The 71,882-nt window shown below is 45.5% G+C and overlaps 1 protein-coding gene across 1 annotated transcript; it reads left to right on the forward strand.

Annotated features, from left to right (window-relative positions):
- Positions 1–15,124: 15,124 nt before the first annotated feature.
- Positions 15,125–37,525, forward strand: RNASET2 (ribonuclease T2). Its single transcript, XM_058534007.1, has 10 exons — positions 15,125–15,185; positions 15,476–15,575; positions 17,945–18,005; positions 21,072–21,127; positions 22,520–22,577; positions 26,239–26,306; positions 29,826–29,939; positions 33,862–33,907; positions 35,316–35,390; positions 37,056–37,525. The coding sequence occupies exons 2-10, from the start codon at positions 15,487–15,489 to the stop codon at positions 37,254–37,256; spliced, it is 768 nt and encodes a 255-aa protein (XP_058389990.1). The 5' UTR covers positions 15,125–15,185; positions 15,476–15,486; the 3' UTR covers positions 37,257–37,525.
- The last annotated feature ends 34,357 nt before the right edge of the window (positions 37,526–71,882 follow it).

Consider the following 71,882-nt stretch of genomic DNA (forward strand, 5'->3'; position numbering starts at 1 on the left):
TTTTGTATCTGATAGAACAATCTTCCACTTTATTCTTCTTTTTCAGGAATGCCTTGGCTATTCTTGGGCCTTTACTCATCCAGATAAAACACTGAATTTGCTTATCAACTTCCTTGAAAACACCCTTTGGATTTTGGTTGGATTCGAGGTGAATCAACAACAGAAGAGGGAGCAGAGCAATGAAATTAGAAAACCTTCCTAAATAAGTCTTCCCTTCTAAATTCAAGAAAAGTAGTGTTCCATAAGGAAGACTAACAGAAAAGGATTAGGGTCAAATCCCATACAAAGTCATTACAAGAAGAAAAGAGGATAAAATACAATCCTACAGATAGTATCATGCCTCCAAAACTGATGAAAACTATAATCAAATATTTTAAAATAAGTTAATAAGATATGAAAAAGCAACATATGTCAGATTTAGAAAAACTCAGGATGGAGGTGACCAACTCAGGGAAGAATTAGAAGTTTTAAAAATTTATTTCAGAAATGAAGAGAAAATAACACAAGAGCAAATAAACAGAACTGATAATGCATTAAGAGAAAAAGATGAAAAAGAGAAGATGCTGCAAGAAATGTAGAGTGGCCAGAATAATGGGCGCCCAAGGATGTCCACATACTAATCCCTAGAATCTGTGCGTATGTTTCCCTACAGGGCAAAGGGGCCTTTGCAGATGTGATTAAATGAGGGCTCTCAAGATGGAGAGATTATCCTGGATCGTCTAGGTGAGCCCAGTCTAATCACATGGGTCCTTAAAAGTGGAGACTGTTTCCTGGCTGTGGTGAGAAGGAGATACAACTACAGCAGAGTGAGAAGTAAATGGAAGTCCTGGGAGGACAGGTGTCCAGAAGGGTTACAGAGAAATCTGTTTCCACTGTAGCAGAGTGTTAGGACAATCCCAGAGAGAGCCTAAAATAATAATAACGACTAGGTGGTGTGCTGATCTACTTGGCCACTTGGAAGATAGTAATTAGATTTTTGGTTTGTTTTCTTTTTTTTCACCTGAGGAAGATTCACCCTGAGCTAACATCTGTACCAGTCTCCCTCTGTTTTGTATGTGGGACACTGCCACAGCATGGCTGATGAGTGGTGTAGGTCCACGCCTAGGAACCGAACCTGTGAACCTGGGCTACTAAGGCGGAGCATGGCGAACTTAACCACTACGCAACCAGGCTGGCCCCAGTTTTTTTTTTTAACACAGTTCTTTTGGAGCGCCTAAGAAGAAATGATAGAAGACTGATCAATATTTAAAAATTATTAACTCTAGGAAAAGCAAAAATTGCACAACAAAGAAATAAATATAATCATAGTACACAACTTGTCTCAACAGGAAAAACTACTTACATTTTCATATAAAGTAAATAATTAATACTGTTTAACTCCCACTGCATGGAAGAGAAGAGGAGAATTTGGGGAGATAACTAAATAACTAATTAAATCCTTACCTTCCCTTATTGGAAGACCATGGAGGATGTCTTAAAGTGAGATATGGAGAGATATAACTATAAACACATTTAGAATGAGGGAGATAAATATCTGTAGAAACAGCTAAAGGAGTTGAAAGAGGCTGCCTCTGGGAATAGTAATATATGACTGGGAACTATTCATGAATCACTAGGGTAAAAATAAAAAATAACTCTAAAAGGATAATAAAATTATTTTTTATATCAGACACAAAATATGCTCCACTTTTGTCTCTCTATATAAGATTTTGTTTTTCTTTAAAAATATTTCTTCATAAAGTGAAAATATTGTAACAAGTGATATAAATGTTATACGTACACTTTTTAATTTGCTAACTTCTTGTGTTTAATATGTATTTTATAGTAATTTTCACATAGCAATGTCACTGACTTCTAAATGTCATGACACAGAGACTAACATTATAGTTAATTAAAGTATTATTCTGACAATCACTCATTTCATGCTGCTCAAAATGTATTCACTTTGGGTTTTAACATTTTTTTATATACTTTTGTCTACTTTGGGTCAGAATTCTGTGCCTGATTTTCCATTAGTAACCAAGTCCTATACTTTAATGTGCCCAGCATTGTAGAACAGCTAAGATGTGTGAATTTAATTGGATTGATGTGGGGCTGACCCCGTGGCTTAGCGGTTGGGTGCACGCGCTCCACTGCTGGTGGCCCTGGTTCGGATCCCAGGCACGAGCCGATGCACCGCTTCTCCAGCCATGCTGAGGCCAAGTCCCACATACAGCAACTAGAAGGATGTGCAGCTATGACATACAACTGTCTACTGGAGCTTTGGGGGAAAAAAATAAATAAATAAAATTAAAAAAAAAATTGGATTGATGTGAAGAAATGTGAAGCACTTGTAGATTTTAATTTTTAAAAATGCTATTTCTGTTTACAAAAGTAGCATTCCTTATAAAACATTTGAAAATAAAATAAGTAAAAGGAAAAATTTTCAGGGTATTTCTCTAGCCTTTTTCTCTATACACATACATTATGTGTACACAGATACACTTACATCAGCTGTTTAAGACGAAACAAACATTCTTAATGGCAGACCTCTAATATATCACATTCAGTCAACCCCACTAATCACATACAAATCATATACTTCTATATTCCAGCTGTTTGCTAGAATCACTTCTTTTCTCTTGGCAAAAGGATGATGGCTTGAATTTTATACTAGAAGAAACTAAAACTAATAGAAATACAGCAATGCTGAAAATATACTATGTTTCCAATTATGTATATCCAGTAACTTCCCCTTATTTAAAACAAGAATATCATGTAAAGCCGTGTATATTGAATCAGCCTCATATATTGAACACTTTATTGTATAGAATAATAAGTTATGTAATAGTCAAGTGGCCAAGAGTCCTAAAAATGGTAATTGACCAAATTTTTGAACACTAAATTGAGGGTGAAGATATTCAATCGTTTTCCTCAGAATGTTCTTTCATAACTGACTAATGAAGAAGTACAATCTTGCCTTACAATATTTTTAATTTTATCTAATGAAATTAACTATAGAGATTAATCAGTAAACAGGACACAGCCTTCTGTGTTTTTATCACACTTTTTTTTTTTTGGTTAAATTTCAAGAAGCTACAGTGATATAATTTAGTATGGAAGTTATGTGAGTCTTCATGAGAGATGTACATACACACGCAGACACACACACATAAACACACTAATGTCTTTTGACAGCATCCAAATGCTTTTGTCCATATCTGCTCCTAAATCGAAGAAGTAATTCTCTTTGAAAGAGCAGCCTTATATAAGCCTTAAAACCCTAATTATAAGCTGAGAAATTCAGCTTTGAATTACTTAAATTACATAAAATTGATATAAATCATAAGGTACAGAGAACTCAATTTTCCTGGTCTGTTTGTTGGTCTAAGCAACTATCCTAAGTGCGGCTCAAATGTCTAAGCAAACCACAATAGAAATAGAAAGGAAAGCGGTAAAAATGACCAAGAATGAAAATTCAGAGATTTTCTATTAGTTATCCAGTTTGTCTTGCAAAACATTGCCTGTGAGATACACACACACACACACACACACACGTATATATACACACCACGTGTTTGTGTGTGTGTGTGCTGATTGAAAAAAATCTTTTCTAAACATTATGACACTGAAGTCATTTCACTTATCTATTCACTCAACGAATTTATTTCCTGCTCTATGTCAGGCATCCATTTCGGGGAAATAAATAAGAAAAAAAGATGGTCTCTTTCCCAAAATGGTCTGTGATCTACGAAGAGACAAACGCTTGTGAAGCATTTATAAGTAATAAATCATTGTAGCAACGTGGTAAATGTCACAGTAGAGCTGTGGATGAACTGCTGTGTGGCTACAGAAGAAGAAATGGGTGAGCAGCCTGTGAGTCATGGAAGGCTTCCCGGAGTAACAGCATGGGAGCTGGGTCGTAAAGGATGAGGAGGGGTTTTAGGTGGACAACATGAGGAAGCATGTTCTAGGTGGAGGGGATGGAGAGTTCCCAAAGACCATCCCATGTTCAGGGCACTGGAACAATAGCTCGACATGGCCGGGAGCAGAATTCATACAGGGCGAGGGGAGGAATTAGGTTGAACAGGATGGTGGTCGTCATGAAGGAATCGCCAGGCTAAGAAGCCTAGAATTTACTTGGCAGTTGATGGGAAACTGATGGCGCTAGGAAGGGACTCGTAGGGTTACATTTAGAAATGTACTCCCAGGGGCCGGTCCCATGGCGTAGCGGTTAAGTGCCGTGCTCTGCTGCTGGCAGCCCAGGTTCAGATCCTGGGCGCGCACCGATGCACTGCTTGTCAGGCCATGCTGTGGTGGCGTCCCATATAAAGCAGAGGAAGATGGGCATGGATGTTAGCCCAGGGCCAGTCTTCCTCAGCAAAAAGAGGAGGATTAGCATGGATGTTAACTCAGGGCTGATCTTCCTCACAAAAAACAAAAGAAAAGAAAAAGAAATGTACTCCCAACTCTGGTGGGACCTGTTTTGAGGACGCCCGGGATTTGTTTTAGTCAGGTACGGTAAGACACCCACATACCGAAATGACGGTCACGAAGGGAGAAGTGGATCCTCACAGATCACTAGAATCAGGGGGCAGGGTCCGCCATGCCACGCCGTTTGTGCCACACGGGGAAGCATGAGGTGGCTCAGGAGGCAGAGGGAGCTGGAGAACCCTGGACAAGAGCCTTCACTGTGGTTTCCGTGGGAAGGAGCAGGCGAGGCAGAGTAAGCAGGCTCAGGACTGGCTAGTTTGAATAATTTTAGCACACTGTGGGGCACACTGGCTGTCCCTGATTGTCTGGTACCTGGCCCTGGGGTGATTAGGGCAAGGGGACAGTGGCCCTGAGTGTGAGAGCCCTGTAGAGGAGGTGGTTGGGGTGTGGACTCTGGATTGGTTGGTTTGCGAATGAAAGGCACACTTGAAGGTGAGCTATCTACTATCTCTAAGGATTTGGCTACCCTGGGAGGGGGCAGTCCCTCCAGGTCACCAATGCCCCAGATGTCAAAGCATCACAAAAAGAAGATAAAAAGACATGACTAACACAGGCGTGTGGATGGCTTGGAAGAGGAACGGACCAGAGCAGTAGGACCAATTAAGAGGCTCCATCAGTAATCTAAGCAAGTAGTGATGGCAGCTTTAAGTCAGTGTGGCAGTTTTAAAATATGGCCCCCAATTCTTTGATAGTCCTGCCATTGAGACACGGAATCTATGTCTCCTTCTCTCTCTCTTTTTTTTTTAATTTTATTTATTTATTTATTTTTCCCCCAAAGCCCCAGTAGATAATTGTATGTCATAGCTGCACATCCTTCTAGTTGCTGTATGTGGGACACGGCCTCAGCGTGGCCGGAGAAGGGGTGCGTGGGTGTGCACCCAGGATCCGAACCTGGGCCGCCAGCAGCGGAGCACGCGCACTTAACCGCTAAGCCACTGGGCCAGCCCCTATGTCTCCTTCTCTTGAGTCTGGAACCATGGTGACCACTTCAGCCAACAGAACAGAGTGCAGTGATGCGGTGTGACTTCTGAGGTTGGCTGGAAAGGCTTGCAGCTTCCGTCTGGTTCTCCTTGACCACTTATTCCCTTGAGGGCCCTCCTGGAAGGTTTTGAGTCTGAATCCGCTGCCACACTGGGAGGAGCCCAACAACATGGAGAGGCCACGTGTAGGGGCTCTGGTGGATGTCACAGCTGGGCCATCCCGCAGCCATCCCAGTCCAGGTGCACGGCTTGGAAGTGCATCCTCCAGCTTCAGCTATCCTAGGGGCCAGCCATGTGAACAAATCGAAACCCACTGAGTCTTCCCAGCAGAGGACCCAAACACCGCGCAGCAAGGACAGCCCTCCCAACTGGGCCTTTCCACCCAATGTGTGGGCATAATAAAATCGTTGATGGTTTATAATACAAAGTGTGGGGTGGTTTCACACACAGCAAAAGCAACAGGAACACTCAGAAGTTGGTCCTGAGCCTGGAGAGGAGAGGACAGAATCCAGGGGCATTTCTTAGATGGAACTGACAACATGCATGTGACTGATTCAGCACAGGTGTTAGGAGGGGGCTTAGGCTGCTTGGTAGTGTCCAGGTTGATCAGCAGATTTCGCCGTAGGAAACAGTGGTGCCTATTACTGAGACAATCTTTTACTTACAACTTGCATTTACGTAGTGCTTTTTCATGCATGACTTTGTTTGTTTCTACTCACAGATCCAGGAGAGCCACAGGGCAGGCTGCCACCATGGGGACTGTGCTTGTGGGCTAAGTGACCTGCTCCAGAACCCAAGGCCAGTCAGGGGCAAAGCTGGGTCCAGAAATTCGACCTCTTTTTCCACCCCACAACACAACTCAGTTTTAGGTTTGCATACAATTCAGTATAACATGTATGGATTCATATTTAATAAAGAAAAATCATTACTTAGTGTTTCCATATATGGAGCCCTCAAGCTAGAGGAAAGAGATTTGCAAAAATGTGAAAACAATGCCACTCTTCTAGCTAAATTGTTTTTGTTTTGGAAAACATAGTAATATTTATTAAAAATAGGTTATTTATGTTAATATATAATAGGCTTATCATTATTTTTAAATTAATAAGTGTTTTTAAATGTTCTCAGTTTTAATTTCAAATAAGGTAAAGATTGTTAAATATAGTACATATAAATGAAAGTTCTTTGGCGTCCTCAATTATTTTAAGGGTAAAAGGGATCCCCGGACCAAAAAGTTTGAGAACTGCTGTCATAAAGAATAAAGTCATCACTGGGGATGCCTGAGAAATGATATTCCAGGATGACACTGGAAGGACTTGTAAGTATCTTTTGGCATTATTTCCAAGTTTTAGGTAATATTTGTTAAGTATTTTCCAGAACCACCGTGGTATAGGAGGAAGTCAAGTCTACGAGGACTCAAGACACTGGGTTCACCCACTGAGGAGCTGTCTCCTTCGACACAGGCTGAACTTCTCAAGGCCTCGCTCTCCACCTCTGGGAAATGGGCATAAATACCTGCTTTGTCTACCTACAGGATTGTTAGAAGACCAAATAAGATAATTAAAATAAAATGCTTTCTAATCCAGAAATTGCTATGTAAATGTAAGTTGGGTTTTTTAATTTTTTATTTTTGTTGTATAAAGAGGGATACCTGGACAAATTGGTTTTGGTTGTGTGAATGAAGTGGGGCTAAAACGAGAAATTAGCAAGTGTCTATTAAATGCCTACCCTAGTCACAGCACAGTGGTGGCATGCCAGAATTATAAGACACAACTCTGTCCTGAGGATTTTATAATTTTGTGTTAGAGAGTCATAAAATCAATATACAAGAGTATATTTTCAATGGCTTTAGGGTACAAGAGAAATTAGAGTTCAGATAAGGAACCGGAGGGATTCGATGAAGGGGGTCAAGTTTCAAGAAAGAGACAAAACATGAGTTGTGTTTTGATGAATAAACAGGATTCATTTTTTATTGAGATATAATTGCCATATGACATTATATTATTTTCAGATGTACAACATAATGATTTGATATTTGTATATATTGTGAAATGATCACAATACGTCTAGTTAACATTCATCACCACACATAGTTACAAATTTCTTTTCTTGTGATGAGAACTAAGATCAACTCTCTTAGCAACTTTTGAATATACAATACAGTGTTATTAATTATAGTCACTATGCTGCACATTTTGAATGCATAGGATCTGAAGGGCAGGAGGAACAGTGGCTCCCGGCAGAGATGCTGAAATGAAACGCTAGCACTCCAGTAGGAACACGTAAAGACTGAGTGGGAAAAAGCATGATTTCTGGTATTCTCAGCCCACGTGGCTGCGTTTACATTTGAGGTGCTTCTAGGCTCTAGCCCTGCTGGTCTAACAGGAGGCAGCCTTCTCTCTCTTCCCCAGGACCCACTTTTAACTCTTTTCTTCTCCCTGCTGCGTTTGATGTTGTATTCACAAACGTGTACAGAAGGTTAATATTAATGCTGAGCCAATTGACTCCCCCACAACATAGACTTCTTCAGATAATGATGAAACCAAATTATGACAAAATCTTGTTTCCCTTAAGCTAGTTAAGACAAGTTATAAGTCGTCCTCTTAATCTCCCAGGTAAACTATTCTGTGGTTGAATCAGCTTCCCAGGCCAAAATCAACCCCAGGGAAAGGGTAAATTACTTTAATGACTAGCTACATTTTGAAGAAGGAGCAAGATAGCGTTTAGACTAAATGAGTCCCCTCTTTAATCTGTGGCCAATAAATGCTTGAAACATATCAAAGGGGGCGGCAAAGACACATCAAAATAGGAAAACAAAAGAACAAAATAAGAAAGTCCTTTCATCCTAAATTTAATTCATAAATGTCAGTATGAACTCATGATGTATTTTCCTCAAAACAAACAAAAACCAAACAAACGGAGGGATACAGCTCATTTCCTGTCTCTGTCCACTGAGAAGGCCTAGAAACACTGACAAACCCAGGAGCAACAAGCACCGGACCATGGTCTCGAAATACAAATCTCCACTGAAGGGAACCAGGGTTCCTCTTAACAAAATAAGGCAGGAATAGCAATATATCTACTAACTGATGCAGAATTTGAGGCAACCATATTATAATAAGGGATATTGTTTAATGATAAAATGGAAATTTTGTAAAGAAAACCTGATGCTACAGCACCAAACAACTGAAAAGCAAAATACCCAGAAGTGCACCGCCACGGCAAGGCTGCTCCACGGCTGACGTGTTTCCAGTTGTGTCAAATCATGAGAACATGAGAACATCATGTCTGGTTGTCTCTCTGTGATGTTAACGTGGATCAAGGCTCCAGGTCTCGTCAGACTGATCTTCCCATTATCAATTTCCCTCTTGGCTCTTCCTCTAACGGTTTAGCTTCTGTTGATGGTCATTGCCCAGATTCATTATTTTATTTTGGGTTGCAAAATGTAATACGGTAAGGTTATTCCTTCTTCATTTTTTAGCTGGAATTCTAGAAAGAAGAATCTTTCTTCATAAATTATTTGATTAACCTGAGGTGTGATTCTTACAGGAAAGGAAGAATAAACAAGTGATTCTTACTCTTTATTCACAAGTTTTCAGAATAATGAATTGGTTCCCTTGCAGTTCCTAAAGGTGACCAATAAGGATTTTCTTCTGGGGGGAGGGGTATTGTTACCACACCAGGTCCGTTTTTGCCTGCCGCCCAGAAAGCCAATCACTGAGATGATGAGATTGCAGAGAGAGAGGGTTTAATCACAAGGCAGCCAAGTGAGGAAAAGGGAGAACAAGTCTCAAATCCGCCTCTCTAAAAATAGGGCCTCAAGGGTATTTATGGGGAAGGGGGCAAGGTGGTCTGAGATGATTGCAGCTGAGGAGAGATGAGGGAATTGATGATCTGCGCAAGTGTAGTCAGCCTTCATGCCTCTTCACAGGACGCATGTTCACAGAATGGCGGCATTAGCATGCCCTGAGGGTGGGGTTCCAACCTCTTGCCATCCAAAGGGCCCAGTTGATGGGTTGGTGGTCTCAATCCAGCATGAAGTGGAAAAGGGGTTCAGTTCCTGAAAAAAATAGCTCAAACACTCATTACCATAGTGACCCAGGCTCCAGGGGGATATTACCTATAGGAACCTAGTGGGAGTCAGATAGCATATTACCTAAACAGCACAGTTAACTAGGGGCAAGTTTATCATGGAGATTTAAGTCTTCCTTTTCCCTTCTGATAAGTTTCTAGGTAAGGTCATTCCCAGCCCCCTGCTTCCTGGTACAGGGAAGAAGATACCTTTACAAATGGAGATTTTCTTTACAAATGTAAATGTATTTTGTAAAGGGTAACCAGCACTAAGAATGGGCTTAGCACAGACCCGCCCAGACACCAGAGAAGTCTATGGTGGTGGCCTGTTCTGGGGGCAGGCCTCCCATCCCAAACTCCTTTGGTAGTTAGTGGGGGTGGGGGCCTATTCTGATCTCCCATAGTTACCAGCTGTTTAATCACCAATGGCTGACTCTTTGCTGGTTTCAGTATCATTAAGCATTCATGGATTTTAACATATTTGATCTGTTTCAACCCACTGCAATTATTATTCTTTTGATGCTCAAAAATTATTCCATTTTGCCAATGGGAGACCCTCAAGTCCACTTCTGAGTGCTTTTGACATGGCCCCACCAGTGTCCCACAGCATCCTTGCTCTCTTATGTGACAATGTATTCCAGGCTCGTGCTGAACGTTTCCTTCTCCAGACCTGGAAGCAGCCATTTTTCCAGGGAGCCCTGGTTCCTCTTAGCGAACATTTGCACTTAGAGACCATAGTCCTGGTGCTTGTTGGTACTGGGCTGGTCATTGTACAGGACTTTTTAGTGGACAGAGCTAGGGAATAAGGTTTTTTGTTTGGCTGCTTTTGTTTTTTCTTTTTACAGAAAACATATCATGAGTTCATACAGAGATTTACAACTCAAATTTAGCAAGACAGAACTTTTACTTAATTTGTAATACATTTCTTAATTTATTTATTTTTTTCTTTTGTGAGGAAGATCAGCCCTGTGCTAACATCTGCCAATCCTGCTCTTTTTTTTTTGGCTGAGGAAGACCGGCCCTGGGCTAACATCCGTTCCTATCTTCCTCCACTTTATATGGGACGCCGCCACTGCACGGTTTGCCAAGAGGTGTGTTGGTGCGCGCCTGGGATCCGAACCGGCGAACCCCGGGCTGCCGCAGCGGATTGTGTGCGCCCAACCGCTTGCGCCACTGGGCCGGCCCCCATTTCTTAATTTCTTTAATGTTTATTTTTGCATTGTTTTTCTTTTATACCTAAAACATTCCTAGTGGCATTAATGTCATTCTTATTTGCTTCGTTTTTTATTTATTTAGTTTTACAAAAACAATACTCTGTACTTACTAATGAAATAGAAGTGAAAAACAGTTTAAGGTTCCTCTGTAGTTCTTTTTGCCTTAGGATATGTCCCACTAGGAAGTACAGTCAAATTACTGTGTTTTAAAGTTACTCGAAATAATTCTTCTCTGTGTGGTTAAGCAACATACTCAATACCTAGTAATATATATTTCTTCCACTTTGCTTTCAATTTTTAGGGATTGCCTTTTTAAGAATTAAATTGTTTCAGAATTATGTAAAACATTTATGCTGTTTCAAAATTAAGTCTACAAAACAATTGCCCTCAAAGAATTCTGGCTTCCATCCTTGTCCCTTTGTTAGTTCCCTTTGCTGATAACCATTTGTTCCAGATACTAAGGCTGGGGGACAAATTACCCACAACTTAGTGGTGTGCACAACTATTTATCATACTCAGCAATTTTGTGCGTCATCAGTTCAGACAGGCCACAGCAGGATGACTTGACTGTGCTTTGGATGTCGGGGCCTCAGCTGGAAGAGTCCAGGGTTGGGTGCTGGGTCATCTGCAGGCGGCTGCTGCGGGCTCTCAGTTCCTTTCCAGGAGGGCCTTTCCATGCGTCTCTTTGTACAGGTGGTCTGCGCTTCCTCACAGCCTGCTGGCTGGTTTCCTCAAGATGAGCATCCTAAGACTAAAAGAGAGCAAGCCCCTGGAGGCCATAGGACCTCAGAAGCCCCACCGCGTCCCTCTGCTGCATTCTACCTGGCAGGGGTCAACAATCGCATCCGTGATCCATCCGTGGAGGGGTCTCCTTATCTCGATGGAGCAGGACAAAGTTCTGGAAGAGTCTCTGGGCTGGAAAGAAAGCCATGGTCACTTTTGGAAAATACAAAGGGTCACAACATTTTAATTAGATTTTGGTTTGTCTTTCCATTTTGAATGCCTAAAGACAGAAGGAGCATTCCATGATGCAGTGGATCTGGGGGAAGACTGGGAAAGATGGACAAGTGCTGGTGGCAAGGAGAGACAGGAGCCCCAAGAAAGAGGAAGTGGGGTGTGAGCAGGGAGCACAGAGCTGAGCTGTGATGCCAGTAAGAGGCCCCCATTTCTCCATGTACTTTGAGGGAAAGAGGCAGCATGTTCCTGTTTGAATGAGCTGATATTTTTTTAAATTGACTTGTAAACCCCTCTGTGTAAGGGATAGTTATTATGGGACTTTTTCAAAGCACAAGCTGTTCTTTGCAGGGCAGCCTCCTATGGACCGCGTATGGGCTCCCACGGCCCAACTCACTCAGAGGGAGTCTTTCTGGGAGAAGGTGGAGGGTGGGCGGAACGAGTGCCGTGTGCCAGGCTCTCTCCTGGTCACTCATGGGCACATCTAGAATCCTCATGTGAACTTGTTTAAGGCCACAGAGCAGGTAATGAAGATAGCCTTAGTACCACCAGATGGCTGGCTTTAGAGCGAGCACTCTTACCAGTACGTTTGGGCATTAATTATTTGTAGTTATGTTAGCTACAAAAAAACTATTAATCAAGACTAAATATTTATATAATATCCATTACATTGACTGTGAATATAATATTCAACAATTATTCACGATGCAGAAATGCTTCTCTGAAGGAAAACAGCTCAGTTACGTAGTAAAACCTCGGAAGTCTAAATAGTTTCTGTTTTTAAGATAAATCATTTTTGAAAACAGTCCAAGTAAACAGCCTTTTCTAATATCCATGTCGGAGTGTATATGAGTGTGTGTGGGGGTGTGCACACATGTGTGCATGTGTGTGTGAGCTCATTTTATTTCTTTTCTTTTTTGGGAACTTTTATGAGAGGAGTTAGAAATATTATAAATAATAGACTATTTAGGTGAAAACTTGGTGATGATTCCTTGGCCTTGAGGTCTAAAATTTGTCATCAAAGAATAAAGGTAATACAATCCTTTATTTCACATTTCAGAATATCATGCTGTTTGATTTGATTTAGTCTTACTCTCTGTCCTAAAAATTTCTTCCTGTGGTTCTGACTATTGAAGTGAATCTTCAAGAAAAATTATACTGTGAGAAACACTTAGCTTGTCTTTTTCTGTTCCTTTCCTGTTGCTGTTTTTTCATAGCCACAGCTCAGAATAAACACTTCCACAAAATTGGTACCACGGGAACCAGGCTGACGTGGCAAGGCCACAAGTATTGGTGCTACAAGAAGAGAAAGGTCAGAGGGAAACACCCAGAAAGTGTCCTAACTTTCTCGGTGTGTAAGTAATTTAGAAAACAAAGTATTTAAGGGAAGACTCTCTGAAGCGTGACAAAGCCAGTCAGAGCTTGAGAACCCTAAATGGATGCAACAGAGACTGGGGACAAAGTTGCTCCTCTCACACTGTTAATACACAAGGTCTAAAACCAACCCCCCAGCACCAGGCTCAGGGCTAAGGCAAAACCTCCAGGTTCCCACCCGGGCCCCTTGCTGTCCTTCCGTCCCAGCTGAGGGTCCAGAGGTTCCATAGTAAGAGAGCAGCACTGAGCTCCTAATGGGCACCAGGCACACGGGGTCATGCTAAGCCACAACTGACCTGTTCTCCTTCAATCATCACGACAGCTACTAGAGAGCATCGCTTTCCTATTTTACAAGTGAGGAGGCCCAGGTTAGAGAAGCCAGTTAGCTTACCAGGTTTACACAGCGAATCTGAACTTATACCCAGACAAGCTACTGTCAGAGTCCGTGCTCCTAACCACTGCACGCCCTCTGCGCTCCAACGAGATGATTGACCCAAAAGCCCTTGTCCACCTGAGCCTCCCCTCACCCAGGACACAGCCGTATGTTCAGAAGACACCCAGGAAATGTGAGCTCTGACCCAAATTAGCACGAATCCTCCCTGGGCTCTTCCTGGCCAGGACCCCGCAAGCTCCCGGAGTCTGTTTCCTCGAGAGCACACACAGATATTCAGGAATGTAGTGTTTTACAACTTTGCACTCTGACATTTGGACAGTCAGCTGTTCCACAACTGAGTGTTCTTGTTATCAGTTTGCATCCAACAAATTCCCCACCAACAGACGCTGCTCGCCCACATGGAGCTTCTCAGTCAAGTTGGCACTTCTGCCGTGGTTCCTCTTACTCTGCCCCACGAGGCTGTCTCTCCCTGGGAAAAGCAAAGGGCACTCCTGCCCAGAACATACCGGCAGTCTACCTCCACCTCTCACGCTTCGTTTTTCCCCTTAACTTTTGTAAGGTCTTCGTTCTGCCTCCTCATTTATGGTCAACCATATTCCTCTTCCTCTTCCCTGTTATTTACTGCGTTCCCCATCTGTCCTCAGTGTCTGCCCAGTGACTGCATGCTCCCACTTGTGGCAGGAGGATATTTTCTACTCCACTGATGCCAGGCTTGGCCACGTGACTTGTTTGGGCCGAAAGAATTCGAGTGGAAGCTCAGACACCAGACCCCAAGCTTTCAGAGCCACCCTGTGGTTCTGCCACTGACCGTCCACTGGAACGGCAGCTGCCAGCTGTGGCTGTTCCTTCAGCCTGGGTCCCAGAGTGAAAAAAACCACGGACGGCAGCTGCACCCCACCCGCAGCCAGCGTGGAACCTCTGCCGGTGTTCTTAGTAAGCCACTGAGATTTGGGGCTGTATGTTATTGTGGCATAACCTGGCAAAAGCTGACTCGGGAATGGGAAGCCAAGAGGAGTTAAATCAGCCAGAAGTTGTGTGATAAAGCTCCTCAGTCTCCGAGGCACAGGCATTGATTTAACGACGGTCTGTTCACAGGGATGCTGTTGCCATCTTGTCCCCCCTCCCCCTCTGTGGACATGATTCTGCACAGGCTAAGGCTGTGCATCTCTTAAACCTCACAACTCGTCCCCTTTACACCGTGCTGTGGGATCCAATAAGTGACCCTCATTTCCTCCCGCCTCCTGCCTGCTGGAGCCATCCTCGCGCGCCCCTGTGACAGCAGGCCAGTCTCCAGAGCCTTTATTCAGCGTAAAGGAGAACTCAGCTGTCCCCTTCATCTGTAGGAGGCACCCAGTCCTTCTCTCCTGCGTCTTCCTTCCGGATGAGGGTCCTTGCCGCCCGGGGGCGTGTCCGGGGCCGGGGGCGTGGCGTCGGGGCGTCAAGGGGCGTGTCCGCAAGCCCGGCGCGGATCTGTCACCCCTTGGAGCTATCGAGCCGGGGGCGTGCCCGGGGCTAGGGGTGTGTCCTGGTCGGGGGCGTGCCCGGGGCTAGGGGTGTGTCCTGGTCGGGGGCGTGCCCGGGGCTAGGGGTGTGTCCTGGTCGGGGGCGTGCCCGGGGCCGGGGGCGTGGCGTCGGGCTCCCGAGGACGGAAACGCGTCCGGCCCGCGGAGGTCGCGCCGGGGGTCGCGGTCGGCTGGGGCAGGGACGCGTTTGCGCCTGGCGGCCGGGGTAAGGCGTCAGGCCCCCTGGCGCTCGGGTCGTCTGCGGGCTCGGGGCTGGGGTCCGGGGCCCCCTCGGCACGGCGGGCTCGGGCCTGTGCGTCCAGACCCGCCGCGATCCGCCTGTCGGGCCGGCTGAATCCTCCTGGTGGGCCCAGTGGACCGCGCTGCTCGCCGGCTGCCCGGCCAGATGCAGAGAAGGACTTGCGTTCAGGGAAACGCAGGGCCTGGCGCTGGCCATTCTGGCCCCGCGTCCTCGAAAGCTGGGCATTTGTGCACCTTTCGTGTTCTCTCTTGCAGATCTCGGCGCGATGAGGCCTCGGGCACTGCACGGCGTCCTCCCGGGCGCGCTCTGTCTGGCGCTTTGGTGCCTGTGCGGCGCCCTCGGGCTCTGGCGGAGGTGAACCCCTGGGAGTGGGAGGTGCCATCCCACCCCGCCCTGCGCGGTGCCCAGTGCGCCCCGGGGTCTCCACCTCGGCCGGGGCGTGGGGGCGCGCGGGGCAGCAGCTGCAGAGGGGAGGCAGGTGCCGGGTGGACAGAGAGTGTCGGTGCTCTGAGATTCTCCCGGGGGTTGTTGACGCGCACTGACTTTAATTTCTAGTATAGCGCTGGTGCAATGGTGGTGGTTCCTCTTTCTAAGTTTCTTCCTCTGGTCCTTCCTCTCCATCCCTCTCGTTCCTCGTTTCCATCCTTTCTGTTGCAGCTCACGAGTTAGGGGTGAGCAGGCTGTGTTGTAGAGGACTGTCATTTTATTTTTGTAAGACACCAAAATCTCAGTACCAGATTTCAATTTTTTTCTTCTATTTTATTTAATGATCGAGTTCATAGAAGGATTTCATACTTATATACTAGGTGTGAGAAAAAGTGGGTTTTACTTTTTAATTAAGCACCATTGCTGTTTTATCACGGACTTTAAAAGGTAACAATATATTTCAGTTTTCCCAGAAAGTGTGTTTCCTGAAAAAGAGCTGCATTCATTAGTTAGTTTTGGCATCAGGTTAAGAGTGTCACGGGAGGGTAGTGTGGTGTACTGGTGGAGGACCAACACATCCAGATGTGTGACCCTGGAGCTCTCTGTGCTGCAGTTTACTCATGTATGGAGTAGAAATAATGGCCCCTGCCTCCTAGAGTTGATGCGAGGAGAAATCAGTTCATATACAGAATGTGCTTAGAACCACGCCCGGTCAATGGTAATCAATAAATGTTAGCTAAAGACCTGAGGCTGTGATATGTGGTCAGCCCGCTTCTCTTATAATTCATGCAACTGATATAATTGGACAGCCGCTGTGAGCAAGACATGGTTTGGGCAACACAAAGTTGATTCAGACCCTCGAGCGCTTCGCAGATCAGCGGGCATTTTCTCAAGTACTAGCTGGGCTGAGAACTTTCCTTTCATCCTCTGCCTAGGGGGCCTTTCTCTTTACAGCACACTTAGCTTCTCCATTGCTTTAGGGGTTGCTTCTCTTACATTCACATCACCCTTTTGCCTGGATTGTAGGTGGAGAGTCTTGATAGTTTTATTGTCAACTATGTGATGGTCACACTGATGCTCAGGTCTTCCTGGCTATTGCCTCAACTTCCAGCCTCAGTTCCCACCTGTGTGAAGCAAGGGTTTTGCACCCACGAAAAAAACAGCTTCTAACACTGCTTCCACCTCTCATCCTCATGCTGCTTTCCATCTCTTTTTCCTTTTATACTGAGCACTTGCATCATTAATTCAGACTTAAAACTAAGTTTTCATAACATTGCGAATCCTATACTTATTCAGCAGTACTCAGTTATTTACAAAAGCCAATGTGTAGAACTTATTTCTGTTTTACTTTTGAATCTTCCCTTCTAACATTTATCCTGAATTAAATGTCTGCTTGAATTATATTCCCCTGTTGCTGCTGATGTTTTCCATCTATAGAGTGAGTATTTTTGCAAGCTACCCTTTCTGCCTCAGTCTCTTTGCACGCTAAGCCTTGCACACGTGATTGAAGGCTTCCTGCTGAGAGTTCCAAGTGTGAATACAGCGCCACAGTCCCTTCTGTGACAGTGTTAGGGTCGGGTGAGTTTTTCACGTGTGCAGGTAACATGGTGCAGGTACCACATTCTAGACGGTGCCCAGGGGTGTCTGAGGGAGCACCTGTAATCAGACGTCACCAGTTCTGCAGAGAACATGTGAACCTTCACACCGAGCGTAACCTTAACCCTAACCCTAACCCTAACCCTAACCCTAAACAGCAGCAGCTCATGCTAGTTCAGGTCATGTTTTGTTGCCAAATGAACTACAGAACAATTCAGTTTTCAGGGTTTCACATGTGCAGCTAAGGGATAAGAGTCTGTTGCTGACTGCATGAACATCCTCGGGGAAAAGGCGCTTTATGGCTTGTTCCCTCACTCCAGGTCCTAACTGCCCTTCAGTGAGGCCTTCACTGGCTACCTGACCTCTCTTCCTCTGCTTGAAATTATAATCTGTAATTTGAACTCCCCTCCCCACCCCTGCATGCCTATCCTCTCCTTAGGTACATTCTTTACCACTTTTTGCTATATACGCCATGTGTGTTTTCTTACTTAGCATGGTCATTGTCTCCCTCCCTGGCATGTGTGCTTCAGGAGGGTAGGGACTCGGTCCCTCGGGACCCCCATCCCACTGTAGTGCCTGGCCTGTAACAGGCACTCAGTGTTTCTTGAATGAATGAATACTGGCATGAATGGATGGATGGATGAATTTTTCTGTAATTTTAAAAAAGTTCTTGAAAAATAACTTCCTTTTTCTTTTCACAGTGGCAACCATGAGTGGAAAAAACTAATTATGGTTCATCACTGGCCTACAACAGTGTGCAAGGTGAGTTTTCTGCCTCAACTGGCCCCTTTGGTCCAGTGGAAGAGTTGGGTGACATGTGCGTTTCTGCCCCGAGTGCCTCTGGCTGACGGAGCCTTCCGGCCTCTCCTTGCCCTGAGAGGTGTTGGTGGCCGGAGCCGCTCCAGCATAGCTGTGCCTTCCAGGCAGGACACTGTTCCTCCAGGAGGGCTGTGCGCTGGGTTCCTAGGGGTGTGGCATAGGAGCACAGACTGGGTGGCTCAGAGCATCCGAAATCCATTCTTGCACAGTTCTGGAGGCTAGAAGTCTGAAGCCACTATGTGGGCAGGGTTGGTCCCTTCTGGAAGTTTGTGGGGAGAACGTGTTTCACATCTTTTCCGAGCTCCTGGTGTTGCCGGCGATCCTTGGTGTGGCTTGTCTTGTAGACACAGCACTCCAGTCTCTGCTGTCTTACCTGGTGTTCCCCATTGTGTGTCTCTCTGTTTCTTATAAGAACCCCGGTGATTGCGTTAGGGCCCACCCTGGTCCAGTCTGATCTCACCTTAGCTTGATGCCTCTGCAAAGACCCTGTTTCCAGATACGGTCCTGTCCACAGGTCCTGGGGTTAGGACTTCAGCATGTCTTTTTGGGGGACACAATTCAGCCCACAACAGGCGTCGACCTGTGTCCTCCCTTGTTACTGGAAGTCTTACTAAAACGTCTCCCTCGAGAGGAAGGGAGCTGACGGCCGTTCCCTGCCTGCCTTGCTGTGCTCAGCACAGTCGGCCCCTTTCTCCCCTCAGGCTGGCCTCTCGCCCTGGCTCTGTCTCACCGAGTTCTGTCAGCGTGTCACGGCTGAGCTTCTCATGAGAGCCTCCAGCTGGAGGGGGCCCAGCTCAGCCTGCTCCCTACAGGCCCCGTTCCCCCTCCTCCGTCCTGTGGGTGGTTTGTGAAGCTGATCCTGGCATTAGCTACACAATTATTTGAAGGTGTGTCATCATATTGCTGAGCTATCCCTAATTTTATTAGTGTTTCTGGAATTTTGACTTGAGACTTCTAAATTTTGAGGCCTTTTGTTTTAATTACTGCGAGTGGGAAGTTGCCAATAATTCTATATAGTTTGGGCATCTCGTGTGATATTAGGGGCACTCTTGCTTTTGTTTCTGCCTCCAGCATTTAATGACAATGACATTCTTTTCCACTTCCTCACTGATTTATTTATTTCTGTTGACAAACAAAAATGAAATTTCACGTGTATCCTCACCAAATTATGCTCTTGATCCAGAAACTCATTTCTAACTGCATATCTCTTACTATATTAGTCTCCTTGCTGTGCTTTTTTTTTTTTTTTTGCTGAGAAAGATCGGCCCTGAGCTAACATCCATGCCAATCCTCCTCTTTTTGCTGAGGAAGATTGGCCCTGGGCTAACATCCGTGCTCATCTTCCTCCACTTTATATGGGACGCCACCACAGCATGGCCTGACAAGCGGTGTCTAGGCCCGCACCCGGGATCCCAACCTGCGAACCCCAGGCTGCTGAAGTGGAGCACATGAGCTTAACCACTGCGTCACCAGGCCGGCCCTTGCTTGCTGTGTTTGCAGTTTTTCAAAGTTCACAACTTACTGTCTCTGCCCCAGTGCTGTTTCTTTGCTCTGGGGCGACCGTGGAGCTGGGTGCGAGTAGGACAGAGTCACCCGTGACCAGTTGTCAGTTTGTTGGAGATCTAGTTCTCTGTCCTGGGCACTTAGGGGGCCATGGGTTCCCTCAGGAAGGCCCTGTGTATCTTGGGTGACACTAGAGGCTGTGCCTTCAGGGCACGGGACGAGGTTGGTTGGTGGGTGAGGCATTTATGTGACGGAGTATGAGTGTGTTCCTGGGCCCTGACTGTAAATATTCATGGAAGTGCATTCCTGCCTTGAGGCTTCAGAAATGAGACTTTTAAAAAAATCAGCTGTACTAGTGAAATGTCATTGTTAGGGAATTAATTTCAAACCAGAATGGCTGTGAACAGGATTCTGCTAGTCCTTTCAAGGTGTCATCTGGGCACCCTGGGCTCCTTCCCCATGAGCGAAGTGGGCATTACAGGTGCAGGGGCAGGTCTGCGTGCTGCACAGGTTCTCGCTGCTCGGCACAGCCCCTCGGGCACATGCTGGGCTGATGGTGAAAGAAAGCTGCACCTTGGCCCCGGTCACCCTGCACAGGCTCGTCCTCTAAGACCCTGGACGTAGAGGGGGCAGAAGGCCCACCCTCGGGTCCTGGCCTTGCTCTTCACCAGCCGGGCCCCTGTGGGAAGCGACCCCCTGCTTTGCACTGTGGTTTCCTCGAGGATGAAACTGGGGTGTGGGTCCCACAAGAAGCAGCTGCCTCCCGCAAGAGCTGATTCAGAGAGGAAAGGCTTGAAAACATGAGCACCACACCTCACCTGTTCCTCCCGGACCCCGACATCTACTTTTTATTTGCTTATTCACTGCAGGGACACGGGCATGAGTTCTGTCTCATCCGGCCTGATCGCGGAGATAGATTCTTCATGGTTGGTTGTTTTGGAAAAACTCCATTTTAGCTAAGCAATTTGGAGTTCCCTAAAGAGTGTTATACTGGGATTTTTATCTCTCTGAGTTGATCTTTATTATTAAGGATATGCTCCTATTCACACCTTGACGTTTCTGTTGGTTCCGAATTCTCAATACTTATTATTTCACTAACGTATTTGGACCCAGTGCCTGAGCAAACTTGAGTTTAGCAGGGTATTGTCAGCCTTTTGTTCTCAAATATTGATTTTTGATTGTATGACAAGGAAATTCTGGGCAAATATGAGTGATTCCATCAGACTGACTTAATTGGAGAGCACATAAAAAAAGCAAAAATAGATTTTTAATTCAGTTATCTAAATTGTTGGAGGATTGGTCCACTCATTTCAGATAGAACATCCTGCCCCCTTGTAGTTGCCTTGTGAATGTGTTGCTGGAATGAACTAATTGTAAATTACCACGGAATTTATTTTGTGTTCATCCTGCACGGTATCTCTTTTATGTATGTCTAAAGAAAGGAAGGTTGCTAAATGTATTTAAATAAGCAATGAACCCATTATTTTCTGTGTCTTTTCTCCATAGGAAATTGAAAACGACTGTAGCAACCCTCCGGACTACTGGACGATACACGGATTATGGCAAGCACTTAATGCAGTTAAAACTTAATTAAACGCTCAAGGGAAGCTAGCTAACATGAAACTCTAGCTTGTTCTGATCCTAATATTTATACTTGTGATTTTTGTTAGGAAACCAGATCCTTATTTAAAAATATCTTTAGTCTTTCTAACTTAACCCTAATTCTGTTGTCGTTCTGTTTTGATAGAACAGTAACAGTCAAGTTTAAATATACATTTGGGGATTCTGGGTAGGTTTTAGGATCACTAAATTTTAATGATCTCATTTTATTCTTCTTTTGGGGGCAGTAAATAAATGTATAAAAATAAATAAATGTGTGTAATTATATATACATTATATGTATCTGTATTATACACACATCACAGATACCGAAATTCACTTTTCTGGTTTTGCCTGCATTTTGTTTAGTTCGTTCTTTTTTCATTTGAGCATATATTTATGATGTTAAACTGTGTACGTTACCTTGCCGCATGAGAGGAATCCGTCTTGTCCCACTGCTCCCAAGAGAGGAGGGGCCCTTCTGGCTTTTGCTGGCACACGCATGTTCCTCCGGTACAGGGGTTCCTAGGAAGCAGAGTAAACTGCAGCCTGGGGACCGGCCTCTAGTCCCACCTTCGCCCCAGGCTCGTCTCTGGGACCCCGGCTTTGCCGGGTTTTCCTGCTGTCCTCTCTGCTTCATTTCTGAGCTGGGATGACAGTGCAGAGCGCTGCCCTTGTCCCAGTGGGGGAATTGCGCTGGTTTCAGGTTCCTGGGCCAGCCTTTGACAACGGAGACATGACAGGGTTGTAGAAAGTAGATTTGGAGACCTCGTGAACTAAGCTGCATCTGAGAACTGAGAGGTGACACGTCCAGAATTAGACACATGAGGACAGACTTACAGTTCAGGAGGGAGCGTAAGCATGCTTGGTATTTAAAAAAGTCATACTAGCTGATCTGAAGTCGTTACTTTCTGAGCACGTTGTATATGTTGTCTCATTAGTCCTCATCACCAAGGAAAGAGATGGAAACTTGCCGTTGTCACACTTCGGTTGTGGAGTGGAGATTTGCAGAGGCAAATAACTGAGAACCCCAGCAGGAAACCCCACCAGACCTAACGCTGGAGCTCTCCATACTGGGTTCTTTATTTTGCTTCCCCGGCTAGAAAGGCGGCCTGTTTGCATTATGCCTGGACGTTTTTAACACAACTCTTTCCCCTTTGAAAGAAACCCGAACTGTGACTCCCATGGCATAAGGAATTCTTTATTAAACGACTCCCATGGCATAAGGAATTCTCGCTTAGAATTTCTCTTCCCTTTGTTCTCTGCAGACCTTAGTGGAAGTGTTTTCTCATGTCATTTGGAACACATCCCAACCAAGACTAATTTCTCTTTATTTTTCTAATTTTAATTTCAAGGCCTGATAAAAGTGAAGAATGTAATCGATCGTGGCACTTTAATTTAGAAGAGATTAAGGTATTAACTTTTATTAATTATGTTACCACTGCAGAGCATTGCACTAGACTAACTCTTTCCTTCACAGGTGTACCCTCAAAGTCATGTTTTAAAGTGAGGGGATCAGGAACATATTCACCAGGATTGAATCCCTGGTACTTGTTTAGTATTAAGTGATGTCTAAAATAACCTCAAATTAAATACGAACTAACTTTTCTTCCCCTCTGTGCTGGGCCCAGACCTCTGCAAATGAACTGTGTGAAGTGAAGGCTGACGTGAGCAGAGCCCACCCTGGCCCTTGCCTGCCAGCCCGTTAGTCCCCATTAGTGCCGCCGAGTCCACGTGGGCTTGTCGTGTGGTTAGGCGGGTCTAGATGGCTCTGGCTTGGAGAAGAGGCCCATGGTGCCCACAGCCATCCTTTCTGGTGTGGGTGGGGAGGTTTCTAGGAGAGACTGTGGGCAGGGAGGAAGTGAAGGGCCTTTCCAGTACGAAGGCTCGTGTTACAGAATAACTCACGGGACTGGAATTTACGAGAGTCATTAGCAGAAGTGCTCTTTTGAGACATTCCTCCCTCAAGTTCACCTGCGCGCCGCACCCCCCCCCCCACACACGACGGCTCACCTTTCCTCGGGGTGCCAACAGCCCCCTGTCATCCATCAGGGTAACTAGGACCTGGATTTACAGGGCGGGGTCTGTGAGGTCCCGGGGGCCACCCTGAAAATGTAGGGCAGAATCACAATTTGCTAGAATTATGGGTCCTTCCTGGGAATGTACGCCCCCAGAAGGACAAGGTGATAGTTCCAAACCCATCTCAATTTCTAGTCCAAATGGAGTTGTTTCCCCCTTTCTCCTTCCTGTGAGGACATTCAGTGGTGTGAGCCAGGAGTCCTAAGAGGCCGGGGACCATCTATAAGAGTTATCAGTACGCCCCGAAGCCTGGTAACATCTCTTTTTCTTCAGACATACTTTCCTCTTCCCGGACTCACTTCAGCTTCCCCTAATACCATGGAGATGTTCCTGGTGAGAATCTTGTGATCCTCAAGAGGAATTAGAGGTTAATTTATTCAGTAATGATGTACTGAGTGCCTACAGTGTGCCAGACCCCGTGCCGGGGGCTGGAGACACACGGGAGCAGAACTAGAAGTGGTCTCTGGCCCAAATTGCTTATATGGCGACATAGGTGCTAATGAAGTCATCATGCACATACAGAAGTACTAACTGGGTGTCTGGAGGGAAAAGTACTTATAGATTAGGACAGTGGACCTGAGCTAGGTTCCTCTGCAGAGGTGATATTTGAGCTGGAACCTGACTTAACTAGGTGAAAGGTGAAGAAGACTGAGGAAGCAGCATGTGCAAAGGCCCTGGGGTAGAAAGTACAGAGGTTTTGAGAAGCTGGGAGGAAGCCATTGTGGCTAGGGGATGAGCCATGAGCCTGGATAGTGTTCAGGACCAGTTCATGCAGAGCCTTGTGTGCTGGTTAAGAATTGTTTCTTTGATTTAAGACCCAAGGGGAAGTCATTGGAAGCATTCAGGCTGGAGAGTAAAGTAACCCAATGTGTTTTTTGTAATGGTTGCCCCGCTGCCGTGTGAGTGGTGAGAGTTGTGTGGGGAGATGAAGGAGGCTCCTGCAGGGTCCCTGCAGGAGGTACAGAGCTTCAATAAACGGAGGCCGTGGAAATGGAGAGGGGAAGGACATTCTGGAAGTAGAATGCAGGGGCTCAGGGGTTGATCAGCTGGGAGAGGAAGCATCAGCCAGGACTCTGGGCTTCACTAGGTGGGCGTCAGTCTCCTTCCCTGACATGGGGGATGCTGGCAGGGGCCCGGGCTTTGGCGGAGGTGTGACCGAGAGTCGGCCTGGGCCGTGTGGGGTTGGAAGTGCCCTGGAGTGTCCGGGTGGGTTCAGTATGTCAGGAGAGGTCGGGGCTGGAGGGGAGCTCCCGGCGCAGTCAGCGCATGGCCCGTAAACTGAAGCCGTCAGTGTGACTGGGTAGAGCAGAGAAGGCAGGAGCAGGCCTCGAGGAGCCCGTGGTGAGAAGAACAGGAGAGACAGGGCGCGTGAAGAAGCCGGCAAAGGAGGGGGAGAACTGGGGGAGGTGCGTGAAGGAGCGCTGACAGGGCCCGTTGAGGCAGGCCACAGATGTTCTTTGGGTTGAGCGACTTGCAGGTCAAGGGAGGAGGTGACCATCAGCCACCTGGTTCAGACGGTGCTGGTTTACTTGTTTGGTAGCACAGTGTCCAAGGTAGCATTTGTCCCAAACAAAAGTGGCCTGTTTGTCACCCTGCCTTGTCACTGTGCATCATCTGAGGGCTGGCGGGGGCTGAAGCCAGACTGTGGCCAGTGGGAGATAGACGTGGACACGGCGAGGTGGACAGGTGGAGAGAAGGTCGGCCGTGGGGAGATGGGGAGAGGGCCGTCTGGGCGGGTGGGGTTGGGGGTTAAGTTGCTTAATTACGGGTGGGTTGATGGGGGGGCATCCGCAACCATGGTAGTGGGGGCCACTCTGAGGAGGTGAGGTCATCCTGCGTTCAGTTGTACACCTTCTTAATCGAACCTTTTTCTGGCCGCGTGGGTGTGTAGAAATTGAAAAGTAAACCCGAACACTGTTCAGTTTAGGGAGACTGTCTGTAGAGGCGGGAGGGCTCAGACTGCCCAGCCAAACGGGCTCTTCTCGGGGAAGGAGAACATGTATGTTTGTTGTTTGTTTTAATTAGTAGACGTGATTTTTTTAGAGCAGTTTTAGAAACCGAAAACAGAAAGACTAAATGGAGAGTGCAGTCGTTCCCCTTCCCTGCCCCCTCCCCACATAGCTTCCCCTATTACAAATGTCTTGCATTAGTGTGGTACATTTGTTACAATTGATGAGTGAGTATTCATACTTTATCACTAACTGAAGTTTATAGTTTACATTAGATTCACTTTCTGTATTACCTAGTTTTATGCGTTTTGACAAATGTATGATATCATTGTATCCCCTGTGATGGCATCATAGAGAGTATTTCACTGCCCTAAAAGTCCTCTGTGCTCCCCCTATTCCTCCCTCCCCCCAGCCCTGGCAACCACTGACCTTTTCACTGTAGTTTTGCCTTTTCCAGGATGTTGTATAGTGAGGATCGTCCATTATGCAGCCTTTTCAGATGGGCTTCTTTCACTTAGTAATGTGCATTTAAGGTTCCTCTGTGTCTTTTCATGGCTTGATAGCTCATTTTTTTTAGCCCTGAGTAATATTCCATTGTCTGGATGTACCATAGTTTGTTGATCCACTCACCTATGAAAGCTTGTATTTTCAAATGCAGTTTTATGATGACTCAAATTTTCCTTTTAGATATGTCTTAAGAAATACTTCATGCAGAATAATACAGAATCACTTTACTCACCTGACTGTTATTAACAGAACTCAATTTTTTTTTTTTTTTTTGAGAAAGATTAGCCCTGGGCTAACATCCATGCCCATCTTCCTCCACTTTATATGGGACACCACCACAGCATGGCCTGACAAGGGGTGTGTCGGTGTGTGCGCGGGATCCGAACCCTGGGCCACCACAGCAGAGCGTGCACACTTAGCCACTACGCCACCGGGCCAGCCCCAGAATTCAACTCTTTTAATGTATTGGTTTATCACATTTACCTTTTAGGTTATGAGCTGTTTGGTCCTACATAGATGTTTTTTTTAATTGTACACAGGACCTTTTGCCAGACATGAAGATATACTGGCCTGACGTCACCCATCCACCTAATCACAGCCATTTCTGGTAAGTCTAAGTACTAACAGCCATCATGGGTCTTGACCCACAAGTGTGAGAGTGTCATGGGTGTGTTCTCAGTGGAACTCAGTGGAACAGATGGCAACACCTGGCTTCTGAGGCTGAGAAGTCTGAACAGCCTTCTATCTGCTGTGCCATTTTCGGTGCCTTTGGGTAAAAGGCATAAATGTCCTTTTCTGGATACAAAAAAGGCAAAATGGAATTTACTTTACCAACTTGTTTTTAATCTATTTCATTCATTACTTCCTTTTAAAAATTTCCTCTACTGAGGTTTAACTAAGCCAAATACTTGCCTAAGAAGCCGTCACTCCAAATCAGACAGGAGAGAATATTTCTTAAAGAAATTGTGCTACTGTCTTGAAATATATCAAAAAAAAAGAAGACATAGTTAAGAAAATAATTATCTCATTCGTATGAGAGATTAGGGCAGAGAGAAAGTGGGCTTTTCACTTGCGGCCCAGTCCGCAGTCTGTTCCAGTGAAGCATCTTTCAGTTCAGCAGGAAATGCTGTTTAAGTCAAGACAGCTTTTAAAATCACTGCCTTAAAAGAAGATAAAATTAATATTCCTTTTATTTACATTATATTAACCAAAGACAGTTCTTTATTTTCTCCATCTCATTCCAACATGCCGATTTATAATTCACCTTACAACTAATCAGATTTTGTTTAAAATGATTAACTTAACTTGGAAATATTTTTGTGTTGAATTTTCAGGAGAAGAGTTGGGTTTAGAAAAAAGCTTTTTTAAACAAAACAGAATGAAGATGATGTCATCTTCCTGGTTCACTAGTGTTCAGTTTGAGATTCCACTTGGGGGTGTGTGGCAGGGCGGTGGTCTTAGGATTCACAGATCCTGGATCTGTAGGTTGAAATCATCCGTTGGATAGAAAAGAGGACCACTTGATGAAAATTTGGGAGATGAACGGTTCAGGTCTCCAGCACTTGTTCTGCACAGCCTGTGTTCTATCTAAATAGATAATGGCCTTAATGAGTTGAAATGGGAGAAAACAATGAAAATAACCTTTATATAGCACTTCACAGTACACTTCAGAATAATGAATCTATGGTAACTAAGTATGCAAAATATCATTTTTCTAGTTCTTACAATGTTCCATGATAAATCATGAATCAATCAAATTGTTGCCAAGTGGCTTAAAAACAAATCAGCAAACGTACATAAGCCTGTGACTTGGGTCCTTGAACAGTTAGTCCGAATAATGTGAACAGAGGATGCATTTATTTTTGTGCTCTAGTAAAGGCAAAATGATTTACTTTTTCAGGTTGAATAGTTAAATTACACACTTAAAAACTTTTCTTCTCAATGAAACATCACACATTAGTTAATACGTATACTGTCTCGAGCTCTGCAGTACAGAATGGCAGACGTGGAGACTGCCTGTGTGGCGCTGTCACCACTGTCTCCCTAGTTACTGCACTTGGGATGCTGTTGCCCAGATCGCCTGTCCTGTACGAGTTTCTAGGGTGCCCAGAGAGGCGCCGCCAGCCTCTCCTCCTCGGCTTTGTTGTCAGAGAGGGAGGGTTCCGTCAGAAAACGTCTCTCTTCAATCCCAAATAAGGATCCAGTATGCAAAGTAGAGGGTTTTGGTATTACTTGGTGCTCGAGAGAATTCCCCAAGATTAAATCTGTTAATAAAATTAGCCATGTCGAAAAACAGTATGTACACAACCCTCTGCAAAGTAGGACTTTTGTTTGTTTTTTGATTCTTGTAAGAAAAAGAACCAGGTTCGGGTCCTGCCCAGAGTGCGGATGCAGCCTCGCTGTGGAGGTGTCCCTGGGCCTCAGCCGTCCATGGGGGGCAGTGACCTCTCATCCCTGAGGCGGGCCAGACAGTCACAGGAGGGTGACCCCAACATCTGCTCATGTGCCCGGTCACTTCAGATTGGTAACTGACAATTTTATGTTTAACGAAAAATGTCCAAATCCAGATGACGTGTGATTAAATGTTTTGAACTACATTAATATCAATACTTTAAATATCCTTATCCCTAACATCTATTGAGTTAAGCTTGCTCCAAAAATAATAATAGTTGACATTTATTGAATTTTTTTTGTGAGCTAGGAACTGTTTGGGCTTGTGTAAAGTGCTCTCCGTGTTTCAGCTGATTACCACACCTCCAATACTCCTGGAGAATAGGTGCTAGAATTATGATTTTTGTTTCACAGAAATGGAGGCACCTATAATGCAGGTTACATTTTCAATTTGTCGGAAAGAGTCTCCTGTTTCTACACTATAGAGTATAGAAAGTTATCGGATACTTCCCTCTGGGAACTATTCTAGATGAAGAAAGTTAGTTATTCATCCATTTTTATCCTTCCTTGGAGTTTCCTCAGGTCTGAGAGACCTGTAACTCACAGCTATCGCCGTTACCTAGAGCTGGCACCCTGGAAGGATTTACCAGTGAGTTAGGGCACGTTTAGATTGTATTTTTGAGGGTCGGCATGAGTGCTTTATGATGGCAGTGTGGATGTTATTTATTGAAACTTCATGAATTCATCGGGGGTAAAGCTGAGGGAACCTGACGCCCATTGTTTTTCCACGCTAACAATGGTTAGCATCTGAGTCGACAGGTTGTCAGTCATTCTGAAGATGGGTGTAATTTGCATTTAGCATTGGTAGGACGGCAGCGCATCACCCCGGAAGGGCGCTGTGTGGAGTGGAGAGTGGTATTCAGCTGCGGGCTCTGGGACTGCCCAGTTGAGTGGCCTTCAGCATGGCACCTCACTAGCTCCTCTGAGCCTCAGTTTCCCCATTTCTAAGCCAGCAATATAACTCTTGCCTTGCAGAGTTGTGAGAACCAAATGAAGAATGTGAAAGCGTTTTGTAAAACTTTAATCTGCAATAAAATGTGAGGAATTATTCTCAATAGCAGTATTTCTCTTGAATACAGATTGCTGTTTGGTTGCAGACATGTGGTTAGGCTGCTGTCTTACTACAGTCATCTCTGTAGATGAGTGTAGATGCTATCGTAACGCTGTGATGACGAGCAGAGGCTGTCATGGGGAACGGGCCTCAGGTGTTCTTTGTCACAGCCATTCTGCCTTTTCTTTGCTGGTTGCTTAGAAATGGCGGTGTGGCCTCTCTGAAATTCCCTGGCTGTAAAGCACGAGCTTCCTGCCGAACCGCCAGCGCTATGTGACTTTGTGGGTGCTTGAACGATGCCATTTTCCTTTTTCTCAGCTTTGATTTGCTATTAATTGTAGAAGTGAATGGACTTGGTTAACAGTGGAAACCTGAAGAGAAGATCAGAGTGCTCCTTGGAGGTTGTCCTGTGCTCACGGGGCCTGTTTCTGAGCGTGGGGGATTCGGATGATTGCCTGTGTTGCAATAAGGCATTTCATCCTTCCTGCTCTGTAAAAGAAACAGCACGCCTCCTGCACGTGCATGTCCTACACTGGGAGAGAACCCATGTGCACGTTTGTGTTGTCCGTTAGTTTCATTACTTTTTAACTAGAGATTTGATTTTTTTAAAAAATACTCTTGCAGGAAGCATGAGTGGGAGAAACACGGGACGTGTGCAGCCCAGCTGGATGCCCTCAATTCCCAGAAGAAATACTTCGGCAAAAGTCTGGATCTGTATAAGGACCTTGCCCTGAACAGGTAGGCGACTCTCGCCATCCAGCTGCTCCTCACGGGCAGTTCCTGTGTGTCAGAGCCTCGCCCTCAGACCTTGACTCTCCAGTTTGTCAGTCCCAATCCTGGGGAGTGTGTGTAGAGCCACACTGCCTGGTGCAGCGGCCTCCGCCTCTTGTGCTGTGGACCCTAGTGAGGCAGCAGTGGAACCGTTCCTAAGAAATACTTGCGTCCCCTGCAGTGCCTTTCCAAATCACTCTGGGTGATAACCATGCAGACTGGACGTGGAGACTCAGGCCGCCTCTCTGGGTATTGATATCAGACAGTGAGTGGGCCTGAGGAAAAACAGGGCTCTGACCGGGGCGTGCCTCCTTCAGCCGTGATTTCTGACCCAAGTGTACAAGTCTGCTGCGTTAACACGGCAGTGTCTCTAATGTGGGAAATCAGTAGTCTCTGGGTCTTTGCTGAGTGCTCCCGGAAGAAGCAGGAGGAGGCGGTGGACGAGGGTCCCTGAAGCCCTAGAGATTACCCAGACCCGTGTGATCCTGCCACTGCCTACCCCTCACCAGCTCTGGAGACCAGGGGAGCGGGTCACTGCGTGTGAGCTACCAAACTCATAAAAACCAGTAGAGTGGCCTGTCGAGAAGCAGAGCCCAACCCGCTCAGGGCCTGGCCTGTCACCAGGGCAGCAGGGGGCAAGGCCGGCCTTCCACTGTCTGGACGTTTCTGGTGTACCAAGTGTGTGAGGAATTCTTTTTTTTTTTTTTTTTTTTGTGAGGAAAATCAGCCCTGAGCTAACATCCGATGCCAATCCTCCTCTTTTTTGCCGAGGAAGATTGGCCCTGGGCTAACATCTGTGCCCATCTTCTAATTTATATGGGATGCCACCACAGCATGGCTTGACGAGCAGTATGTCAGTACGCGCCCAGGATCCGAGCCTGCAAACCCCGGGGCGTCGATGTGGAGTGCACGCACTTAACCACCGGGCCGGCCCTGAGGAGTTCTGACTGGTCATAATAAACCAGTGAACTAGTTTTCAAAACCGTGACAGGAGATTATACAGCTTGCGTTAGTCAGAGCAAGCCAGAATACAATCAAGAACCTTTGCTAATCAACTGTATTTAAGCTGCGTGAATCGAATGTGCTGAGAAGATGAATAGGCCTCCCTCAGCTCTCTAGACACGCGCTCTAGTCCCTCGGCGTGCAGAGGCGGCCACAGGTGGCGCGTCGCCCTCCCATTTCACTGTGATCAGAAGCGATCTAACAGCTGAGATTTGGATGAGGTGGCACACGCTGGAACAGGAGGGGCAAGCGCCTTTGGGGACCAAGATTACATGAAGAACACCCTGCAGATCAGGGTTCAAGTCCCCACCTCACAGGGGTCATGCTTTCAAGTGTGCCTTTGACGCTGCTTCTGACACTAGCCAGTTGTCCAGTTTGGTTATCGGCCTCTTAGGGTCTCATTTCCAAGCTGTAAGATGAAAGGCTGGGTCGCCCTTAGACTCTGAAGTCTCTTCTAGCTGTTAAATCTGCAGTCCTGGGTCCATACGCTAAGGAAGTGGCATGAACAGCAGCATGTTACAGACCCTGTGTGATGTGATTATCTGTAGGGTTTTTGTGCGGGAAGCACTGTTTTCTTGCAGTAAGAGCAAGGCCTTTGGAAACATCTCCTCAACCAAAAACTGTAGACAATACCCACTTCAAAATCCTTGCGAGAGTTAACTGAGACGAGGGTGCAGCAGAGCTCCTGGATCCAGGACAGGTGCAGTGAGAGAAGCAAGACTGACAGCACAGCATCCACGTAGGAGCCTTCGGAAGACAGGCAAGATGCCCTCTGTTTCCAGATAAGGGCTCGAGGTCCTGATGCTGCCACAGCTACAAGTAATGTGAGGTCGGGCTCACTCCACCACCCAGTTTTTGTTGAATCAAACAGGGAAAGGAGAATAAATGATACTGCTGAAAGTTTTTAAATAAAATATCTAAGCAATTCATCCCTTTATCCAACAACTGTTTATTAAGGACCTCCTGTTGTCACTTGTTGAATCTCGGTAGCTTTATTCATATACACACATGCACAAAATCGCCAAGTCCCAGGATCACTGGAGACTCATCCAGCCCTGGCCGTCGATGGGCGGTGCTTCTCTAGTCGTTCAGGCGGCAAGTATTTACAGAGGGCCTGCCAGTGAGAGCACTGCTGGGCATAGGATGTTTGTTAGAAACTCTGCAGAACAATTATAGAGCAATTACATCCTTTCCCAGTTTCCCCAATGAAAATCTAAAATCTTAGTACTCACCAAATTAAACTTAAGTCAAAGCTTAAAATCCCTTGTATTTTTCTCTATATTGTGAACCATTACTGCAGCTTCTCTTTTTCTTTAAGCCTGTCAAATTATCATAAACTAGCAGTTTTTTATTCACTTTATGATATGAAAGTAGTAAACCTGAAAAAATGCGGACTATCTTGAATCGAAGTTCTCGGATTACCCACAGATGTGGGGATTAATGCCAAACTCATCTTAACTCAGTAGAAAACACTGTAGACACCGTTCTGGGCCAGATGCCAGGTCTCCCACATCTCCCTCTCTCTCTGCTTTATTTCCTCGATGACCTAACTCAGGAGGCCCTAAAGCAGTGCTGCCCGCGAGAAGCAGAACACAAGCCACATGCGTCATTTTAAATTTTCTCGTAGCATCATGAAAAAGAGCAAAAAGAGGGGCCAGCCCAGTGGTGTAGCGGTTAAGCTGCCGAGTCCTCGGCAACTCATCTGCAGGTTCGGATCTTGGGCATGGACCTCCTCACCACTCATCAAGCCATGCTGAGGCGGCGTCCCGTGTAAAAGAGCTACAACTTTACAACTGTGATACACGACCGTGTAATGGGGCTTTGGGGAGAAAAAGGAAAAAAGAGGAAGATTGGCAACAGATGTTAGCACAGGGCAAATCTTCCTCAAAAAAAACACATTAATTTCATAATATATTATATTTTGTTGAATCCAGTATATCCAAAATCTTATCACTGTTACTTGTAATAAATATAAAAAAATTATTGAGAAATTTTGCATTTTGGGGGCACGAAGTCTTTGAAATCTGATATTTATCCTACACTGACAGCACAAGGGCAGGCAGTGGGCAAATCTATCTCTAGAGCTTCAGGGACCCTTGTCCACCCCTCCTGCATGGTTTAGGAGCACTTCAGCAAAGATCCAGAGACTCCTGATGTTCGGTGTTATTAACACAATACACCTTTGTCAGAAATCAAGGCTGAGGGAGGCATGCCCTGGTCAGAGCCTTGTTTCCCTCTGGCCGACTCCTGTCTGGTGATGTCAGTACCCCGAGAGGCAGCCTGAGTCCCGGAGTCCACTCTGCCTGGTCGTAACCCGGATAATCCAGAGAGGCGTGATGGGGCTACAGAGTATTTTTTTGGAGTTATTCATCTGACAATTTTTTATATTGTACTCCATAATTGAATAAGTAAGTTCATCACATGGTGCTTTGATTAGGATTTGCTGTCTTTGGTCAAAACCATGTGCTTTAGGAAAGGATTCAAGGCTGTAGGTGTCGAACGTATTTCAAGTGCGGTTTTCTAGGATAAGCCTAGAATCCAAAAGTGGTTGGTAACCTTTTTTTAGAACAGGTGTGGCAAACACGTGGCAGTGTGTGTGCCGACTCCGTGTGGTAGTGGCCATCCTGAGCACTGCTGAGAAGGGTCCAGGGGCTGGAAGGAGAACTCGGATCAGCAGTGTGCACCGGGGGCAAGGGGAGGGCGGGGCGGCTTGAGTGCCATGTATTTCCTGTCCTTGTTAATAGATTTGTTTCTCAAAGTAATAGAAAATAAGCACTTTCCTTTGAGAGCATCTTAATTTTTACTATGAAATATGGTGTTAGAATAGAACAAGAAAGGAAAATGGACCTTCATTATACAGCTAATTTTTTTTTACTTTCAATTTTAGCATGCTCCAAAAATTGGGGATAAAACCCTCTATCAATTACTACCAGGTGAGTCTTGCTCTCAGCCTCTTGTCAGATGTGTGGGTACTGAGGACACCTAGCAATACCAGTGTCACTTCGCCCAGGAGCCACCGTTGGGTTTTCAGTGACCTGAACAAGCCCCCTTCCTACTAGACTGTTACGTTTCTCAATAGATTTATTTAAATTTTGTTTTCCTGTGCATATTGAGTATAAACCGAAGGCCACTTAAACCAATGACTTTGAAGCCCAAAGTCACGCTCCTTGGGGAGAAGTGTGTTTAATGTGCAGTTTGAAAAGCATATTCAGTATTATAATATTTTGTTTGTGGAAGAAACATAAAATTTGTTTCTTTTGTTTGCATGATAAAACTGTAGAGATGTAAGCATGACCAGATCTTATTGGCTGGTAAGCATATGTAAAAGGTCATTGTTTTCAAGCCACACCCACTCCTGTCATTTGGGGTTGTCCCACAGAGACCAACTGCGTGACTCGCAGAGCCTAAAACATTTTGTCTTGGGCCTTTTACAGAGTAAGTTTGCCGACTCTCCATTTAGAGAAACATATCTAATTCTTTGAGATAGTTTTTATATTTAGCATCGGTATGGATTTAAAAAAGGTTTACAGTTGCTGATCTTCGCAAATCCATGGTTCCAGTCTCATGGCTGGATACTGAACCATTATTCTGGTCTCTGGACAGTCTGTGGGATCAGTGGCACCCTGGTCTCTGCTCTCTGTGGTGCGTGAGTTCGTCCGTGCAGCCAGTTTCCAGCTGATGAGTTTTTCTCCGGCCTGGAGAGCGGGGAGGGAGGGCACAGTGACCCTGGGGAGGGAGGGTCAGCTGCCCTTCCAGGAAGCCATGAGGAAGTGTGTTGCAGGGCCCTCCCGTCCTCAGCTGGTTTCATGGTGGATAAGGGAAACATATTTTACATTTTTGCCCAGAACTTGGCGTTCAGAGAACTGATTTCATTTATAATAAAAGCAACAATGACCACAGATGTTTTCTGAGCTCCTTCTCTGCCGGAGGCCCTTGTTAGATTAGAAATAGCATGATGCCGGTAGCTCAGACAGAGGGCCTGACCTATGAAAGTGGGTTTGATTGACTGTCAGGAGATTTTCTGCTTTTGCATCCAGCATCCAGGCGCTGAGTATAGACAGAAGAGCAGGCAGAGAGGAGAATGGAAACCATGGGGAGCAATCGTGGTGCCATTACAGTCTGGTGGGTGGAGCCCGAGGGGGTGACATCCTCTCCTTGGTCGGGGTGGGGGTTTCATTCACCAGCATCTGAGTCCTGTGTGCGAGCCCAGAGGTGCTCAGGGAGGAGATTACACTGTTGTCAGCTGTGCAAGAACGTAAACCAGAGTGTCAGGTCTGAATAGAACACAACTAAGTTTTCTCTGTTCAAGTTTCATTTCTAATGCACTTTATTTAATTTCAGATTTCAGATATTAAAGATGCCCTTGCCAGTGTATACGGAGTCATACCTAAAGTCCAGTGTCTTCCACCAAGAGAGGTCAGACGTGCTATGTTGTGTCGGCCTTTCTGTCTTTATCGGGAAGACAAGTTCAACTCTCCCGACAGCTTTGTGCTCACCAGGAGTTCCCAAGGGCAGAGTTGTGTGTGTGTGTGTGTGCATGGGTGTGCACACAGGCATGTGTTGTCTGTGCACGAGTATGTGTGTGTGTGTGTGTGTGTATTGAAATAACAGATTGTTCTTTGACGCTATGCTAGGATAGGGTTTGTTTTCTTGACAGTTTACCCTAACGAGAAGGCACCTGTTCTGGAAGGGCAGGTGGAGAAGGGAGCAGAAGGGCTTGTGGACACGTTACTAGAGTTAAACGATTCTGAGTTAGAAAATTTCTAAGTGTTTACAGTGTTAGTCTTAGTGATTTTAGTTGTAGTTATCTGTCCAATTTATACACGGATTGTAGTTTCTTTTGTCAGCTGCGATACTGTGATTTATAAGAAATATATATTTGGTCATTCAGATGACCAAAATATATTTTTCATATATATTTGGTCTTTGTCCTGTTCCTAGCTCACAGCTCCCCAAACTCTTAGACTTTCCTAAGTGATGAGAGTGACAAAGGTGTCTTTTGTTATGTGAATGAGGCGACTGTGGGGGGCTGGTTGCGGGTGGAGCCAACCCTGTGATTAGAGGCTAGAACTTCCAGTCCCACCCCCAGCCTCCAGGGGGCACAGGGGCTGGAGACTGAGTTCAATCACCAGTGGCCACTGAGCTCATCAATTGTGTCTGTGGAGTGAAGCCTCCATAAAAACCCCAAAGGAGGGGTTCGGAGAGCTTCCGAGTTGGTGACCATGTGGAGACTGGGGGAGAGTGGCACTCAGAGAGCATGGCAGCTCCACACCCTTTCCCTATAACATGCCCTGTGCATCTCTTCCAAGTGGCTGTTCCTGAGCTGTCTCCTTTATAATAAACAGATGATCTAGTGAGTAAACTGCTTCTCTGCCTTCTCTGAGCCACTCTAGCAAATTCACTGAACCTGAGGAGGGGGTGGTGGGAACCTGTGATCTATAGCCAATCGTTCAGAAGCACAGGTGACAGCCTGGGCTTGAGACTGACGTCTGAAGTGGGGGCGGGGGACAGTCTTGTGGGAGTGAGCCCTCAACCTGTTTCTCTTTATGTATTTTTCCTATTATCTGGAAGAAATAGAGTGGAATGTGGCATGTGATGCTGCCTCCGGGTAGATGGGGTCAGAATTGAGTGGAATTGTAGGACACCCAGCTGGTGAGCCTCCACACCCACAGTTTATCAGCTGATGAAGACTGGAGTTCTTTTAGCAATTCTGTTTACCTCTTTATCTACAAAAGCCATTTCTTCCCCTGGCCCCGGGATGCGTGTGCTGTGTGCAGTTGTGTTGCACATGCCTGTGTGAGTTTCTAAGATGAGAGCACAGGTCTCACGCGCGGCTGCCAGGCGGGCGTAGGGAGGCGTCTGGGTCGGCCTGGAGCCTCGAGCCGCAGGCTGAGCCCGCTGCCCACAGCCCGTCTCTTGGGGCCCCAGTTCAGCGTTACGGGGAGGTCTTGTTCCCAGAGCCTGGAACCCTAGGTCTGCAGCCACTCTTTTGTTTTCTTCAAATTCTAAAATTTGATGATCCTAGAACCTCGATGATAATTCAAATCTGAGTTCTAAAACGTTTCCCATCTTTCATTGTAGGGTGAGGAGGTGCAAACCCTCGGGCAGATAGAGCTGTGCCTCACCAAGGGCCTGCAGCTGCGGAACTGCACGGAGCCTGGGGAGCCGCGGTCCCGCCGGCGGGACGCCTGGCCAGCCAGGGCCACCGGCCAGGGCCCAGGGCTGGAGGTCTGTGAGGACGGCCCCACCTTTTACCCGCCACCCGACGAGGCCCGTCACTGACGCCCCAATTCTGGAAATATTTTCTGTTATGAAAAGCAAGAGAAATCCACAGACCACTGCTTTTTAAGAAGCAACTTTAAAGTGAAATCCGTTTGCAACTTTCTTGAATGTAAGCCTGTTGGTTTTGCTTTTTACTCCGTGTCTGTGAGTTGATTTTTGTGGCACATGTAAGGGGGGGTGAACATCGGGTACATTGAAAGAAAGGAAAGCTCCCACGCCTGAGTAGCTGCTTTGTAGTTGGAATAAAGCTCACAGTTTTTTCTTTTTTCTCCTTTATTAAGCTCTTTGGCATCTTAGACAAGGTAGGCACCCTGGGAGTTTGGACAAATGGTACAGATTCAGGAAACTCTGGCCTGTATCGCTCTCGGAGCGAGCTGCCGTCTTGGCCTGGGGGTCGTGTTGGCAGCTGCTCTCAGGCAGGAGCAGGCTGACGCGGGCTTGGGCACTGAGGGGCGTCTCTACCTGCCATCTCAGGGTTGACGGTTCTTGTTCCATGAGGCCAGAGGCGACAGGATTCATTCACTGCCAGCGTCTCCCTTGGTGGCCTGGCGTTGGCACAGGCTTGTCCCCTGTGGGCCCTGGTGCTGGCAGGGAGATGCTCTGAGGAAGGGCTACAAATGTCTTCTCTCCTCCTGCCAGAGGGAATCTGGGTGTATTGACAAGTGCCAGGCGGCTTCCCCGTCAGGGCAGTAGATGCTCTGCCCACTGACTAACACCTGCAGGTCACTTTATATCAGGTTTCGACTCCTTTCTTTCGGAAGGTAGCCGGGGCCCTGGGGAAGATTCAGCCCTTGATAAATCAGTATTTAGAAATCCTGTGACGCAGGGTAGCCCCAGGTACACTGCTCCACCCTCAGATAGCTGCGCTCTCCTGATGCCCGATGACACGGTTTTTCTCACAAGAGATGGGAGAGCCCCAGGCGCAGGTGGGCGGCTGCATGCAGGTCTTTACCTGCTGTATGGGACTTCATTTGTAAAATGGGGACACCTAATGTTTGTGCAATGACTTCCCGTGCTTTATTTTTTATTTTTTGTGAGGAAGACATGCTTTATTTTTTATTTTTTGTGAGGAAGACCGGCCCTGAGCTAACATCTATTGCCAACCCTCCTCCTTTTTTTCCCCAAAGCCCCAGTAGATAGTTGTACGTCATAGTTGCACATCCTTCTAGTTGCTGTATGTGGGACGCGGCCTCAGCATGGGCGGAGAAGCGGTGCGTTGGTGCGCGCCTGGGCTCCGAACCCGGGCCGCTGTTAGCGGAGTGCGCACACTTAACCACTAAGCCACAGGACCAGCCCCTCTCATGCTTTATTAAAACTACCTTTACCATTATTTCTCCCTGGTCTCTGCCCTTTTTTAATGTTTTTAGCTGTGTGGGTTAAAATGTGACGCATCTATTTGTCTTAATCAGGTTGATGGTGTCCTATTTCTTTTATTTAATGAACACTTAAAATAGAACTTCCTATTTGCCAGGCATGTGTTGAGCACTTTAAAGTATTAACTTATTTAATCCTAAGAACAACCATATTTTCAAAATAATCCTATCTTTAAAAAATTAAATTGAGGGGCCGGCCCGGTGGCGCAAGCGGTTAAGTGCGTGCGCTCCGCTGCGGCGGCCCGGGGTTCGCTGGTTCGGATCCCGGGCGCGCACCGATGCACTGCTTGGTAAGGCATGCTGTGGCGGCGTCCCATATAAAGTGGAGGAAGATGGGCACCGATGTTAGCCCAGGGCCGTCTTCCTCAGCAAAAAAAAGAGGAGGATTGGCGGATGTTAGCTCAGGGCTGATCTCACAAAAAAAAAAAAAAAAATTAAATTGAATGACTATGAAAAGTGGTACTGTTAGGGATGAAGTTTCCTTTTTCAGGTTTTATAAAGACTGTTAGTGACGGGGTTCAGGGCGGGCCACCCCAGAGTGGGCCCCTTCGGCATGTGGAGGATTTCAAGCTGAAGACAAGGTCCAGCAGACTGGAGAAGAGCTTTCTGCCTCCTCCCAACTGTCTAAAAGACTTCAGACAGGGGGCCTGGCCCGTGAAGAGAGCTGTTATCAGAGAGAACTTTTATGTCTGAGAAACTTATCTGCACGGCATGGCAAACATGTTTACCAACATTTGCTCCTCCCCTTCCCCTGTGAAGTGTCTTCCTTCGCTTTGACCTCCCAGACCCCTACCCACTTCTCCTTAGCTCAGGATGGTATATAGCCCTCAGTTGCCTGAAAGGGAGCCTCTGATCTTTGGGGTTCCCATACCTGTGAAATTAAATTTTTTTTTCTCCTGTTAATCTGTCTTATGTCAATTTAATTATCAGGCCAGCCAAAGAACCTAGAGGGGAAGAGGGGAAAAGTTTTCTTCCCGACATTAGCTAACAAGTAGGTATGAGTGACTCCAACAGCATAAAGAAAAAAAATGCTGAATTTGTCTTCAGAGGAAATCCTAATTTTATTTTCCGACAGGGTGAATCTCTAGGCCTTTTTCTGTGTGCCTAGGGCTGCCATAACAAATTACCGCAAACTAGGAGGCTTAAAACAACAGAAATTTATTCTCTCACTGTTGTGGAGTTCTGGAAGTTAGATCAAGGTGTGGGCAGTGCCTCGACTCCCTCTGAAGGCTCTAGGGGAGAATCCTTCTTTGTCTCTTGCAGCTTCTGGCAATCCTCGGCTTGTAGATGCATCACACTATCGGTGCAAAATAACCAATAACCATTCTGTAGAGGAGAGAGATGAGATGAGTTAGTTTTACTTGAGCCAACCTGAGGATTATAACCCGGGAAAGCAGTTTCCACAAAGGAAGAAAGCTTTCTGGAGAAGCATGGTTTTCAGTGCAGTTTTATACATTTTAGAACAAAGAACATAAATTAAACGCGCCCAGGATACATATTCATCAAAGTTTCAAAGAGGTGTTCAGTTGCAAATTAGCAGGTCAACGTGAGCCTGATGTCCAGGTGAGGGAGTTTAGCTTCAGAAATACTGATACAGGTGTTACTGATACTGGTGGGTGTAGGAGGGCGAGTATGCATCCTTACCTTAAAAGAGTGCCTTCTTGTACTTCGAGATAAAGTTTGATGCATTCTTTACTTTAATGGTTAAAGCAGATGTACAATGTATGTTTGATAAGCCATAAGTCAGGCTTTAGTTCCGGCAGAATCAGTTTTGAAGCAGAATAGCTACCCCATCTACCTCACTATGTGAAAATCTCATATCAACTCCAATCTCTGCCTCCGTCATCCCACGTCGTCTCCCTATGTGTGTGTCTGTCTCTGTTCCTAAAGCTCCCTCTCCTTTTTCTTAAAAGGATGCCAGTCATATTGGATTAGGGCCCACCCTAATGACCTCACTTTAACTTGATTACATCTGCAAAGACTCTATTTCCAAATAAGGTCATATTCACAGGGCCTGGGGTTAGGATGTGGACTTGCCTTTGGAGGCCACGATTCACTCACAACACATACCAACAGGCAAGGCCCATTTGGCTGCTAGTCTCTGCGTTCTGTCTTGCCTTGTCGTGATGTGTAATTGCTCCAAAGAGGAGCTCACTGACTAATGATCCTCAGAAGAAAATGAACCTGGGAATCATTGAAGAAGGAGGTCTTTGAAGTATCTCAACACAGATGAAACCCATGCAATAAAGTGGGCTTTACTTGCTCAGGGCTGAGGGGGTTTTTTGAACAAGATGAAGGTTATCTTTGGTAACTTTTGCCTTTCTGATAATGCACAAAGACTGAATTGAGATAACACCTGACAGATGCTAGACAGGTACATTCAAGATGTGTATATTTCAGTTACAGCCACCTGGAACTTCAGGTGAGCTCTGATAGATGCATAAACAAACTGCTAGGAGACAGAAGGGGCAAACAGCCTAGTGCTGGCAATGGAAGGTCAATGAGGACGTAATGGTGGAGAAGGGCCAGTAAGGTTAGTTCTGTGGAGAAGTTTTACTGGGAGATGTCTCAGCAGATCATTCTGGGTCAGTTTCTCCTGGTACCCAGTGGGTCCTTTCAAATACATAGATTCACATCATTCATCTCTGGAATGTTTTCCAGGATGATCGTTTTAAATATTGGTTCTGTTATGTCATTATAGTTTTATTCTTTAGGGACACCAATTATACACACTGTGAAGAGTCTTAATCTAAAAGTAACCACTAGAGGGCCAGCCCTGTGGCTTGGCGGTTAAGTGCGCGCGCTCCGCTACTGGCAGCCCGGGTTCGGATCCCGGGTGCGCACCAACGCACCGCTGCTTCGGCCATGCTGAGGCCGCGTCCCACATACAGCAACTAGAAGGCTGTGCAACTGTGACATACAACTATCTACTGGGGCTTTGGGGGAAAAAAATCAATCAATCAATAAAAAATAAAAGTAACCACTAGAGTGAAGACGCAACCTTCCTAACGACCAAAATGATTTCTCTTGTTTTTTTTTTGGTGAGGAAGATTGGCCTTGAGCTAACATCCGTTGCCAATCCTTTTTGCTTGAGGAAGATTGTCGCTGAGCTAAGATGTGTGCTCAATCTTCCTCTATTTTGTATGTGGGACACTGCCACAGCATGGCTTGATGAGCAGGGAGTAGGTCCGCACCCAGGATCTGAACCGGTGAACCCCAGGTCGCCACAGTGGAACGTGTGAACTTAACCACTACGCCACTGGGCCAGCCCCCAAAATGAATTTTTAACAAGGCAAAAAGGACACACCAGAGAGGAAACAGCAAATGTAACATAGACACACAGTAATTGTAAGATGATCTAAACTATGGAATTGAGACCAAACGTATCAGCCATATAAATACATGTGAATGGGCTTCATTGGCCCATTTAGAAAGAAAAGATTTTCAAACTGGCTGGAAAGCAAACCTTACTGCATGGTGTATAAAAGAGACACAGCTGAAATGCAGTGATTCAAAAAGGCGAAAAATAAAGAGAGGGACGGAGATTTACCAGGCAGATGGAGACAGTAGGGAAGCAGGTGTTACAATCCTGACGCCAGACTCAGTGGATTTCAAGTCTCCCCACAGAATTCAAGGAGACGCAGGAGGGTACTTGATGGTGCATACAAATAAGCACTGCTTTTCGAAGACAAAGATGCTAAATGATAAGTGGTAGCTTCCTTCAGATGGATCATAAAGTGATGGTATCAGGACTTTGATCAAAAGCGGTACCTTTATTTTTTCTTTTCTGTGATAGAGGAACTCAGCCCTGCTTGCTGTGTGCTGTGGGTGGGGGCCGACTTCAGCCGCTTAGGAAAGAAGCTGCCAGTGTGGCCTCAGGGGTCTTGTCCCTCCGTCCCTCTCTGAGCTCACTGTAGGTCTGTGGCCCCACTTCTGTCTCTCGTGTTTTCTCCTGGTTTGCCGGCCCAGAGTACATTTGTTCCTCTTCTGCTCTGATCATTTGTGTTCAGCTGTGAGGAAAGGGAAGAGGTGAAAACATAAAAAGGGATTTTATCCTGTCTAGACTGGCATGATGTCCCGACTACCTCGGTGTCCTCCGTGGTGTCCTTGCTCAGTGTGGAACCTTTATGTCTCAGAGCCATTTAAAAGATTGCTGTTGTTTCTTCTGAGTCGTTTTGCAAACACATGGCTCAAGTCTTCAATTCATTATTCCCAGACGAGCTGGTGAATGTAAACCAACTTCGCGTTTGGATCGCATTTATGCTATGGCCTTGGAGAAGAGGGAGAGCAGTGTCTGGTGATGCCCTCAGACACAGGTCTATCTACATCTGCCTTCTTGGTTTTTTAATTAGCTATTATGTTTTAAAATGAGTTATATTTATTATCGTACTGGTCTGAGCATTTCTTGAGGGTAGATTGGGACTGAGTATGGCATAACGGGGGGAGGTATGGAGTTCGAGTGAAACATGGATACTGTGAAATGTCGATGGCCATGCCGCATGGTTTCGGAGCTGGTGTGTGGAAGAAACAGCACAGGATACAGGAGAAGGCTTAGCAGTTCATAACATGATCATGGTTCAGTGAACGCTTGTGACTTCTTATTCACATTTCTGTTTTGGCCTAGAGTATGGTGGCAGGTGGTAAACACGTGTTTGATAACCTGGATCAAATCCAGTAAGTTCAAGGCACCATGGTGGGCTGCAGGAGACACAGGAAGAAGCAGAAGTCTGCATTCAGTGAGGTCAAAATCCAGTGAAGGCACCAGATCTAAGCACATGTTTGTACATCATTAAACAAGTCAGTGACGAGCATTTTCCAAATTCAACTTGCTAAAACACAACTCTGAGCACCCATTCTCGCTGGGAACACAGGCAGTGATAAACAAGAGGCCTCCCAAGTGAGCCAGAGCCGGAGCTGGGTTTGCAGGTTTGAGCGTGTGGAACAGCAGGAAGCAAGTGGAGGGTGAGTTGGGCGCAAGCTGAGGTGCTAGCGTTTCCCATGGGGGAGGGGGCCGAGGGGCACCCGAGGCATGGGGCAGCTCACTGGGGAGTGCTGAAGGCTCGGAGAGGGGACATTCCTTTGCCTGGGAGCGTCACGGAGAAGAGGACCCTTGACCTAGACCTGGACGGTCTACTCCATCAGTGCTGTGAGGGGACACAGGCACGCAGCCACCTGCAGGGGCACAATGGCTTCACCAGAGTGGGAACTGACATCCTTTCTCAGCCTCTGCTTCTGGAAGCAGGCACATTCAGGAGACCAGTGACTTCATTTTCCTTCTAGTGGGAGACTATAAGGAGCTGTCTGAATAATACAAATACAGCCCATCACTGGAAACATTAATTCTGAACAACCACATGAGGAATACATACATATATCTATTGCTATCTATCTGTCTCTCTGTCTGTCTGTCTGTCTATCCATCCATCCATCCATCCATCCATCCACACACCCTATTGGTTCTGTTTCTCTGGAGAACCCTGGCTAATATACACACTTTGAGTGAAGACAGCATCATGTGTTTGGCACATGCGAGGCTCCCACCCAACTGAGCTCCTTGGTCCCTCTCCAAGCTGGCTGTTTTCCCAGTGTCCTCCTTTTTAGGGGCAAATGAAGAGATAACGTCACGCCTGCATGCAGGGCTTCTGGGAGAGTTTCTACCTCCAGGAAAGAATGAACATGCACAGATACAGACTGTGACTGGGCTAAGGGACTCCCAGTTAGCTGGTAACACATGATTTCTAGGTGTGCCTAGGAGGGTGTTTCTGGAAGAGATGAGCATGTGATTCAGTAGACTGAGTAGAGAGGTGTGCCTTCACTAGTGTGGATGGCATCGTTCAATCTGTTGGGGGCCCAAATGGAGCAAATAGCTGAAGGAAGTTGAAATTCCTCTCTCTCTCCTTGAACTGGGATGCCCATCTTTTCCTGCCCTTGGACATTGGAGCTCCTAGTTCTCAGGCCTTCAGCCTCAGACTGAATGATACCACTAGCTGTCCTGGTAGCCTGTAGACGGCAGATTGTGGGACTTCTCGGCCTCCATAGTCCTATGAGCCAATTCCTGTTATAAACTCCCTCTTATATGTATCTATATCAATCCTATACACCTCCAGGTTTCTCTGGAGCACCCTACTACACAGATGTTACTACCAACATGAACAGAACAGGTGGAAACAGGCAAAATTTGGAGCCGAGGTACATGGTAACCCAGTGAGCCTCCCTCCCAGTCTTGTCCCTTTGTCATTCCAACACACTCGGCCACCTGACACCATGTTTCTTTCCTTTTTAAAGAGTTTTAAGGTTATAGGAAAGTTGTAGGAATGGTGCAAAGAGTGTTTTTCCCCCTGAAGCTGGTGAGAGTAAATTGCTGCCATATGCCCATCCCTCCCAAACATTTGGGGTGAGTTTTCTCTATGTGAAAGAAGGACAGTCCCTTACATACTCTTGACCCTGACACTCCACTGCCACCCAATCCATAGACCTCATTCTGTCTCCACCAATTGCTCCAACATCACTTTTAAGGCAAAAGCATCTACCCAGGATCCCTCCTTGCATTTAGTGGTCGTGCCCCTTATTTCCTTCAATCTGGAACATTCCTCAAGACTCCTGTGACCCTCATGTCCTTGGCACTTGTGAAGTTACAGGCAGGTAATTTTGTAGACTGTTCCTCCACTCTGCCTCTTCTGACATTTCCTCAGGTCGTGCCTCTTTGTCAAGTCCACGCTGAAGTGATGCTGGGTCTCTTGTGCCTCCTGTCAGACGGCGTCTGATTTCCGTATGTCCGGTCCGGTTGGTGTCTGTGAGCTTCTCCACTGTTGGGTTTCTCGGTTCTTCTTGGTAATTAATAACTATTTTGTGTGCAGATGGACTCTGAAGTTATGTAAATATCCCATTCTTCATCATAGTTTCAATTTATTCATTTAAGTCAGTATGGACCCAAGGCTTCCTATTTTATTCCATGAATTATAATCTATTACTTTCTTTTTCTTTTTTTTTTTTAGTGAGGAAGATCAGCCCTGAGCTAACATCCATGCTAATCCTCCTCTTTTTTTTGTTGAGGAAGACCGGCCCTGAGCTAACATCTATTGCCAATCCTCCTCCTTGTTTTCCCCAAAGCCCCAGTAGATAGTTGTATGTCATAGCTGCACATCCTTCTAGTTGCTGTATGTGGGACGCAGCCTCAGCAAGGCCGGAGAAGCAGTGCATCCGTGCGCGACCGGGATCGGAACCCGGGCTGCCAGTAGCGGAGCGTGCGCACTCAACCGCTAAGCCACGGGGCTGGCCCATCTACTACTTTCATTATTTATTTTGATGCTCAAATAGCCCCCGATTTGGGCAGTAGAGCGCTTCAGGCTGGCTCCTGGGTCCGTTCACATGTCCACGTCATTGTTTGAGCATTTCCTCACTTTCTGGCACAAAAGTGTGTCCCAAGCTCCTGTTGCACTTTCCAATGCTGGAACCAGCCATATCTCCAAAGAGAAAACTACCTTTCTACTATTGACATCTACCTTATTTCTATATTGATCTATATTTATTGCAAACCATGTGTTCATGCCAACACTTCCAATTCCAGCAAACACTGCAGAGACTATGGTATTTTCTCCTTTCCATATTTGTAATTTTCTCTAATGTCGATAAACCTGGCTCCCATTATCCTCAGTGTTTTTACTTGTTTGATCAATCCATCTCCTGTCCCTGCTGCTGTCCCCCAGGCAGACGGGGATGTCTCCTCACCCCGCAGGAGCTCCGACAGCCCAGAAGGAGGGAGGGAGGAAAAATGGGAGAGAGGGAGGGAGGAAATTTTACCACCTTTTAAATCATCATGGTGTTTGCGTTTTTACAATCCATCAAGTCCATGCATGTGCATGTTTGTGTACTAAAATTCTTGCAGAGCATGTAAGATGTAAGCAGTAAGATGAAAGAAAATGATGTACGTTGAGTAATAAAAGCGTTCTAACAACTAATGCTCAAATAATTACATCCCAATTATCTGCTGTGCGAATCCACCTAGAGGACTGGTAAGAGCCTCATCTGAGGGTTAAATTAACGCAGAAGCCTGCCTCAGATGTCTCCCCACCGCGCAGAGGTCCAGCTGACTGCAGGCCTCTAAGGCCGTGGAATGGCCTCCTCCTGCAGCACCAGAGGTCATTTCTAGTTCCCTCTGTGCTGGATTTTTGTGATGCTGTGATAACACCTTTTGAAAATAATCTGTTTTGCCACATCTCCTGCTTTCGTGCTGACTGCAGCAGGAAGCAGCAGGGCACTGCTGCGGGACGTGCCAGCCTCCGGCAGGAGAGAATGTCTGCTAGAAGCCCGTGGGGCAGCTGAGCAGAGTAGAGAGCTTGTCGCCCAGAGGACCTGGTAGGAGAATGGTTCCGGGAAGGTTGAGCTGCTGGGAGAGATCTCATCACAGCACTTACATTTGAGCCTGAAAGGCTCTCCAAGGCTGCCCGCAAAGCTAGCGAGGCAGGCGCAGCCCTGAGCACAGCTCTGTGCATTCGGGTGAGGACCACGCCTTTATTCGGCCTCCTGGTTTCCCAGGACGAGTTCCCAGGCGCCCTCTCTTCTCAGAGCTCACATAGCAGATTAGTGTGGCAGGCAGTGCTTATTTTGAAAACATTTCCTTCTCCCTCTCTGGCTTACCCCAGAAACTTCCGTGAGCGGGAGACCAAGGAAGCAGAATTTCTGGGTATGAAAAATTCCATATTTCAACATGATAGACCCTTAGTACATGACAGTTCTGCTGTTTACATACCATCTTCTGTTGCTTTCACCCCCAATGAGATGCTAGCAACGGGGAGACAGTCATTCCTTTGTGAGTCATGAGAGGGCTGGGCAAGGCCACGGCCAGGCGGACTCTCAGACTGACCCTGGGCCTCCACCAGCGCTCCCCCTCCGCTGTCAGGTCCCCCGTCAGCTGCTCCGTGGTCAAGAGCAGACACAGAAGGTGCCACCAGTAACTGCGGCTTCACCACCCCCCGGGGGTCCTATGACTGTGCTGCATTCCTCTTAGATGAGTATGCCACGTGCTCTGTATTGATGTTTGTTGAACAATAGATCAAAATGAAGCAGAGGAGACCCCAGACAAACACAGTTGTCTCTGAACTTTCAGGTCCCTGCTAATCAATAATGATGTTATTTATTGAAAATGGAGAAGTTCCAAAGGCTATTTTAAAATTAAGAATCCTAAGTCAATTGTTTGAGAGCAATGCTTAGATAGTACCCCCAAGTAGGGAAGGCGGTTTGGAGGGTGGAAGTAAAACATACCGGGTAGGGAGCAGAGGATGAAGATCTCCAACAGAGAGGAACATTCAGGAAATTAGTGACTAAAGTCTCATTTTAAATCTTTTGTATTACGAATAGCAGTTTTTTAGTTTAAGAAAGATGTCTACTTTGATTCGCAGATTGACTATGAGAATCTGTTGACAGCACTAGCAAAGTGCTAGATGTGTTAAATTAAGATATACCCACAGAAAGTCAATCTGTTAGGATTCACTTAACCTGTGTTAAAGAAAAGCATTCAGGCAGATTTCCATCTAAGCAAGGTGACAAGAGGCCGATAGAAGTGTTAACCAGGCTCCATAAATTTGTAGCCAGTGGGCAGCCGGCTCCGTCTCTGTTTAGTGGCTCTGACACGCTCTCTGCTCCCTCAGTGCTGTGAGGGGACACGGGCACACAGCCACCTGCCGGGGCACACTGGCTTCACCAGAGCTGGAAGTGAAGTTCTTTCTCAGCCTCTGCTTCTGGGAGCAGGCACATTCAGGAGACCAGTGACTTCCTTTTCCTTCTAGTTGGAGACTCTAAGGAGCTGTCATCATGCCCCCTCCGCTCTCACGGGACTGCCGACTCTGTCCTTCTGGAGGGCATACTTCCCAGAGCCCCCGGTCCCGGCCCAGCTCCCTGGTCCACATGCCAACAGGGGCCTTCTCACCTCCTCCTGTTTCTTCCATATCCTTCGTTATGCACACTGCTCCCTTGGTCTTCTAATCCTGTTGCTATAATTTTTTATTTGCCCTTTTTGTATGAATTCTGTGATTTTGATCATTAATGCGTTACTGGCACCCATTGAGTGCTCATTGTGTAGCAGACACCCTGCGTCTTATCCCTGATCTCACAACATACAGCGTGTCTGAGTGCTAAGTAGATATTGTGACAGGTGAGGCAATGGCAACTCAAAAAGGTGAGGGGACCTGACCCAGGCCACACGGATGGTCAGTGCCAGACCAGAAATTCAAGCACAGGTCTGTCTGAATCCAAAGCCCGGCTGCCATTTGTCCCATCTCAATGACAGCTCTCATCTCTCCAGATACATAACCACCTGTGCTCATTTTTACTGACTTCTTGTGGATGAACCAGCAACTGGACGTGTTCAGAAATTGTGGGCATCGGGGCCGGCCCCGTGGCTTAGCGGTTGGGTGAGTGTGCTCCGCTACTGGCGGCCCGGGTTCCGATCCTGGGCATGAACCGACGCACTGCTTGTCCGGCCACGCTGAGGCGGCGTCCCACATACAGCAACTAGAAGGATGTGCAGCTATGACATACAACTATCTACTGGGGCTTTGGGGAGACAAAGGTAAAAAAGGAGGAGGATTGGCAATAGATGTTAGCTCAGGGCTGGTCTTCCTCAGCAAAAAGAGGAGGATCGGCATGGATGTTAGCTCAGGGCTGATCTTCCTCACAAAAAAAAATAAGAAATTGTGGGCATCGATTCAGTTGAGGTGAGGCCACTGAGAAAGCATTGCTGTGCACTGGACACACCACCCAAAGCATGTGAGTGGGAGCCGTCTCAGTCCATTCAGGCTGCTGTAACACGGCACCACAGACTGGGGGCCTACAAACAACAGACGTTTACATCTCGCGGCTCTGGAGGCTGGAAGTTCAAGATCAGGGTGCCAGCAGATTCAGTCTCTGGTGGGGACCTTCTTCCTGGTTCGTAGACATCCATCTTCTCTCTCTGTCCTCAATGGCAGAGGGGGGGAAGGGGCTTTCTGGGGTCCCTCTTATAAAGGCACTAATCCCATGCATGAGGGCTCCTCTTTCATGACCTGATCACCTCCCACAGGCCCACCTCCTGATACCATCACATTGCGGGTTAAGATTCAACATATAAATTTTGGGGGATGCAAACGTTCATTTGATACCAGAAACCAAATCCAGCCGGGGCCTCTGAGTCCAAATCAAAGTCATTTTAGGGGAATCTAATCCCTTAATCTAAAGAAAGCTTTTGTCTATCTCGAAATCTCAGAGGCTCCTGTGAGGTGTTCAGAGCATGCCGGGGCCCTAGGGGTGTTTCACCTGGGGCTGCAGCCCCGCTCCATAAGCCCCACTTGCCAGAAGAGCTGGAAGGCCGTAGCTTTCCTGTTTTCATCAAAAGTGTCGAGTTGCCCTTTGTGTTCCCCCTTCCTGTAGAGGGATACGCATCTGCGTACAAGAAGAAAAGGACCCTGAATGTTACTGTTAATGGTTAGCAATCATAACTTCATTAATTTGGGCTTAGCTGAGTCGGGATTGAGATGTAATCATTTGTTGAGTAATTATTCAATGAGAAAGGGAAATCCAGCTCACAAGCCGTAGTTTCTGTAAACTACAGGCTCAAGAAATGTGGCTGTAATTAACTCATTCATGCTGATTATGATGGAATATATTCTCTTGAAGTGTACATAACTCAGACTTCTTGCTGCCTCCGAGAAGGAGCTATCTGCTTTCTGCCTTATTTTGTTGCCAAATTTTTCTGAATGAATGACATTTTTGTCCTGATATGCCCAGGGAATGCTTAACAGTATCTTCACGATGAATTAATGTAGTAGGGCATTGTCTTAAGGAATTGGAAAGGGTACAAAGAAAATGAGACATGGTCCCAGCCCTTTAGGGGCTTAATATACAGGTGGGCAAATAGTACATTCAGAAGAAACTATAGTCTGTACAAGGCAGGGAATGAGAAACGCCCCATAAATGGTGCAGACAATGAGGAAGGAAAGATGGCATCAGACGGGGATCTGAGCTGGCTTTGGAGGATGTTGACAGGTGGGAAAGCAAGGCAGGACCTCCTAGGAAGGCTGAACAGTGTGAGCAACAACATAGAGCAGGAAATGAATAAGGCATGCGCAGGGGATAGGACGTAGACAGTTGGGCTGGAATGGAGACTTTTGAACAAGAGTGTAAGCCTGGTGAAAGAAATAAGAGGCCTTAATTGAACAGGGGCAGTTACTGGAAGTTTAGCAGGAAGTAGCATTATCAAAACCAGGTTTCCAGAATGAGAATCTGGTGATACTTACGAATGCAAGGCTGAGACCTCTAGTGATTGCTTAGTAGTGGGTGGAAATACACCAGCCAGAGGTTGGGCACTTGTGTATTGTTTTTTTAAGCCTTTTAAAAGCCAATGTTGATTCCTTTTAAAATGCTCAGGAGACTTTAAAAAGGTCCAAAGGCCTAAAGAGATCTAGATTTCAGATAAGATTATAGGCAGGTGCTGCCTCTTGGTTTCTCTGTTGCTCAAACCTAAATTTGCACCTGTTCAACTCTATACCTCAATGATTCTTCTAGTCGGGAGTGGTGAATTCCTCTGACTTTCGGCATACTTCTTCAAAGCTTACCACTCCAATAACGATGAGAAAAACAGTCACAGCAGCAATCATTGTCATTGCAAGGGAGAAAGTTTTATGATTCAGGGAGACAGCTGCCATGGCAATTCCAAAAATCAAAATTATTAATTCAATAAAGAAGAAAAGAACCATTTGCAGAATCTATAGGAATACTTTTCTTGGATTATTCTCTGCAACCAGGTCTGCTGACCATAAGCTTGAGATGCCGAGATCATGATAAGTCTTAGCTGGTATTAAATGTCAGAATGAGACCACGGAGGAAAGATGGTGAAGAAGGAAGCAAGAGGACTCAGGCCTGATGACGTGGGAGGCACAGACAAGGCAAAGATGGATCCCAGTGCTGGAGCGGACTATTATCCACTGCAGAAATTCAGAATCTGTTCAAGGGGCTGGTTGCGTGGAAGGAGAGCATGTGACTGTGGACGTGCTGAGTTTCAGTGGCCATCAGAAGTTCTGTTGGGAATGATTGAAAGGCAATGGAAAAGGGCTCTCCAGAAGGCTCAGAGCTGAAGATAAATCTGAGAGTTGCCAGGATTCCTAGATGAAAATTGTTTTACCCGAGTGTCCCATATGTCCTAAGGAAAAAAATACACGAAGGCTAGGGGGAAAATGTGCATCAGATACATATGGAGTTATGTTTTATGTTTCTCTGATGGGAGAAAACACATATGTGTGCATTGTGGGTGTATTACTTATGGTAATAGAAAATCTCCCAGTGAGAGAGTCGGGTACTACTGCTGTCCTCTGCAACTCTTATACTTCCCCTTCAGTTTCACCTCTGCTTATTGCTTGATTTACTCAACAGCTGTTCATGGAGTGCCTACTCTGGGTAAGGATACCATGGTGAAGAGGAGAAATGTAGTCCCCCCTCTTCCTGCCCATCAAAGACAGAGGCTTAAATGACTCAGTGTGATGGGGCGGTGAAGGCCAGGGGTCATGCATGGTGCCATGGAGCCATGCATGGAGGCCATGGAGGACATTGCAGGTCACACTCATTGTCCACCTTCCCCCATGTGTCTCTCTTCTCTCCGCTCTACATTCTATTTCATTTCTTGAGTAGAGAATCTACCCTGCCCCTGTCTCTGTGGTTTCCAGAACAGAAAAAAACTACATCTCTTTACACAAAACCCTCCAGAGTCTCAGAGGGTCAAGACCCTTGGATGTCCTTGCTCTTCTGCGTGAATGTTACGCGAGGTGCTTTTGTGTGCATCCCGAGCAGAGCTCTGTGTGAGTGTGCTGGGGACAGCGCTGCATGCTGCACCTCCATGGAAACCCAGCTCGCTCAGCCGCGGTGGTACCCGTCCCGCTGGCTACAGCCAAGGCTGCGGGCAGAGGGAGGGAGAAGCCAGGCCAGCAAAATAGAACATTACGTATTGTGGCATAAAACAGAGAGCCACACACTGTACTTTTTAATCTCAGCTCTGGGAGCTGTGACCTGAGGGTTTAACACCTACGTGTAGTTTGGATCAGGCTAGAATTCCCGAGTTTAGCTCCCCAGACAGTAACTCCATTAGAATGCTCCTGTTTTCCTTCCATTGGGTCCCGTACTCAGTGTTCTCAGCCAGCAGTATGGTTTGCTCGGAGCTGCGTGATTAGGTAAACCAGAAGGCCTGGGTAACTTGGGTTTCTTCTTCTGTTGGAATTCACAGGCAGTGTTCAGTGGCTCTGGCATTCATTTAAAGTTATAACCTTCAAGGAGCAAGGAAGAGACGGCGAGCGCCATAACTTTTTCATCCTTAAATTACATCCCAGCTGAGATGCTCCCCAGGATGTACCTGGCATCCTTTTGCCCCCTGGCACTGGAGCATGCTGTGCTGCTCTCCCATTTCACCCATGTGGAGAGCCCAGGAGGGAACCGTCAGACGGGGTGGTGTCTTGTTGGGGCTCGTGTCCTGCCATGGCGCCTGCTGTCTTTGTCCTCTTCCTCTTGGGCCTGGCAGGCAGCCATCCCCTGCCGTGGGCACTTGTGAGCTCAGATGTCCCCTCTGGTTCCATAGGGACCAGCAGCAGGAACCCACAATGTCCCCATGCAATGAGTCCCTTGGTATGAGCTGTGCTTTATGATTCAGTGTCTCCTCCGGCTGTTCCTCCCTGGACCCTGGGGAGGTGGGCTGGGCAGGTATGCTCATGCTTCTGTTAAAGGTCACGAGAAACAGTTCCCACAGTCTGTGTTACTCCAGCGTGGGCTGGGCCAGCAGCATCAATGTCGTCGGGAGCTGGTCAGACGCACAGAGTCTTGGGCCCTTCCTAGACCTGTGCCTTTTACCAGGGCCTTTTACCAGGGGCCCAGGTGATTACTGTGCTCCAGGAAGTGTGACAAGCGTGGTTTCAGGTGACACACCGAGGGCCACAGAGCTGGGCGGTCCCCTGGCCCATGTAACACCCATCCCCCATCTTCTGAAGGAACACCCAGCAGTTTCTTTACTGCTGTGCTCATCTCCAGTCAGACAGATCAGGACTAGGGTCTAGATCTGGGACACAGAGCCAGATATATTCCTGACCCCTGCAACAGCAGCTGAAAGGTTGAGTCAGACCAGCAGGGATAGACGGAGCCAGGTGGGCGAGGCCAGCAACGAGCCCACAGGCAGGGAGGGGTGTCAGGGCATCAGGAGAGAATGCAGAGTCCCGGGTTTCAATCCCAGCCTTGTGGTGCACTGGCTTCCTGACTGTGGCTGGCTTCCCTCACCTGTAGCGGGGGAGTCAATGCATATGAAGGGCTTAGAAGTGTGTCTGGCATGTATTAAGGTCTCAAAGGTCTAGCAGCTGTCACTCGCTGAGAAGCCCCTGGGACAGGTGAGATGTGTTCCGGCCTGGTCAGGGAAGCAGCTCATTCGCCACTGGCTGAGGTCCAGGTCTCCCCGACTCGCTCCTCCTCACAGCCTCCTACTCTGAGTTCCCCCTGGATTCAACATTCCTGGCACGTGGCTGTGTTCTCATGGATTTGGCTGCCTGTCAGCTGTGGGGAAGAGAGCTGCTGGTTAAACAGCACTGGATCCCCTTGCATGAAAGGGCATCGCTCTACAGCCATTTCAACTGTCGTACCACCCTTGCAAAGCCAGCAGACAACGTGACCCGTGGCCTCCTTTCCAAGGCCAGGATGATAATGACCAAACATCTTTGGCAGTGAGAGTCACCGAGAGAAAGGTTGGGTGGGGCTGAGGAAGGGGTCGGCAGAGCTCTGCAGACCGGCAGGAGGAACAGCCAACTCCGCCCGACTCAGGGTCCCAGCACAGATCTCCCTCCACCCGCCCAGGGTGGTCCTGCGATGCAGAGGAGCCAGCAAAGAGAATGCGGATCGGCCTCTGCTGCGCTGCCTGAACCAGGCTAGTCTCACCTGCAGACTCATGCTCTCCTCTGTTGTCCTGTATGTTTCTGCACCAGCTGGGGTGATGCTAGACACTGTAATGAATAGACCCCAACATCTCAGTGGCTTGCCACACTACTACCACACTGCAAGTTTATTCCTCACTTGTGGATGCACCCATGTTCCTCATTGTTGGGCAGCATTCCACACTGTGACTCAGGGATCCAGGGGCCCATATGGGATGGCTCCGTTGTCCCTCTGCCCCCTTATTGCTGGGCTTCATCTTTATTGCTGCCACGGTCCTCTTTTTGTGGTCTGATGAAGGGGCTTTTTCTCAGAGTAATGTTTTTAAATACATTAATAAAGCACATAGGATAACAAAGAATGCAACAGGAAAATGTGATTTCTATGAGTAGCAAAATCACCCATCCTGATGCAGCTGCTGTGTTTTTTCACCTGCATTCATAATTGAAGGAAATACTGAATATCGGGAGAGGTTGTTAGTACAATAAAATGTAATTTTTTTTCCCATTTGAGTTCACAGATGCCCCCTGTGACCCCAGGTTTAGACCTCCAGCCAACAGTTGGGGGAGAAGAGGAGGCCAAGGCACAGCCATCTCTCCATGCCTCTGCTGGAAAGGACAGCCACCCTTTCACATGCATTGGCCAGAACCAGCTACAGGACCACATTTAGCAAGTGGGCGTGAGAAATGCTCTCTGTCTGGTGGTGAGTCTCTGGTTTCAGTATCTCGTGTCGGTCGTGTCCTGGAACACGGACATTTAGTGATGGACCTGGAATATCCTCTCTAAACCCTGGGAGGAAAAATTAAATTGGGGGGCCTGCTCATGTCTCTCCATAAACCCACCAAAAGCTGTTCTCAGTGAGTAATATCTGGCAAAGGTCAAACTTAGTTCTGGGTGGGATTCAGCCTCCAGGAGGCACCAGCCAGAGATGCTTCTGGAAGGGAAACACGTGGCACATCTTCTCAGCTCAGAACAGACTCAGAGACTGTCCTTGTGTCTTGGCTCTGCTAGCCCATGAAACATGGACCACAGGCCTAGGGGATAGAAGCGAACGATCTTTGTGCCTTTTCAGAACTGCAGCCCCTCTGTGCTCCCTCTGCCACCATCTCTGTCCCCTGTCCCTCTGCCCAGGGAGTGACGCTGGGACTAGACTTCCTAATATTCAGGACTCTCTGGAGATGAATCAGCTTAGTCCTCTGGGCATCAGGCCAGCTTCCGCCCACGTTATCTGTTAGACAACACTGTGTGAGACACTAGGCTATGCCTGCAAGGAGAGAGGCTCTTGTCAAAATGAAGAAGATGCAGCGATGGCTATAGGAACACGCCCGGGGGCTGAGGCTTTAGCTCTTACTCACTGTTTCTTTGCATGTCCAGACTGCAAATCTGTCAGTTAACACAAGAATGGGAGCTGTAGCTTGAACAAGAGGTCCTGTTTGTATTAGTTTCCTAGGGCTGTCCTAACAAATTACCACAAACTGGGTGACTTAAAATAATGGGAATTTAATCTCTCCCAGTCCTGGAGGCCAGAACTCCAAAATCAAGGTATGGGCAGAGCTGTGCTCTCTCTTAATGCTCCAGGTGAGGATCCTTCCTGCCTCTTCCAGCTTCTAGTGGCCCCAGGAGTCCCTTGGTTTGTGGCCACATCACTCCAGTCTCTGCCTCCGTCTGCACGTGGCCTCCTCTGTGTGTCTGTGTCCAAAGTTCTCTCTTCTTATAAAGACACCAGTCATTGTATAAGGTCCCCCCAATCTAGTATGACCTCATTTTATGACATCTGCAAAGACTATATTTCCAAATAAAGTCAGCTCCACAGGTTTCAGGTGCACCCGAATGTTGGGGAGGACACCGTTCAACCCAGTACTCAACGCCGAGGACGGTTTTCAGTTCTTCCCACGTGTGGGTGCATGCACATGTGCACACGTGTGCACTATGTTTATCTCCCGCTCACTGAGCTTAATGTGCCCAGTCTTTACAAAGATGAAAATAAGTGCTGTAATCCTTCTTGGGCTCCTTCAGTTGCCCATTTCCCCCTCAAAGCAGAGGTCATACTTTCAGAAGAAAGTGAGCAATAATGATGATAACAGAAGGATGTTATTTTAGCAATCCTGTTTTCTTGTTCTTTCAGAACAGAGAGACCTTCAGCCAACACTTTCTTAGGACTAACACTTTTACAGGCGCTGTTTGCTGGGAAGTAGGATATAAGGATCTCAGTCAATTTTACTCTTATTTCTTCTCTTCAGAAAAGGGCAGAAGGTCTCTTATTTCACTGTTCTTCAGCCAGGACTGCAGGCATGAAGACATATTCTGGATGAGAGACAGATGGATTTAAGTTTTTGTTTTGCCACAAATTTGGGTGATCCAGGACAAGTCACTTAACCATTCTGAATCTCAAAGTTAAACTGGCAAAGTGGGGCCACCACCCTGACTATTGGGGCTCCCTAAAGTAATGCTGAGTGGGAAAGGGTTTTGTGAGTTTCGCTTGACTATGCAGCCAGGCTATGAGGCAGGTGCCCTCAGTCTCTGCTCCTTCAACATTTCTGAGGACCTGCTGATTCGTCCTTCCCTCGGCACTGGGCATGCAGAAATGAGAAGGGACATCTCCCCCCTTGAGGGGACCATAGCCACGCGGGGAGGACAGACACGCAAACAAGCAAACCCAACGCTGCTTCCCACTCTTCTTTCTGGACTCCTTACTGTGGGGACTCCTTGTCAAGCTATGTTTCTTCTGTTACTGTATTTCTCCCCTCAGAGACCTCAGGCAACTCTTCAGATGAAAAACCTTTAAATTCCAGTGTCACATTGCCTGTGTTTTTATAAAACTGGCAAAAAACAGGTTGTGTTGGTTGGAAACTTGTTGGGACAGTGTGCCAACAAGTGGCTTTGTTCTCTTAAGCCCGGGCTCTTCTGCCTTGCTTTACACATGTCCTCACGCTGGCTACGCAAGATCCAGCATCGCCACCAATGGTGATGAGTCTGCCATTGGCATTGACCTTGGGCTTTAAAAAATGACTTTTTAATTATTATAGCATACACGGTTATTGAAGAAAATTTGGAAAATACAAATAGGTATAAGAAAGGAAATAAAATTTAGCTATAATCCCATAATGCAAAGGGAACAATTTAAAAAAATTTCTCTCCTTGCCTCTCTCCCCCTCCCCCATCAGAGTGATTTTTCAATCCTGGTTACAAAATAGAATCACCTGAGTGTTTTAAAAAAATCATTCAGGCCCAGGCCAATTATATCAAATCCTTGGGAGCCTCAGGCTTGGGCATTTTGAAAGGTTCCTCACTGATCTAACCAGTGACCCAAAGCATCGGGTTTTCTGATTCAGAGTTTTATTTATATTCTTTATGTAGATCTAACCTGTTACCTTTTTAAAAAATTAGCAATTTCAAACCGCAAAGTTGAAAGAGTCTCGTGGTGAACACTTGAATACTCATCACGTAGGTTCCACTATTAACATTTTACTTTGCATTTTTTATCATCTTGCTATCCACTTATTCATCCCTCTAACCCTATGGAGCCATCTTATTTTTGACCCATTTCAAAACAAATTGCCAACATCTCTACACTTCCCCATAAATACTTAATCATGTATATTATTAACTAGATTAACATTTGTTTATAATTTTTCACCTTAGATGTAATATTTACATTCAATGAAATGCACAGACCTTAAGTATCCATTAACTGAGTTTTGACAAATGCACACACTTTTGTAACCATGACCCTGTCAATATGTAAAACATTACCATTAACCCAGAGGTTCCCTCAGCCCATCTCAGTTAATCCTCGCCCCCATTCCCAGAAGTAACCGCTGTTCTGATTTTTTCCATCATAGATTATATTGGCCTATTCTAGAACTTTACAAAATTGGAATCATACAGTATTTTCAATTTCACATTGTAATTCTTTTACTTAGCTGTATTAGATTTCTATGGCTGCTGTAACAAATTATCACAAATTTAGTAGCTTAAACAACACAAATTTATCATCTTACAATTCCCTGACATGGGTCTCACTGGGCTAAAATCAAGGTGTCTGCAGGGCTGCACTCCTTTCTGGAGCCTGTAGGGTAGAATCTGTTTTTTTGCCTTTCCCAGTTTCTAGAGGATTCCTGCATTTCTTGGCTCATGGTCCCCTGTATAAAAAAAATGTCTTGCCTTGTTCACAGAAGACTTTGTGCTCCACTTCTGGTCATCAAACATGTGTGGGTTTTCCTCCCACACCAATCAATGCTGCAACACCAGCTGGGTGTCCTACAATTTAGTTCAGTTCTGACACTGTCTACCTGGCGAGATCACAGACCCCACAGGTTAAGGGTTCAGTCCCACAATACGGCCCCCACACCACCTTCAGATGCCAATGGAAAGTTCAGGTTGTTACCTGTGCTTCTGATGACTGGCTATAAATCAGAGGATCCCACAGCCCTCTCCTTGTGTTACCACCCAACGTGGGGCCTTCTGCTCGCCGCAAGACGTGCCAATAGTCAAGAGGCAAGGTGGTAGGAAAAAAAGGACTTTTTATTACAGCTTGCTAGCAAGAGGGCAGATGGCCGACTCATGTCTAAAAGAACCATCTTAAGGGAGCACAAAATCTTATAGCAGTTATATAGGCCACTGGGTTATTGGGGAGGGGGTTAGGAATGTTGACCTTCTGGTGTTACAGACTGGGAGCGCCACACCAGATCTTTCAGTTTTCACTGATGATGGCTATCAGCATAGATTCTCTGTTCGGGGGTCATCACATTCCTAAGGAACTAAAAAAAACAAAGTTGTCATTTTATCGCAGCTGGGAGGTACGTGCACAAGCAGGGGTCGTAAAATCTACAGAGCAGTTAGGTCTCCTGGAGGGAGCATATCCAGCCAGGTTAGTTTGTCAGAGGTCATTCAAAGTTACAATAGGGTTTCTTTCTTCTACAATGGCTTCCATCATGTCAACCTTGTCTTGAGCTGGTATCATTTGCATTAAATTAATTTGCTAGAGTGGCTCACAGAACTCAGGAAAACAGTTTACTTACTAGATTACTGGTATATTACAATAGATATTAAAGAATACATATGAACAGTCTGATGATGAGACACAGGGTAAGGTCTGGAGGGTTCCAGGCACAGGAGCTTCTGTCCCCATGGAGTTTGGGGTGTGCCACTCTCCTGGCACATGGATGTGTTCTTTTTTACCAACCCAGAAGCTCTCTGAACCATGTCCTTTTGTGTTTTTATCGAGGCTTCACTATGTAGACATGATTGATTAAATCATTGGGTGTTGGTGATTATTTTAATCTGCAGTCCCCTCCCCTCCCCGGAGGTCAGGAATGGGACTGAAAGTTCCAACCTTCTAATTGGTTGGTTCCCATGGTAACCAGCCCCCATCCTTAGGTTATCTAGGGACTTTCCAAAAATCATCTCATTAACACAAACTCAGAGGTTTGTCATGAGTAACAGAAGACAACGATTTCACCTTTGTCTTCTGAAGCTGTTCAGGAACCAAGGACAAAAACCAAATATTATAATGAAAGATGCACCTATTCCTCTAATCACTTAGGAAATTATAAGGGTTTTGGGATCTGTGAGGCAGGAACCACAGACGAAGACCAAAATATATATTTATTACATCACACTGTCACACCCCCTTCCTCCACCTTCAAAGCCAGCCACGGCCAATCTAGCATGCACATTGCGTCACACTGGCTTTTTTTGCCTCCCTCTTCAACTTTTAAGGACACTTGTGATTACTCTGGGCCCACCTGGGTGATTTAGAATAATCTCCCCTTTTGAGATCAGCTGATTAGCAAACTGAATTCCTGAATTAATTCCTGCAATCTTAATTCCTCTTTGCCATGTAACCTAACATATATTCACAGGTTCTGAGGATTAGCACTTATATATCTTTGGGGGCATTATTCTGCATACCAATACATACCAATGTATTCTGCATACATCTGCATACCAATCTTGAGATTCATCCATGTTGTTCATGCATCAGTAGTTCATTCCTTTTTATTGCTGAGGAATATTTCATTGTATGAAACTACCATAGTTTGTTTATCCATTCTGCTGACTGACAGCTGGGATTTTCCCCATTTTTGGCTATTATGAGTAAAGCTGTTTTGATCATTGTTGTTCAAGTCTTTTGATGGGCATATGTGTTATTTCTCTTGGGTAAATACCTAAGATTGTAACTGCTGGGTCAGAGTAGGTGTATGCTTAATTTTTAAAGAAACTGCACAACTTTTCCCAAAGTGGTTATGTCATTTTATGCTGCCACCAACAATGTGTAAGAGTTCTGGCTGCTCCACATTCTTGCAAACATTTGGTGGTCTGGCTCTTTTTTTACTGTAGGAATTCTAGCAGGTTGGTGGTAGTATCTCATGTGGTTTTAACTTGCATTTTTCTAATGACTAATCATATTAAGCACTTTTTCATGTCTCTTCTTTTATGAAGTGTCTAATCAAATATTTTGCCCATTTTTAAGGAATTGTTTGTGTTTTTATTATTGAGTTATAGGAGTTCTTTACATATCCTGCATATCAGTTTTTAGTCAGATATATGTTTCATAATTTTTTTTAAAGTAGTAGCTTGCCTAGTTATTTCCTTAATGGTGTGTTTTGATGAGCTGAAGTTTTTAATTGGATAAAATCTAATTTTATTCTTTTATGCTTATTTCCTTCTGTGACCTAAGAAACATGTGACTACTTTTAAGTCACAAAGATTTTCTCCTATATTTTCTTCTAAAAGTTTTATGGTTTCAGTTGTGATCTATTGCAAGTCATTTTTTGTGTATATTAGAATAAGTCAAGGTTCTTTTCTTATCAAATGGATATCCAGTTATTTCAACGCCATTTGTTGAGGATTGTCCTTTCCTCATTGAATTGTTTTGGCACTTTTGTTGAAAATCAGGTGAGTATATAAATGGGGCTCTGTTATTGGGGTCTCCATTCTATTCCATTCGTTTATCAGTCCTTATCCCTGTATCATACTGTTTTGATTACTGCTGTTTTATGGCAAATTCTAAAGTCAGGTAGTTCAAGTCCTCCTACTTTGCTATTCTCTTAGGGGATTTCTTTGGATAATCTCGGTCCTTTGAATTTCCATAAAAAATTTAGAATCTGCTTGTCAATTTTTATTTGAAAAATCCGCTGGGATTTTGATTGTGACTGAGTTATTGAGTTGAATGTGTAGATCAATTTGAGAAGAATTGGCATCTTAACAATACTGAGTCTTCCAATCAATGAATATGATGTATCTTTCCATTTACTTAGATTTTCTTTAATTTCTCTTCACAATGTTTTATATTTTTCAGTATAGAGGTCTTTTACATCTTTCATTAAATTTATTCTTAAATATTTTATGTTTTTGATGGTATTGTAAATGGACTTGTTTTAAATTTAATTTTTCAATTATTTGCCACAAATATATATATATGAATTTGTTCACTAACCTGATAAACTAGCACTATTTTAAATTCACTTATTAGTTATAATAATTATTTCATAGATTCTTTAGGGTTTTCTATATACACAATCATGTCATCTGCAAATAGAGACAGGTTTTCTTCTTCTTTTATATCATTATGGCTTTTATTTCTTTATCTTGCCCTATTCTGTCTAGAATCACCAGGACAATGTTGAATACGTTGGTGGTAAGATAAGGCATCCTTGCCTTTTTCTTGATCTCAAGGGGAAGGCATATAATAATTTATCATTAAGAATGACATTAGCTGTAGATCTTGCATAGATGCTTTTATCAGATTGAAGAAGTTTCCATTAATTTGTGAGTTTTTAAAAAAAATCATGAATGAACATTGAACTTTATCAAATACTTCTTCAGAACCTATTAAAACAATTATGTGTTTTCTTTTTTTATTAACTTAGAAATTATTTTTTTTACTTTTGTTTGCTAACATGGTGATTGGTTTTAAAATGTTAAACCAACCTTGCATTCCTTAGATAAACCCCACTTGATAAGTATATATTCTTCTTTTCATATATGTTTAATTTATATTTGCTAGTATTTTGTTAAGGAAATTTGTGTTTATGAGGGTTATTTATCTGTACTTTTCTTCCTATTTTATTTTTGTTTTTGTAGTGTCTTTGTCAGGTTTTGGTATTAATGTTAGATTGGACTCATGAAGTAATTGGAGTGGTTTTTCCTCCTCTGTTTTCTGAAAGAATTTAGGTGAAACTCATATTATTTTTTTCTAGAATATTTGACTGAATTCACCCTGAAACCATCTGGGCCAAATATCAAAAATCTTTTTGATATTAATTCAATTACTTTAATAGATATAGGGCTATTCAGATTTTCTGTTCATCTGTGCCAATTTTGAAAGTTGTATTTTTTTGGACATTTGTCTATTTCCTCTAGGTTGTAGAATTTGTTGGCATAAAGTAGTTCATACTACTCTTATTATGCTTTTAATGTCTATGGGATCTGTAGTGATAACCACTCTGTGTTTCATTTTGGATAATTTCTATTGATATATCTTTAAGGTTCATAGATATTTTCTTCTGCAGTGTCTAATCTGCTTTTACTCTCATTCAATATGTTTTCACTTCATATATTTTATTTTTTCACCTACAGAAGTCCCTTGGATGTTTTTTATAACTTTAGTTCTTCTCCTCATTACATTCGTGCTTTTTTCTTCCTTTTTTAAACATATGGTATATATTTATAATAGCTGTTTTTATATCCTTTTTTGTTATTCTTATCATCTCTGTCATTTCTGACTCTGTTTTTTCAATGATTTTTCTACTGATTATGGGTCATATTTTCCTATTTCTTTACAAGGCTGATAATTTTTTATGGGGTATTGGACATTTTATATTTAACATTGTTGGATGCTGAATTTTGTTGTATTATTTTAAATATTGTTGAGTGTTGTTTTGGGATGCAGTTTAGTTACTTGCAATTAGTTTTATCCCTTTCAAGCTTGCTTTGAAACTGTGACATGGGTTCAGGACAGCCTTTAGTCTAGGGCTAATTTATTCCTATCACTGAGGACTTTTTTTGAGAACTTGTCTGATGGCCATGAATTGGGAGGTCTTTCCACTCAGCTGGTGAAAACAGGAACTATTCTCAGCCCTGCGTGAGCTCCAGGGATCGTTCCACCTACTCCTTTACAATTGTTCTTTCTCTGGCTTCTGCTACTTTACTCATATACATGCACAGATCAATATCAGCCACACAATAAGCCACAGAAATAAGAAGAAGCTTCTCTTCTTATTTCTGGAGCTCAATCTTCATTGGCTTTAAAACCAGAACTTCTAGCTGCCTTGATCTTCCCTAATCCCAAATTCTATCTCCTCAATGCACAGGGACCACAGGCTCTGTTTGGACTCTGCTTCCTCCTCTGTCACCTGGATACTCTCTCCAGGCAGTAATGTGGGGAAGTCTTAAAGCTAACCTTGTCTGTTTCCCTTCTCTCAAACAAATAGTCAATGGGATCTCTGTCCGTTCTGAGCTGAAATTTAAATTGTCCGACCCGGTGGCGTAGTGGTTAAGTGCCCACTCTCCGCTTCAGCAGCCCGGGGTTCGCAGGTTCAGATCCCGGGTGTGCACTGATGCCCCGCTTGTCAAGCCATGCTGTGGTGGCATCCCATACAAAGTAGAAGAAGATGGGCACAGATGTTAGCTCAGGGCCAATGTTCCTCAGCAAAAAGAGGAGGATTGGCATCGGATGTTAGGTCAGGGCTGATCTTCCTCACAAAATAAAATAAAATAAAATGTCAGCCTCCAATCAAAATCATCAGCCATGCAAAGAAACAGGAAAATATGACCCATATCCATTGTTTCACATATTTTGAAAAATATATTTGTTTATAAATCTTTTCATTTAAGATAGGAGGGTAAATCCAGCCCCTGTTACTCCATCTTGGCTAGGAACAGAAGTCTCTGTGGGTTTTCAATCAGAGTTTTTAGCTGTACCATACTGTGACTGACTAAAAATCATAAAACAAGAAACTCACCATGTGGTATTTCTTTCTTCCAAATTTGTCTCCCTTCCAAAATCTGCCTTCTTTTGTTTACTCTCAAAGCCTTCAAGTAGTTGTTTTTGTATTTTGTACATAGTCCATGATTGTTACTTTCAGGAGGTTGGTCTGTTAAGAGACGAAACCAAAGATTTCATTTTTTCTTAAAAAACAATGCAGTTTACTTAATCCTTAACACTATCCCTATCAACACTGTCAACCAATGTAAAGATCCCTCTGCTTCCTGCTCTGGTTCTTTTAGGCTGGCCCCAGTCTAGTTCCCACCTGCAAGCTCTCCCAGTAAACCCAGGACACCCTCTTCCCACCATCTGGTCCAGTTGCATGACTGTTTCCTCACCTTCACTAGCCCTTGGACCACTTGGCACATAGTCGCACCTGAAAGGAGGTTTGATCATTCTGTGATGGAACCAGCTTTCAAGTTATAACACAATAATAATTCATATTATTAATTCACTAAGCGAATTTCCAGGCACTCTGTAGGTGTTAGAAATAAAGTTGAAAAATCAAGGTCTCTGTTCTCAAATCATTTGATTCTAGGTCAGAAGAGTGAACAGGTGGGCATAAAGCATCAGGGAACAGGTGTGAAAGTAAGTGTACTGCACTTAGGGAATTGTTATAAAGGTTCTGACGAAGTCCGGTGTGGATTTAAGAAAAGTAGTGTATGAGTCAGCCTAGATGGGCAGGGGCACTGCAGACAGCTGTATAGGCACAGGACTGTGCTAGAGGCACCCCTCATATTACAGCCCCCCAGAGTTGTGCGGCGTAACACCTGCACAACAGTATGCAATGGCCTTAGAAGAATACAAGAAAGCCTCAAGGAGAAGCAAATTTTGAAGGAAGACTTGAAGTATGAATCACCATTTGCCAACAATGATAGAATAAGTTAATCTTTGTGTAGTTCATTGTGATTTATGAAAACCCTCCACTCTTTCACAAACATGAACACATTTGATCCCCACAACAACTCGGTGAGGTTGATAGAGGTGGAACAATTCCCATCATTGCACACCCAGCTGGCCTGGTGCTCCCATTCATGAGGTGGCTGCCAGCACATGAAGGCCAGCCATTGAGAACACCGCTCTTTCAACCCACTAGGACTCGTTTTCCCCACTTATTCCAGGTCTTCCACGTGCTTAGCTCCCTCACCTTCTGACCCACAGAGCAGCTTTGGGGGAGCTTTGACTCTTTCCGTTTGGCATGCCCTTCCTTGCTGGGTTCCGGGTTCACACCATTCCGTGGTGTTTGGGCTGCTTGTAGAACACGTGGGAAATGCTCCTTCTGCCGGTCCTGGGGCTAGGGAAGCTCACTGATCACCCTGGGGCCGTGGTATTCAGATAGGTGTGGTTGTTACTGCTGTGGATTATAATACCAATATTCTTATATCTGTGGAGGAAACTGAAGCTCAGAGAAGGGAAATCATCAACACGGGTCGTGAGATGATTAAGTAACTGAGCTAGGGTGTGGACTGTGGGTCTTTTTACCGAAAGTCCAGTGTTCTTTCAATAAGGGGATTTAACACCTTGTCCTTGTTCACACTCAGGTCACCACTGAGTCATCTGCTCCAATGGTGGTCACTGGTTTCCCTCATCTTCCTGATTCTCTATTTTATTTTGTGAGTATAGTGAACCACTCTGCTCTCACCCTGATCTGACCCAAATGAATCTAGCTTTTTTGCTTTGTTTTTAATCCACTCGAAAACTTTCCTCAAGGCTACCCAGTAATGTAGGTTTCTGTCCTCTCAAAGGGTGCTGGGGATGTTAGGACACACCTGTACATTGACCAGGACCATCGTCAGCTGCCTGTTTCGGGTGTTATTTCTAAACCCACCATTGTCTCCTCGTTTCTCTAAACATTTAACTCAGATGGTAACCATTAGACCATAACCAATAATATAAGCATAAACAAGTCTATAATTTACCCAATTACTAATTTCTCAATTTTTGGAAATAATTTTTGCACAGATGGTTCATTAAAACGTAGTAGAAAACATCAAAAGTGTTACAGACACATAATGAAATATATGGATAATGCTTCCATTTCATGTTTAAAAAGACTCCCTCCCCCCAAGTAGGGAGAAAGGCAGAAGTTTTTGTTTCTAAGCAAAAAGGAAAGGCAACATTTCATAAATAAGTTCATGTGAATGAAGATTTGGATTTGTCCATCTATTTCAGATCTTGTAATACCGTGAGTTATAAAAAAGTGATTGTTGCAAACCTTTACTGTCCACTTTAGGGCATTAAGTGCAGTCTTTAAATTTTGTGTAGAAAAATCTATTATTCTATTCCTTTGTGATTTATTCCGTTAGTTATGCTTAAAAAGTTATTCCCCAACCAAGTCAGATAAATATTCACCTATATTTTCTTTTTTTGTTATGATTTCAGATGTTACAATAAAGATTTCATATGTTACAAAATTTAACTATCCCTAACGAATTTTGTGCATTTGGAAAGTGAGATTTTTAAGCTATGTTTTTTCCAAATGGTCAATTTTCCCACAATAGTCATTAAATAATCTATTTCTTTGTAATTGCTGTTCAGTATTTTTCTATCTAGTTTTTGTAGAATATATGTGTTTACGTTTTTCAGTTTTTCTAGCAAGAAACATTAATATTACCTAATTTATGTCAATAAATCGATCCTTTTAATGCTCTTATATTTACTTTCATGAAAATAGGCCAGAAGGGAAAGTATGTTTGAGTCATGAGGATCTTTCAGGCCACTTTTAAAATCACCCACATAAGCAAAGCTCGTTTTTCTTTTTTGTAAGACGAACCTTGCATTAAAGAATATTTTATTGCTGTATATAACAAGAGGCATAAAACTGTTCATACCCATTTAGCTAGCAAGCCCACATTTGGGAATTTTCCCTAAGTACACTGCAAAAGCTCTCGGCACAGAGATGTTCACTGAAGCAAAAACGTTCATCTGTGGGGAATGATTCCGTAAACCAAGGGAATGTTATACAGAAGTTCAAAATGATTTTGAGGATGTAATAATGTTGGAGCACATTTTAACATGCTGTGTGCTCAAAGATGACTCCAGATGTTATATTCTGTGTAAGCATTTCTTCTTATGCTTCCTGCTTCCTTCACTTCTCTCCCTCTTCATCAGTCAAACCCGCCTCCTTGCTGTCTCTCCCCCTTGACAAGACACGCCAGGTACATACCTGAGTACACGCCCAAGTACACGTCTGATTATAGGCCTGAGTACATGTCTGAGTACACACCCGAGTACAGGCCTGAGTACACCACCAAATACACACCTGAGTACATGCCTGAGTACATGCCTGAATATAGGCCTGAGTACACCCCAGAGTACACACCTGAGTACAGGCCCGAGTACATGCTCAAATACACATCTGAATATAGGCCTGAGTACACACCCAAGTATAGGCCCGAGTACACCCCTGGATACACACCTGAATACATGCTCGAGTACACACCCAGCTCCACCCCTGAGTACACTCACAAGTACACAACTGAATATAGGCCTGAGTACACCCGGAGTACATGCCTGAGTACAGGCCCATGTACATGCCAAGGTACCCACTTGAGTGCACTCCCAAGTACCCACTTGAGTACACTCCTGAGTACACACCTGAGTACACCCCCAAGTACAGGCCTGAGTACAGGCCCGAATACACACCTGAGTACACCCCTGAGTACACCCTCGAGTACACCCATGAGTACACCCCCGAGTACACCCCTGACTACATACCTGAGTACACCCCCGAGTACAGGCCTGAGTACACCCCCGTGTACATCCCCAGCACAGTCCCACCTTCCGGCTTCTGCACTTGCTGGCCCTGCCTGGACTGCCCCCACCCACACAGCCACACAACCAACCTCCCTTACCATCTCCAAGTCTTCTTGGGAATTACCTTCTGATGTGGACTTCCCCGGCTGCTCTGTCTAGAATTTCACCCCTGCCTGGCGCTCCCCGTTCACTTTCCAATCGCTGTGTACTATACTGTGTAGTACTTACTTGTTTGTTTCTTGTTGGTCTCCTCCAACCAAAATGTGGCCTGGACGGGGAATTCTGTCTCTTTCCTTCAGGTTTTACACCCAGGCCATATGGAAAGGCTCCGGCACGTAGACGAGCACTGCAGACAAATATGAGATGACAGAGTTCCTAAGGATGTTATTTTCTTACTTTCCTCTTGTTTTGGCTGTAGCAGCTTGTCAATAATGATGGAAAAGTGTTATCTTGGCTCCAGCTAGAAGCAGCTTTGCCCTCTAGCTTGTTAGTTACTGAGGAAATCTAATAGATAAGAAGAAAAATGGGGTGAAGGAATGGGGCTGACCCTGACCGAAACAGGCTGCAGCTCTGACCAGTTTCTTGAGGGCAGTGTCAGAAGAGCCAGGGGGGCACTGCTTTCCTGTGTGGGACTGAGATGGGGCTAAGTCTGGCGATTTCAGCAGTGGGAAGGACTCTCCCTCTCCCAGTCCCTCCCTGTCCTCACTCTGGATTGGGATGGAGGGGGTCTGGGCTCTCAGGTGAATGTGGCTCCCTTGATGTCAGTTCCCTAGTTCCCTGTTTGTTCGTGCTCCATGCCCCCAGGGTCTGATGGCACTGCATTGGTCAGGGGAGGGAGAAGGTACAAATGAAGAGAGATCAGGGCCCCCCGAGTCCTGTGTTCACATGTATCACACTGGCCTCAGACCCAAGACAACATCTCAATCCCCTCTGCTGCCCTTCCCAAGGAAGACGAGGTTGACATGCTGGGCATCACGTCTTAACCACCGTCCCCCCAGTCTGGTCTACCAGACAATCAATGACACAAGATCTAGAGGTCAAGAAAGACTCTCTTTCCTCTCTTCTGGCTTTTCAAAAGTTCATTTAGAAAACATTTCTCAAGAGAGAGCAAAGATTTATATTATGAGGGATCAGCATGTGACAACGCAGAGAAAATTCCATAAGCTCTGATCAGAAAACATCTATTTTTACTGAAGAAGGAACAAAGTCTAGCTGAGCCTTCTCAGCTGACAGAAGTGCCATCTAAAAGGCTTTGGTAATCAGCTGTGTGGAAGAAAAACATATTCAGAACACAAGACAAAAGGCTCGTGTTTTTAAAGAAAATCAAGCCAGATAACAAAAAAGCTGCATGAAATAAACAAATCAGAAGGCTATCGGGCTTGTTTTAAATAGCTACGACATCAGTATCTTTATACCAAAGAAATTGAGGTCTATGAAAACACATAAAGAAATGAGATCCCTGGCAGAGAGTGAAAATGGTCTTGTTCCACCGTCCACGGCTCCAGGTGGGCCCCGCTCGGGGGCAGGTGCACAGAGAGGTGGGACGTTGATTTGAATAACCACGTCGATTTTAACTACATCATGGACACTACATGTTGGGGATCAAATATAACAGCTGGAAAGAACAGCACAAAGTCATTTTCTTTCATTATCACGCTGGCCCAGCCCCACATGTAATTTTATTATTCAAGAAGCCCATGAAGCCTGGTGGCTGTAAGATCACGTCCAAGGCAAGGCTGGCCTCCCGTCCATCGTGAGACAAACCTAACCCGAGTTACTTCCCTGTAGGGAGAAAACTCAGCACATAAATGCAGTTGTGCTGGAACTGTCACATTTCTTCTCTTTAAATCGAATTAATTCTGAGACCAAGTCCCAGTCACCTCAGATTCCTGGGGAACCATCGGAGGCCTCCCCCCCATTTATGCAATGACTATATAGCACTGGGGTCCACTCTGGCCACCCACTGCCCCGTTTGCCTGCTCCTTCCAGGTCCAGCTGCTTCTCTGGGCGTCTATGTTTATCCATGGGAAACCTGTGCAGAGATGGGAGGTACAGAAGGGCCTGGCTGGGGGCTTGTGGTGGTTAGGAGAGGGTGGGGGTGCACCGAGTGCAAATGTAGGCTCCTAATGCCGTGAATCCCCAACACATGCTCGGCGTAGGCTGAGAGGGCACCCTCACTGGCTGGCTGCCGCGGCCTGACCCAGGAGCTCCATCTGCCCTATCTGGGGCCACAGGCCACACACCTCCCATCATAGTGTGGGGAGAGGTCCCCTTGGGGACTTGGAGGGGGGCACCAGAATCGGCTTTTCCCAAAACGTTTTTACCCTTACAAGAAATACATCCTACTTCATTCCCTGCGTGAGGCTAATAATTCAAGGTTAGGTTGAACTATTTTCAAGAAATAACCTAGTAATACAAAAGAGACGTTTGCTTTTTAAAATAATGTTCTGCTCTGATGATTCCTTGACCAGTGTTCACATTAATATACTCAATATTCATGTTATAGAATTTGCATTTAAAACCAGGAAAAAAATCATCACTATTCTACCCCTACAAAACTTTGACAAAATCAATAATCAATGCGCTCATAGTGGGAGGTAGATCACGTTGGGGCCCTGTCCATCGTTTTTATGTCTGCCCTCTACCACCCCCAACCTCCAGCACCTCAAATATTCCTTTATTTAGCAAAGCCTTGTCCAAAGACTCGGTATGAACCGAGCGCTTCGCCAACTGCTGAGACAGCAGGGACCAAGCCGGAGTGCTGCCCTTGTGGAGGGAGCCACAGAGGACTCGCAACACCCGCAAGGGTTTTGCTTGGATGGGCGAAGAACCAAGTCAAAAGGGGTAGAGAGTACTGGACAATTCTGTAACCTCTACTTTTTCCAGGAAATCAACGTGTGACATGCACACACACACACACACACACACACCACATACACACACACGGACATACACAGTTTTGTTGAAAACAAAAAATCTCCTTAGCAACGAATCAGTTATCATTTCTTAAGCACTAAATTGAGTTCATCGCTGCATTGGGTGCTCTTGTGAATACAGAGTAACTTGTTTAGGATTTTATCAATGCTTTGCTTTATGTTAATAAACAGAAACACTGTTCACGAAGGCGTGACAGAGCCACCCACCTGTGGAAGCGAGGCTGTAGTGCAGGTACTTGCACACAGGAACGCCTCCAGCCTTGACCTGGTGAGGACTGTCATTGGGTTCACTGTCTTACAAACTTCCTGACATCGAGCCTGAAACAGATGCCGTCTGGTTCTGCCTGCTGCCTAGGCATGCGGTTTCTGTTGTTCACCGACATTCCACACCTGCGCCTCCCAAATCACCTGGTACAGAAAAGGAATTTTAATGCACTACTCGAGAGCAATCAGGGCAAACGCGAATAGAGTATTTGGTTTGGTGGTGGCAACGACAAATACTGTTGGCGGTTTTTTAGTGTTGTTAGTTTATTACCCTATGGGGTATCTTTCCATGTTTTTGGATAATTGGATGTTTCCATGTTTTGGATAAAAAAAAATCCATGTTTTGTATAATTCTTTTCATATCTCAAACATTGAAATGGAA

This window comes from Diceros bicornis, chromosome 39 (genome assembly GCF_020826845.1).
Source record: "Diceros bicornis minor isolate mBicDic1 chromosome 39, mDicBic1.mat.cur, whole genome shotgun sequence".
Lineage (NCBI taxonomy): Eukaryota > Metazoa > Chordata > Mammalia > Perissodactyla > Rhinocerotidae > Diceros > Diceros bicornis.

Coding starts and splice junctions, on each gene's coding strand:
- RNASET2 (XM_058534007.1), top strand. CDS start 15,487: ATGAGGCCTCGGGCACTGCACGGCGTCCTCCCGGGCGCGCTCTGTCTG. Junction 18,006..21,071: donor GGCCTACAACAGTGTGCAAG/GTGAGTTTTCTG, acceptor TTTTCTCCATAG/GAAATTGAAAACGACTGTAG. Junction 26,307..29,825: donor CCTAATCACAGCCATTTCTG/GTAAGTCTAAGT, acceptor ATACTCTTGCAG/GAAGCATGAGTGGGAGAAAC.